Raw genomic sequence first — 62,390 nt, forward strand, 5'->3', positions numbered from 1 at the left:
TAATTTTAACGTTTTCAATAAAGTATTAAGAGAATCGAAAATTTATTAATCATATCGAAATTAGACTAATATACAGAGACTGACTATTGACCATGTAGGTCATAATTTTACACGGGTTTCTATTTCGCATTACAGTATTTTATTTACTGCATTCTTGATTTCCAAACGTGCGGTCGCTATAGCTTCATTGACCATGCCTAGAAGTATGAAACAGCTGTATTAATTATTCAGTTTTTGCTGCCTTTATTATTCAATTTATGTGGGGCCGCAGTGGCCGAGTGGTTAAGGTGTCCCGACACTTTATCACTAGCCCTCCACCTCTGGGTTGCGAGTTCGAAACTACGTGGGGCAGATACCAGGTACTGACCGTAGGCCGGTGTGTTTTTTTTCCGGGTACTCCGGCTTTCCTCCACCTCCAAGACATGGCACGTCCTTAAATGACCCTGACTGTTAATAGGACGTTAAACAAAAACAAACAATTATTCAATTTATGTTTAAAAAGAAAAGATTAACAACATCATAACGAAACCATAATTCAAACTTAAAATAGATCGAACCAGGGCAAAATAAACAAAAAATATAGATTTGTATGGAGACTTCTGAAACAATGAGCATAAAACAGGTGTTCCGTAAGAGTAAGCGTATTTTGCTTCATCGACCGTAGGCCGGTGGTTTTTCTCCGGGTACTCCGGCTTTCCTCCACCTCCGAAACCTGGCACGTCCTTAAATGACCCTGGCTGTTAATAGGACGTTAAACATAAACAAAAAAAAAAGCTTCATCGACGACACCCGCCATACAGATCTAGGTCACGACGACACTCGCTATACATATCTAGGTCACGACGACACCCGCCATACAGATCTAGGTCACGAAAACACTCGCCATACAAATCTAGGTCACGACGACACTCGCCATACAGATCTAGGTCACGATGACACCCGCCATACAAATCTAGGTCACGACGACACCCGCCATACAAATCTAGGTCACGACGACACTCGCCATACAGATCTAGGTCACGACGACACCCGCCATACAGATCTAGGTCACGACGACACTCGCCATACAAATCTAGGTCACGACGACACTCGCCATACAAATCTAGTTCACGACGACACTCGCCATACAAATCTAGGTCACGACGACACTCGCCATACAGATCTAGGTCACGACGACACCCGCCATACAAATCTAGGTCACGACGACACCCACCATACAAATTTAGGTCACGACGACACCCACCATACAAACCTAGGTCACTATGTTAACCCACTAGACATAGCAACAAACATCAAATACGTCTGACGTCATATCGCATAAGGAACAGTTCCAAATGAGATCGTGATGTCGACCATTACACTTTTATATAGGATTCACCTCTTGTGTGTAGGTGCGCACGCGCGCGCGTTTTATTTTGTGAAATCCATTTATATAACAAGGTATTATTTTTTAAAACAGTTTGACCATTGCTTAGTCGTGACGTCATAATTCAATTAATGGAAGCTCCTCTAGGTGCTATCACACGCAATCATGATACTGACAACAGGGTTACTGTAATACTACGGATCCAAGGAAAAATGTCGTTACAAATATAATCGATTTCGGTCATGCTTTCTATGACAGAAGTGTAGTGAGTATGTAGCCAAAGATGCCGATTATGGACATAAATTTTCGGATACTAATATAACTATGGCTATATATAAAATATTACAAAATAAGATGTAATAATATCAACAAGAACGTTCCAATCATGTTCTTAACAAATAAGAATATCGGCATTCTACCGATATGTAAACAAAATCGTAGTCAAAGACAATCATCGAGAAAATTGAGAGAAAAAAAAAAAGAAAAAAAAAGGAAAAACCGGACAAGGGGAAAAGACCAGTCGGTCTGGGATTTATATCTCTATGCTAAAAACTAAGGAAAACAATCCGTTGACTCCTGCCCTTGAACGGGCCTCGAACTCCCTAACAGCACCTAATACCATAGCCAGTAAAACCTGCACCTTACACCACTTCGCCACATCAACGTTAAAAAACCAAAACATTTGCTACATGGCGCGCGCTGTCAACACATCGTGCTAGCTTACACTATAACTTATTAAAACTTGTATTTGGCTATTTATATCCATCTGTACACGACGTAGGATGTTTTCTAATTAATTACAACAGGCCTTCGGAGAATGAATTATCGACCGAAGGGATGATTAACACAAACACAACAATATCGTTCATTGTTTATCTACTAAACTTAATTGTTCCATGTTCTATGTCTGTATGCGTTCGTTTGTAATTTACTTGTGTCTTGATACAGGGGCGGATTGCCTCCAAATTACTACATGGCCAATTATCTATTTCTAGAAATACACATCCAGCGAACGTCTGTTTGTTGGGTTACTATCGTAAGATGTCAGCCTCACCGGAAAGAGATAAAATCTTTTGGCGTTATTCTACATTTCAGAAAAAAAACCTGTCCAATTATTTCAAATATCAACCTTTTTTCCCTGTTCATTATCTTCTCACAGCATTTGACTGATAGTAAAGAATGAATTATTTACACTTTCTCTGAATCTTAAGCTTGCGAACACATCCATGTGTACTATGTACGGGCTATTGATATGGAATCATGATAATGCCATATTACCATACCACATATATTGCAAAAAATCTAAACCATTCATATAAACGAGTATCTTACATTTTTACAAGGTCAAAACAATATCGCGGTCATAATCGGCCTCGGCTTACAATATGATTCATATCGATCACTGGGCCATCCGCCTGGGGCCATTGTCCAACAATGAGTCGTAGAATGGCTGATGTATCATACTTACCTGCCCTTACCTGACAGCTCTACACCACACGTATACCAACCACTATGGTATGATTATGCTAAAACTGCTATCGTGGATATTTTATTTAATTATAACGAATTCGTTTTTATTTGCGGATTGCATATTTGCGTATTTTCATTTCACATAGTGATTAATTACCAAACATACTGTACGTCACCATAAAAATGATCAGTTGTGCACAGATACATAAACCTTTCATTTCAAAAATTGATAATTAAAACTAACACATAATTCACATTCATTTTTAAAAATCGATAATTAAAACAAACACATTATTTACTTCGATTTTCTTATCGGGTACAAACCTTGAGCATTGAAACTTGACTTGCATATATGTTTCTCCTCGCATAAAATAACAAACAAAAACATTGCCAAGCTAGACATTAAAACTAGACAGAACTGAATAGATTAACAGCCACACCCCAGTCGTCTCTAACGAATCATGTAATGTGGATATCAGGTACGCTTCTCCTAGCTGCAGGGCTGTTCTGTATAAATGAACAAGTTAGAAAAGAGAAACAAGTAGAAATGCATTTGATAACAAAATATTAATTTCCAGAAGCAAGTGTTAATTCACCTAACATAAAAACAAGTCAACATCCGATCTGATATTGACAGTTTGTAATGTGTCAGTACACGTGTACTATTTCACTGGCAACAAGGTGTAGCAGTGCTCCATTACCATGGCATTTACACCAAACAACACATATAGTACAAATCAAATCTATGTCCACCCATAAATCCCAACGTACCAATAATATTCGAATACAGTTTCTTGACCTGCAGAAACAAAATAGACAATCCGATGTCTTTGTGTAAATAATAAAGCATGATAATATTTGTTTACCTATACAGGCGGTGTGTAAAAGTAATAAATAGAAAGAAGGTTCAGGAAGAAAGAAATGAAAGAAACAATGAACTATTATTATCTGTCATGTTTTATTGTACGTTAATGGTGATACGTTATAGTGTTTACCTTACCATTCACTTCAATTAACAGTACTCGCAATATGGCGTTAATTAATGGGACGGTGTGGGATTTCATAAAACAGGTTTGGTAACTTGAACATTCATTTATCATCCTTGACTCGTCTTTTTTTCGTCTAAATTTTCAGCTAATATGACGTCAACTCACTTTCACTATGGGAAGACTTAATCAGGGTGGTTTTCACCTTGGCTTGATCGCAATACTTATATATCCATCACTCATTCAATAGTGTTCTGTTTATATCCCATGGATATCTCTCTTTGTCTGGTTTACTAGTTAACCAAGTTTGAACACATAAAGTAGAATGTTAGGGTACACTTGTATTACAATATATTATGTCACCCGAATACCTGATACTGTATCAACATTCCTCATTCGTTATAATATACAACAGGTTTGCTTTAAAAACAAAGGGCGGAAAGGGGGGATAACTCAGTCGATTAAGTTCCGAGGTGCGTGGTTCGACGGGCCCTACCAGTGTCGGTTTTATCGGGATATTGGGAATCAGGCCGGCATGAGTTGTCGTGGTTGCGTCCTTGAGGCTGTACCTTACTCGACCAGCATGCAACCAGCCTCGAGCTCCCGTATGTTGTTCAGTGAGATAGTCACCAGCTACTACATGGAGCCCACCTCAAAATGATCACGGGACAATAAACCCATCAAGCAATCAATCCAGAACAAAAGCGCTAGCTAAACCTAAAAGTGATATATGGCAATTTGCAAATAAGAATGATATCGTATGAAATCAGAATGCAATTCCTTGATGGCAAAGGGGAGTATCTACGTTTAATCAAAATAAATGTATCTTTCATCAACATACGATGTTTATTGTATCATACCTGTAAAATAACAGAATCCTTTACCTGCTTATGTGATGGTGTCACGTCAATTGTAGGTCACAATACTGTACTTTAAACATGCGATTTATCTACATTCCATCTTGAAAAATGATGAAAACCTGACGATTTCATAATTGATATAGCAATGTCTTACTCCATTTCGCATAATTAAATCTCTAATGTTTAAATCTATAATAGTTTAATCTCTAATAGTTACATCTCTAATAGTTAAATCTCTAATAGTTTAATCTCTAATAGTTATATCTCTAATAGTTAAATCTCTAATAGTTATATCTCTAATAGTTTAATCTCTAATAGTTAAATCTCTAATATGTAGTTCTATTGAGTACTTGAACATGATATTAACCGAAACATAATCTCTCTCTTATGTTCATATATCCGTAATAAACAACATGTTATGAAAACCAATTAACTAGACGACTCCGTATTTTAAAAAAAAGGTATACAAAACTATTATGATCAGTTTATCAATCTCAACCAATATGGCCTGCTATGATACATTATCATTTTGTTGTAATAACTAAAAAGACAATGACAATGTTGATGATAGTCACAATAATGGTCTCCCTACAATCATTAACACTGTTAGTATGTTTGGACATACATTACCATATATCCAAAGGTATACTGTATATACATATACACAGAAGTAGATTTCCCGTAGTGACATCGGTATGATTGACATGGTCTTTGTGACATTCGCCTGTAATAAAATCTCATCATCACTAAATACTTCACACATGTACACGGCCCCTCGCCGAAATTCTGACCGGAGGGCGGCCATAATGTCATCATCTGGGATACCATTGTCGTTTATAGGATGTACTAAGTAAAAACGGTCACATGAATAAATAAGGAATTGTAATTTTATTTCTATACATTTGACACTTAAAATATCATAAAACTGTGACTAAATGCATGACATTATCTTCCTAATAGAGTTTTAACTTCATTCACGAGTTACCAGTCGACTACGACGCCATTGAAAACTAAACCTCTTAAATCAAAGCCTGCTCGTCAGAAGGATGAGTTTTATTGCCACCACACTGTATTCATGACGACATACATACATACACACGAGAGGCCGCTGATGGATGAAGTATATAAATGTTGCATAAGCTTTGTGCTGTAATAAAACAACAGTAAACGCCCGATTTAACTAACATCCTGAAGGTGACAGGTATAGGTGTGTGAGACGGACAGAAGGTTTACTTCAAGGAGAGTGTGAGATGGACAGAAGGTTTACTTCAAGGAGAGTGTGAGATGGACAGAAGGTCATTATCAGGAAGAGTGTGAGACGGAGAGAAGGTCAATATCAGGGAGAGTGTGAGACGGACAGAAGGTCATTATCAGGAAGAGTGTGAGACGGAGAGAAGGTCAATATCAGGGAGAGTGTGAGACGGACAGAAGGTCAATATCAGGGAGAGTGTGAGACGGACAGAAGGTCATTATCAGGGAGAATGTGAGACGGAGAGCAGGTCAATATCAGGGAGAGTGTGAGACTGACAGAAGGTCAATATCAGGGAGAGTGTGAGACTGACAGAAGGTCAATATCAGGGAGAGTGTGAGACTGACAGAAGGTCAATATCAGGGAGAGTGTGAGACGGACAGAAGGTCATTATCAGGAAGAGTGTGAGACGGAGAGAAGGTCAATATCAGGGAGAGTGTGAGACTGACAGAAGGTCAATATCAGGGAGAATGTGAGACGGAGAGGTCAATATCAGGAAGAGTGTGAGACAGACAGAAGGTCAATATCAGGGAGAGTGTGAGATGGACAGAAGGTCAATATCAGGGAGAGTGTGAGATGGACAGAAGGTCAATATCAGGGAGAGTGTGAGACGGACAGAAGGTCAATATCAGGGAGAGTGTGAGACAGACAGAAGGTCAATATCAGGGAGAGTGTGAGATGGACAGAAGGTCAATATCAGGGAGAGTGTGAGACGGACAGAAGGTCAATATCAGGGAGAGTGTGAGACGGACAGGAGGTCAATATCAGGGAGAGTGTGAGACGGACAGAAGGTCAATATCAGGGAGAGTGTGAGACAGACAGAAGGTCAATATCAGGGAGAGTGTGAGACGGACAGAAGGTCAATATCAGGGAGAGTGTGAGACGGACAGAAGGTTAATATCAGGGAGAGTGTGAGACAGACAGAAGGTCAATATCAGGGAGAGTGTGAGACGGACAGAAGGTCAATATCAGGGAGAGTGTGAGACGGACAGAAGGTCAATATCAGGGAGAGTGTGAGACAGACAGAAGGTCAATATCAGGGAGAGTGTGAGACGGACAGAAGGTCAATATCAGGGAGAGTGTGAGACAGACAGAAGGTCAATATCAGGGAGAGTGTGAGACGGACAGAAGGTCAATATCAGGGAGAGTGTGAGACGGACAGAAGGTTAATATCAGGGAGAGTGTGAGACAGACAGAAGGTCAATATCAGGGAGAGTGTGAGACAGACAGAAGGTCAATATCAGGGAGAGTGTGAGACGGACAGAAGGTCAATATCAGGGAGAATGTGAGACGGACAGAAAGTCAATATCAGGGAGAGTGTGAGACAGACAGAAGGTCAATATCAGGGAGAGTGTGAGACTGACAGAAGGTCAATATCAGGGAGAATGTGAGACGGACAGAAGGTCAATATCAGGGAGAGTGTGAGACTGACAGAAGGTCAATATCAGGGAGAGTGTGAGACTGATAGAAGGTCAATATCAGGGAGAATGTGAGACAGACAGAAGGTCAATATCAGGGAGAGTGTGAGACAGACAGAGGGTTAATAGTAGGGAAAATGTGAGACGGACAGAAGGTCAATATCAGGGAGAGTGTGAGATGGACAGAAGGTCAATATCAGGGAGAGTGTGAGACGGACAGAAGGTCAATATCAGGGAGAGTGTGAGACAGACAGAAGGTCAATATCAGGGAGAGTGTGAGACGGACAGAAGGTCAATATCAGGGAGAGTGTGAGACAGACAGAAGGTTAATATCAGGGAGAGTGTGAGACGGACAGAAGGTCAATATCAGGGAGAGTGTGAGACAGACAGAAGGTCAATATCAGGGAGAGTGTGAGACGGACAGAATGTCAATATCAGGGAGAATGTGAGACGGACAGAAGGTCAATATCAGGGAGAGTGTGAGACAGACAGAAGGTCAATATCAGGGAGAGTGTGAGACGGACAGAAGGTCAATATCAGGGAGAATGTGAGACGGACAGAAGGTCAATATCAGGGAGAGTGTGAGACAGACAGAAGGTCAATATCAGGGAGAGTGTGAGACTGACAGAAGGTCAATATCAGGGAGAATGTGAGACGGACAGAAGGTCAATATCAGGGAGAGTGTGAGACTGACAGAAGGTCAATATCAGGGAGAGTGTGAGACTGACAGAAGGTCAATATCAGGGAGAATGTGAGACAGACAGAAGGTCAATATCAGGGAGAGTGTGAGACTGACAGAAGGTCAATATCAGGGAGAATGTGAGACGGACAGAAGGTCAATATCAGGGAGAGTGTGAGACGGACAGGAGGTCAATATCAGGGAGGTGTGAGACAGAGACAGAAGGTCAATATCAGGGAGAGTGTGAGACAGACAGAAGGTTAATATCAGGGAGAGTGTGAGACAGACAGAAGGTCAATATCAGGGAGGGGTGAGACGGACAGGAGGTCAATAGTAGGGAAAATGTGAGACGGACAGAAGGTCAATATCAGGGAGAGTGTGAGACAGACAGAAGGTCAATATCACGGAGGGTGTGAGACGGACAGAAGGTCAATATCAGGGAGAGTGTGAGACGGACAGAAGGTCAATATCAAGGAGAGTGTGTGATGGACAGAAGGTCAATATCAGGGAGAGTGTGAGACGGACAGAAGGTCAATATCAGGGAGAGTTTGAGACGGGCAGAAGGTCAATATCAGGGAGAGTGTGAGACGGACAGAAGGTCAATATCAGGGAGAGTGTGAGACTGACAGAGGGTCAATAGTAGGGAGAATGTGAGACAGACAGAAGGTCAATATCAGGGAGAGTGTGAGACAGACAGAAGGTCAATATCAGGGAGAATGTGAGACGGACAGAAGGTTAATATCAGGGAAAGTGTGAGGGTGTGAGACGGACAGGAGGTCAATATCAGGGAGAGTGTGAGACGGACAGAATGTCAATATCAGGGAGGGTGTGAGACAGACAGGAGGTCAATATCAGGGAGAGTGTGAGACAGACAGAAGGTCAATATCAGGGAGAATGTGAGACAGACAGAAGGTCAATATCAGGGAGAATGTGAGACAGACAGAAGGTTAATATCAGGGAGAGTGTGAGACAGACAGAAGGTTAATATCAGGGAGAGTGTGAGATGGACAGAAGGTCAATATCAGGGAAAGTGTGAGACAGACAGAGGGTTAATAGTAGGGAGAATGTGAGACAGACAGAAGGTTAATATCAGGGAGAGTGTGAGACTGACAGGAGGTCAATATTAGGGAGAGTGTGAGACGGACAGGAAGTCAATATCAGGGAGAGTGTGAGACAGACAGAGGGTTAATAGTAGGGAGAATGTGAGACAGACAGAAGGTCAATATCAGAGAGAGTGTGAGACTGACAGGAGGTCAATATCAGGGAGAGTGTGAGACAGACAGAGGGTTAATAGTAGGGAGAGTGTGAGACGGACAGAAGGTCAATATCAGGGAGAGTGTGAGACGGACAGGAGGTCAATAGTAGGGAGGGTGTGAGACAGACAGAAGGTCAATATCAGGGAGAGTATGAGACGGACAGAAGGTCAATATCAGGGAGAGTGTGAGACGGACAGGAGGTCAATAGTAGGGAGGGTGTGAGACAGACAGAAGGTCAATATCAGGGAGAGTATGAGACGGACAGAAGGTCAATATCAGGGAGAGTGTGAGACGGACAGAAGGTCAATATCAGGGAGAGTGTGAGACGGACAGGAGGTCAATATCAGGGAGAGTGTGAGACGGACAGAAGGTCAATATCAGGGAGAGTGTTAGAAGGACAGAAGGTCAATATCAGGGAAAGTGTGAGACAGACAGAGAGTTAATAGTAGGGAGAGTGTGAGACAGACAGAGGGTCAATATCAGGAAGAGTGTGAGACGAACAGAAGGTCAATATCAGGGAGAGTGTGAGACGGACAGAAGGTCAATATCAGGGAGAATGTGAGACAGACAGAAGGTCAATATCAGGGAGGGTGTGAGACGGACAGAAGGTCAATATCAGGGAGAGTGTGAGACAGACAGAAGGTCAATAGTAGGGAGAGTGTGAGACGGACAGAAGGTCAATAGTAGGGAGAGTGTGAGACGGACAGAATGTCAATATCAGGGAGGGTGTGAGACGGACAGAAGGTCAATATCAGGGAGAGTGTGAGACAGACAGAAGGTCAATAGTAGGGAGAGTGTGAGACGGACAGAAGGTCAATATCAGGGAGATTGTGAGACGGACAGGAGGTCAATATCAGGGAGAGTGTGAGACGGACAGAAGGTCAATATCAGGGAGAGTGTGAGACAGACAGAAGGTCAATAGTAGGGAGAGTGTGAGACGGACAGAAGGTCAATATCAGGGAGGGTGTGAGACGGACAGAAGGTCAATATCAGGGAGGGTGTGAGACGGACAGGAGGTCAATATCAGGGAGAGTGTGAGACGGACAGAAGGTCAATATCAGGGAGAGTGTGAGACGGACAGGAGGTCAATATCAGGGAGAGTGTGAGACGGACAGAAGGTCAATTTTAGGGAGAGTGTGAGACGGACAGAAGGTCAATATCAGGGAGAGTGTGAGATGGACAGAAGGTCAATATCAGGGAGAGTGTGAGACAGACAGAAGGTCAATATCAGGGAGAGTGTGAGACGGACAGGAGGTTAATATCAGGGAAAGTGTGAAACGGACAGAAGGTCAATATCAGGGAGAGTGTGAGACAGACAGAGGGTTAATAGTAGGGAGAGTGTGAGACGGACAGAAGGTCAATATCAGGGAGAGTGTGAGACAGACAGAAGGTCAATTTCAGGGAGAATGTGAGACGGACAGAAGGTCAATATCGGGGAGAGTGTGAGACAGAGACAGAAGGTCAATATCAGGGAGAATGCGAGACGGACTTTTGAATTTTGGAAAAAGGAGTTGATGGCATCATAAATCAGAAATATCTTTGAAAAAGATAAACGGCATAGTTTTAATACTGGTGATTATAATGTTAAACTGCTGGTGAATGCAATTAACGAACCAATGCGTTTCAGCACGGATAACAAAATCATATCAGTTTCAATCATTTTTTGTGATATTAAGACTGCATTTGAATTAGGAATATAATTTTATTAATGTGTCATTTGAAATGATTCATCCACTTATTTAGCTTGCATTCAATCTTAACTTTGTTTCGTTTTTAACTACATATCTGCATTTTGCATTTACCGATACATTGACCAATCACATACTTCATCTTGACCAGTAATGCCACCTGTCACGTCATATCTGGGGTCAAAAGAAAATGATACGACTATGCCGAGAAATACAAAAAAGGCATAATTATGTCAATGTGCTTATTTTTTCTCGATAGTCCTTGGAAAATCATAAATAATTTTTACAAAAATATTGTTTAATTCACAATTTTTTTCTTATATTAAGGTTATAATACAATTATGCGATTTGCATCCTATTTTATCAAAATATGTAAAAAAAAAAAATAAAAAAATCCTATCAAGTGCCGACTCAACCTCGGTTTTCTGACAAGATCTCAAGACACGTTTACAATCTTTTTTCTATTTAAGCTTAACAGCGCATTAAATATATATCATTGCTAATTCATTCCTGTGTCATGTTACACACACATTACCGTACGTAGGTGCATAGACGAAGCCGTTCAATTACTTTTTTTAAGATCAACCAACTTCTTCGACTGTGCTATTAGTTTAGATTGTACCGACATAAACGACCTGTAACAAAACAAATTTCGCGGAAAATACTTAAACTTTTTATAATTAGTCAGTCTAAACTAAACATTTAATTGTGTTTTATTGTATATTTTTTATTTCCGATTACGTTTACATCATTTTCGATTCGTAAAATGAGTTACCTCCCCGACACGGAACCATCCTAAACAGCGCCCTCGAAGTAAACAAACGGTAAATTCTTACTTATATTTTTGATTGCTGCATTCTCACTCTAGATTGATTCCTTAAATGTGATACACTATATTGATTGTTCCGAGATATTAGTATATTTTATAAATATGATCAGGTCGAATGTTCTAAGAGCTGTACGGCTTCAGCCATTTGGTGTTAGCCTAGAACGTATATTCATAGGTATGAAGTCCCTTCCCGACAGTGTAGCAAGTCCCGAATTCACATCGGGCAGTATTCAGGTGGATCACTTGTACTCCCGATATTACGACCACAGGGGCTTGGGAATTAGTTACAGTCTACATGTATTTGGACCTCCCCTAGTGTGTATAGCACATTTTGGGGTGTTTTGGGGGCTAGATTAAAATTCGCTAAAAATGACACCCCGGTATTCATAATTCAGTAAAAATGACACGAATACAACACAAATACAATGGATATTATTGCAAATATTTCTCGGAAAGAAACCCCATTTTAGATAAGCTCTCTGAATTCTTTAGTTTTACATTTTGTGTGTAAGTTAACCAGACATAGGTAAGCGTGTGGCTAACCCGTGTAGAATTATTCCCGGTGTGTCTTGACACAGACGACCCGGTTACATGTGCACGTGCGTTGCCATTCTGACAAAACGTTCGCCGGCTGGTAAACTTTTCTCAATTTTTATCCAAAGTTTTTTGGCAATTACTCATCAAAATCAGTCATTTATTGATATCAACTAGTTGGCATAAATATAATAATCATACAATATTATGGTAACTGTTTAAAAAAAAAAAAAAAAAAAATATCTTTAAAAAGGATAAACGGCATATTTTTAAGGCTGGTAGTTATCATGTAAAACTGCTGGTGAAATAAATCAACGAACTAATACGTTTCAGCACGGATAACAAAATTATATCAGTTTGAATCATTTTTGGTGATAATAAGACTGCATTTGAATCAGGAATATAATTTTATTAATGTGTCATTTGAAAAGATACATTCACTTATTCAGCTTGCATTCAATCTTAACTTTGTTTTGTTTTTAACTGCATATCTGCATTTTGCATCTACCGCTACATTGACCAATCACATCCTTCATCTTGACCAGTAACGCCACCTAGCGCGTCATATCCGAGGCAAAAGAATATTATATGGATATGTCGAAAAATACATATGCTCTTTCAATTCTATAGTTTCTGATTATATTCCAATTATAAACTAGGTCATTTTACCTGATTCAAATAGTTTTATATTGAAATATCTGTTTTTAATGTTTCTGTTACTATCCCTTAAAGGGGCATTCCTTCGTCCGAACGCTAGATGTGTGTTGTACATTAATGTTAACATTTATGAATAAAAGTAACTTACACTCATATTTTTTATTAATTGTGATGGAATAAATATCATATTTGTACAGCGAATTCGCAAAACTCTGCCGCTCTGTATCCGAACTGGAACATTTAGATATCCATCAGTTCGCTAAAAAACATACAATGTACCAATTCTATAAAAATCACACAAGTTCGGTAAAAATCTCGTGGCATATATAGCGTAGCGAGTGATGTACAGTACACTTAACTGTACCGCTTTTGTTGTGACTATAAACCCCAATTATAGCCCGTTGTACACCAATTACTTATGTTATGGTAACATGCATAGCTAGTAAATGAGTTAAGAATATATAAAAAAAAAAAAAAGTTTAAAATATTACAAACATTTTTTTTGGCTACAAAGTCACATAAATATGAGCACCGATATGGCGCAAACACGTCAAGATAAGACAAATACACAGTATACTTGTAAAATCGTTTATTGTGGTTCGATGAGGTAATATTTTGTTATAGTGTTGTAATTTGTCAGCTGGGTAACAAGTGTAACTTCGAGCAGAACTTCATTACGAACCTGTCAGTCTGTTGCGTCGACTATCAATTTACCCCGCATTTCTTTCCAGAAGCAATGCGAGTTCTTTATTGACTTTTTGACTTTAAACATATTTTTTTGCCAGTTGACCAGGGATTAGGCACACGTTTTTTCAACTTATGGACGCCCTCTCCCATCATCAAAAATACATTACATAAAAAACATTCAAATATACATAAACATACAGTAGGCTAGATATAAAGAATATATGCAATTAACATAGACACAGGTTTGCAAGAAAGACTACAAGAATACATATCAAAATCTATTGCTGGATTTGATGTAGTTTTGCACGTGTGCGTCACTTTCGTTTCTGTTCGTGAACTTGTCTGCGCATGCTCGTATTGATAGTGGTTGGTGGCAATTAATTTCTCGCACTTCGGGTCGAAGTCACATTTTCAAAAACTTTAATTTTTTAGAATTTTGGTTTATCTTCGGTCTTTGAGTATTGTATTACGGTAAAGTTGATAACTTTTACTAGTTGAGAAAAATATAAGATTCCCGTGTACTTGTTTGTATAGCAGAATCATTTCAACGACAGAATGCCCCTTTAACAAATATACCACTTCAAAACAGTAGTGGAGGGGTTCACCATTGATCACTAACCGTTTGGTTATTTCTCAAATCTCTCCTGGCACAAGTGTACTGAAGCACCTCAACAAAACAAAACAAAACAAACAAACAAACAAACAACCACAACATATACATGTAAATTGATTGTTCTGGTATCTATTATCAATATTTACCCCACAAATATACTGGTTACGTCATTTCTTTGAAAATAGATAGTAAAATCCAAAACGAGCAACACACTCATAGAAATCAGTTCAAACATACCACCATCTTTGATAAGAGTGTTAAGGTCAATTTCCTTATAAGGCAATCAAAATAAATTGGCGTTAATGGTACTTCCCACGAGATTTAAACAGATGAACAGATTCGGAGTTATATAACTTATTTTACAGATAAAATTCATATAAGATTCCGACATAAACGTCTTTAGCAGGCTGAAGTTAGCAGCGGATTCGTTATACGTTATTGGGAATTCGAATAACGAATCCGCTGCAGCAGCGGATTGGAGATTCAGTTTTTTATGTTTAAATGCTATTTCTTTTTATTGACATTTTGACATTTGGATTCAAATAGCGAATCCGCTGCAGCAGTGGATTGGGGATTCAGTTACATATAATTAATGGATTTTTCTTTTTTTATTGAAATTTTGGGATTCGGATAACTGTCAGGGATGGATTCGGGATTCAATTACTTACTTATGTTTCATTGGTATTTTTCTGATAAACTACATTTTTATGATTGGAGAATCGATTTTACATTTTGATTTTGTGATTCGAATAACGAATTTGCTGCCAATAATATATTGTGGATTTAGTTCTTAATGTTTAATTATCGTATTTTATCACAAAGTACGAAAATGGTAATTTGCGGGTATTTCAATGATATCGGAGTTCCGAATGATATAATTACTAAATAAGTCAATCAACAATAATGGGATTCTATTTCGAATCTGCGAAGTTCTATGTTTCTTCGCCAGCATTCTATGGTACAAATATTTATTTTAATTTCTATGGTACAAATATATAAAGACCAGAAGGATTCTTACTATTGTAACCTCTAACGAGATCGATCATCCTTTTGATATAGCTGAAGGTTTGATTGGAAAGCAAACATGTATACGGAATTTAAAATTCTATCAGTAAACTATTCTTGGTTATTATATTTATGCTACCAATTGAATAATATTGTTATACTAATCTGCTGTTATTAGAATCTCCAATCATATGTTAAAAGGAAAAATATCAATTGAACATGTATGTAACTGAATCCCTAATCCGCTGCTGGCACCAGATTCGTTATTCGAATCTCCAATCATATTTTATAAGAACTAGAAATGTCTGTAAGACATAAATGGCCCCGCATCCACATGAAATTAGTTCCCGACACTTGGACAGTATTTAAATTTTGACCAATAAGGGGCCAGAAAATGACTTCCATTTTTTGCCCACAAAAATTAATATGGCCATTGTCTTTGTATAGCCAGACTGCATATAATACCAAATTTCATGAAAATCGAACGATATTTAAATATCGACCAATCAGAATCCTCTATTTGGCGGCCATCTTTAATCGAAATTCTGTTTTTTTTATTGTTTATTATGAGTGCTGTCATGGTATCATCTCTCCCATCAAGTTCCATTACAATCAATCAGATAGAACAAGCGTTATTACAGGATATATTTTTAGCCAGGGGCTGTGGCGGCCGTCTTAGATGTTTGATCCGGTAAAAAGAGCAAGTTGCGCAAGTGGGCATCATGTTTGTTATGTAAACAAAGTTTGACAACAATCACATTTGTAGTTATATAGATATGCTAGTTTAATATTGAAGCGGGACGGGACGAGACGGGACGGACACGTGTAACACTATTTATTACATTTTTACCTGTGAAATATCGAGAATTAGTCATTCTATCAAAGTGATATTTTTCATTAGTGAAAAATATCACTTTTTCTGATATGTTTCACTAGTGAAAAAAATCAGTTTTTTTTATTTGACCAATCAGAACACTGCTTACAAACGACAATGCGGAAAATAAAGATTTGATGTTATATGACGTTATATTGCAAGATAGAATACATAACGTCACGATTTTGCGTACATTTGTGAGCCGTTGACAAGGGACCGCAATGAATTCTGGGAGAGATTGAGCTGCCTCTGTATATTTTGCTATAAAATGTAATAAACAGAATATCTAACAGTGTCTTCAATAAAACCAAATATATTTCACTCGTGTTGCTAATATTTTTCAAAAATATCAAAATATTAGCCACACGAGTGAAATATATTTGGTATTACTGAAGACACTGTTCGAGTTAGATATCCTCCTCTATAAGAAACTGAATTCCCAATCTACTGCTGCAGCAGATTCGTTATTTGAATCCAAACATCAAAACGTCAATAAAAAGGAAAATCATTTAAACGTAAAAAACTGAATCCCCAATCATATCCTATAAGGAAAATTACTAATATGTAACTGAATGCCCAATCCACTGCTTCAGCGAATTCAATATTTAAAGCTAAATGTCAAAATGTCAATAAAAAGAAATATATTTTAAACATAAAAAACAGAATCCCCAATCCAGCGGATTCGTTATACGAATCCCCAATCCGCTGCTGCAGCGGATTCGTTATTCGAATCCCGAAGCGGATTCGTTATTTGAATCCCTTATAACGAATAACGAATCCGTTGCTACAAATGTAACTTCAGCCCGCTAAAGTCTTTTCAGAACAGTATACATGTATACCCGTATATAATAAGATAATATTATTCAATAGATCATTATAACAACAATTCATAATTTGATCACTCCTACCAATCAGTCACACCGGGAAATACTTAAAACACAAATGACTCCAAATAAAACTGACATATGATTTAAACATATTTATTGCCCTAAAATTGAGCAGAGGATTAGGCACAAGTTTTTCCAACTTATCAACGCCTTTCCCTCTAGTACAGTTCATATATTGATATTTACATGATGACATTTAACAAGGCATACAAATCATAATATACAATCAATACCCTTTACTTAAAACCTATTGCTGGATTTGATGAAAATATGCACGTGTCTGAAAACTTCTTTATTTATGTCTACGGACATTTTATATATATATAAAATAACAGTGTCTTCAGTAATACCAAATATATTTCACGAGTGGGGCTAATATTTTGATATTTTTCACGAGTGCGCAGCACGAGTGAAAACTATCAAAATATTAGCCACACGAGTGAAATATATTTGGTATTACTGAAGACACTGTTAGATATTCTGTTTATTACATTTTTTATCAACGAAAAACCTACCCCGTATGCTAACTAGGCCTACAGCGATAATTTGTAAACAAAAAAGTAGTTTCCCCTGTCCAGGTGCTGACATATATGTCGGGCTTTCTGATTGGTCAATTCTTTTGGTATTTTCTAATCATTAATTTGATTGGTCAAATCAGCAAAAGTGATATTTTTCACTAGTGAAAATATGATATTGAAAAATATCACTTTTATAGAATGAATAATTTTTGATATTTCACTGGTAAAAATGTAATAAACAAGAATTAATTTTTGGCAAATTTATCAATAAGCAACAAAAGTTTAATTTAGACAACCTTATAATTTTAATTATAAAATAATTCATATGCAAAAACAAATGCCTGCAAATAGATCTTAATCTTTTTTTTTAGGTACAAAAAACAGTTTATTCCACCAGACATGTAAAACATTGGAGGGCTGCCAAGGTTGGGGCCTTGGGGTCAGCTCTCAATATAAATCATGTCCCCACACAGGGGCCTCTCACTCACCACACTCAACACACAAAAAACCACGCACCCAAACTCTAAACATTCTGTCAAATAAATTAGTCAGTTACACTAGAAAATAACAATAATAAATATGATACACGTTTTATTTTTGTCAATAAAAAAACAGTTCATAAATAATTTTCACTTCATATATACACACCCACACCATCCATCCATCCATCCATCCATCCATCTTTCTCTCACACGTGTGTGGCACATAAATGTAAACAAAACTGTTACAGGAACATAGACAAACACAAAGCACAAACATGGAAGATACTGGTGTAGTTGAAAACAGCCTTGGTCTCTTCTCGTATTAAATATATATATGATATTTAAATGTATAATAACATATAATATTGCCATAATAGTTTTTCCAAGGGAAATTTGAGTAGGGGAATTAAGATGAAGTATCATTACATTGTATTACTTTAAAATACCTCATATGAGAATTGGAAGATATTCCCTAGTGTCACTCAGCTAGGTGGTAGGATTACAGTACTTATACTATATAGCTATAAGCCATACATATACTGGCTCATAGAGGATTACCGTAATTACACTTTAAAAGCTATAAATTAAACTATACATAAATTGGCTCATAGAGGATTACACTAACTATAATATATAGCTATAAACTATACATGGACTGGCTCGTAGAGGTTTACAGTAAATATACGATAAACTATACTTTTTAAACGGTAAAAAATATGTGACTAATACATTAACTGGCTCAGAGAAGATTACAGTAACGATACTATTGTTTTACACTGTAAATGCACATATTACAAATATGTTTACGGTATTTTGATTTACAAATTAAAAATATGTGACCAAACTTCCCAAGTCTTATATATTTGATAAATACTTGATAAATTCATTTAAAGTGGGTTTTCTTTTCTGTCTTGATCCTAGATCTTAATCTTGACAATCTAAAAAATCACATTAAATTTGAGTTAAGAGCACTTAAAATTCTCATTTCAACTATGGACTATAAAAATAAAGAACATCATATTACTCAAATAAACGATTGGTCACAAATTTAAGCTTGGTTCCAACACATCAAAATTTCTAGATCTTTCAGAGTGCAACAAACTTATAAACAAATAACTTTAACCGAAACACTAAATCACTGATATTTGTTAGACCAGTCTACAATGACCTTGTCCATATGTCCATGTCTTTATGTGTATACAGAAATCCATTTTTTTTCTCATTTTGTCTTTGTTGTTGTCCCCCCTCCCCCTCCCTCCCAATCTCCACCCTTATTCCAGTCTATTACATTCTTTGCTATTCTATAACGTTTCAATCAAAGATAAAGTCAGTATACTTTAATAATAAATCCAACTACATTCAGTTAATCTAATACATTTTGTATATCATAATATATAACTTTTATACCACCTGAGAGAATGTAATGTTGATGTAAAGTATATAGTGTATGTAATGCTTCCACATATGTATATATGTATGTTATTGAATGTCTTAAAATTAAAATGAATACAAAATAAATTAAAAAAAGGACCCTGGTTTGTCACGGCCAGGCCCAGAGGTTCTCTGTTGCTCTCTTTCTGGTTTGCAGGGCAACCTGATGTCCATGCATGTCCTCAGCCTTCTTTCCCTCTAATTATTCGTTGTCTGGTCCTAGTCACACTGTGTCTGCTTCAGGTGTATCGGTGATTGGGAACCCGGCGTATTCGTCGGGCTATGGGTCAGTCGGTCAGTCGGTCAGTCGGGTGGTGTCCACCCGGCACCCTCCCCAGGCTTTGGGTTTAACTCTGCGGGTTCGCAGGCGTTCTCGGGCCATCCAAATCAGCCTGCGAGTGGTTTGGCATTCCGGAATCCTAGCAGGTGCGGACAGGGTCCGTACATGTCTGGGTTTGCAGATCTGGTGCTTCCGCTTCTCAGGCGGTCCCTGCTGCTATGCAGTCTCTAGGAAAAGGTGTGACACGGACTAAATCCATTTTTGTGTCACGTTCCAAGACCAAGGTGGGTAAACGTTCACAGAAACATTCCCATTCAGAGGCTATGTCTGAGCCACGGCTCCAGATAGCCTCTTTGGCTAATTCCTTGTCTCCTTTAACCGTCCAGACCGTCCCTACGGATTGCGAGGGATCGGGTCAGGCAGAGCATGGCATACTGCATCTGTCCCCTGGTTGTTCCGATTTGGACAACTCTCAATCGGTTGCTCCGTCTTCTGATGGTCAGTCTTCTGATGATGAGTCTAGGGAATCAGATCAGGCCGTGGATGTTGTGGCTGAAGCCTCCCATCTTGTTGCCGGCATGCGTCAGCTCCGTGCTGACATTGCTTACATTCTCGGCTAGAAGGATTGCCCACCTCCTATGTCATCGGTCCCTGCGGTTACTACCTTGCTTAGCTCGTTGGTTCATCCTAAGCCAGCACCTAGGAGCCACGGGACCCTGCCCGAGGACACTGCTGTGTCCTCTGCTTTGGCCGCTGTCGGGTTGTTGAGAAAAAAATCTTCTACCCGTTTCCCTGGTTTTCCGGGTCTTCAGAGTGGGTTGGCAAATTTGTCTGAGGTTAAACCGTCAGATTATGCTATCCATGATGGGAAGCTTTCCCTCATCCAGCCAAGCTGGAATCGAGGGACCTTGCTTCTTGGCCCGGGAAGCAAGTCGACCAGGTGGTCTTCTAGCCTAAGGAACACCACAAGTTGCTAAGGCTTCCTCTCCATGTCCTGTCTTAAAGTCTGAAACTCTGTTGTTGATCAGGCACTTGTCTCTCTCCTGCGTAGTAAACGAGTTCTAATACATCCTTTACAATGATTTGTAAATTATCATAAAGAAAAAGAAAATACATAAGATTATCATTATATATTATTCACAAATACTCTTTCTATATATATACTGTAATTTCCATTCTTGACTAATAACCAGATACTAATTATTTGAAATAAATGTAATATGTTATGGAGAGAACTTTAATATAGGCTTAGCCTGATGTTCAATCCATTTGATTCCCAATAAAATATGTTGAAATGAAAGTGTCCTGTCTTATGTGGACTTTTTCACGGTTTCCCTCTATAGGATATCCGATCTGCCTGATGATCGGTTATCGGAGGAGGAAAGACAGGACACGCAGGACAGACTTACATCTGCCATGAATGCTGCGTTGAGAACGGTAGCTGCTCTAGTGCTCCCTCCCCTGTAACGTAGTGCTCGCCCGACGCTTCTCTGTCTTGAAGGGCATTGAAGTGAGTGAACCTTACCGCTCTCGCCTCTTGACGGACCCCTTCACAGGTTCTACTCTGGGGGTGTTTTGCCTTCCGTTCAGAAGGATCTGAAGGAGGATTCTGTGGCTTCTGGCGTTCTTTTTGCCAAACCTAGTCAGACTCCTAGTTCCTCGCAGGGTACTGGGTCTGCTGTGAAGAAGGCTAGACCTAATACTAAGCGTCGTGCCTCTGGGACTAAGTCTAAGCCTCTCTTTAAGGCCAAGGGCAAGAAGGGTAAGGGTGGCAAGAAACCTCCTTCCAAGGGCAAGCAGGGTTCCTGACTGTTCCTCCGTCCAGCCTTCAACTGTCGCTTCCAGTCTCGGTTCGGGTCAAGCTGGACTCGTTTCCGATCCTAGGAACTTGCTAGACGTTCCCTTACCAGATTTACCGGTAGGCGGTCGTCTAGCTTCCTTTCTTCCTCACTGGAAGGAGATCACCCAGGACAGCTGAGTAAGGACCATGCTTCTCACGGGTGTGGTCGAGGAAATTTCTTTAACAGACTGCACGCCCGGCTTCTACTAGGATGTTCCTGGTTCGCAAGAAGTCAGGTGCTTGGCGTCCGATCTCAGTGCTTTCAACAAGCACGTGGATTCTCCTCACTTCAAGATGGAGACCCCCAGGGGCATTATTGCCGCCGTTGGGGATGGAATGTGGGCAACTTCAGTAGACCTGAAGGACGCCTACTTCCATATTCCTATCTAGAAGTCGGCACAGAAATACCTTCGTTTCACTTGCGAGGGCAAGGTTTTTCAGTTCCGGGCCATGCCTTTCGGGCTCAACACTGCTCCCCTGGTTTTCACCAAGCTGTTGTAGGTTCTGGTGAGTGACCTTTACTCCAGAAGCATATATATCCATATCTACTTCGACGATTCCCTCCTGTTACACATGGTTCTGGACTCGTTAGTTTAGGAAACTCGATCGGTTCTAAAACTCTTGCTCAAGGTAGGTTTCATTCCTTCCAGAGAGAAGTCAGAGGTGGTTCCTTCTCAGGACTTTGTCTTCCTGGGCAACCGTTTCAATACGGTCCAGGTTATTGTTTTACCACCAGAGGACAAGTTTCTGAAGGCTCGAGAGTTGGCTCTTTCCTTCATGAACATGCTTCGGGTTCAGGTTCGTTGGTTCCTCAGATTTCCGGGGAGCATTAACTCCCTGGCAGATGTGGTCCCTCTGGGACGGCTTCACATCGGGCCCATGTAAATGTTCCTTCTCTCAAACTGGGTTCCTGCTTCCATGGACTGGGAGGCTATGCTTCCCTTAACCCAGTCAGTAAAGGACTTTGCAGCCTGGTGGATATTTCGGGACAATGTCTTTCAAGGGGTACCTCTGCGCAAGTCAAGCCCCACCATGACCCTGTACTCGGATGCGTCCATGTCGGGCTAGAGTGCCTACCTGAACGGTCGATCCCGTTCAGGTGTTTGGACCGTTAATCACCTTTCGGAGCACATAAATGTGCTCTAAAGATGAGGGCGGTTTTGTTGGCACTGCACTCTCTTCGGTAGGACAATTCGACAGTTGTGGCCTATCTGGAGAGGCAGTGATGCACAAGGTCTCATGTACTGTGCGCTCTCGCTATCCGAGTCCTTCTGTTGTGTCGAGAGATGAATGAGACCATCCAAGTCAAACATCTTCCAGGCAGACTGAATGTCTTGGCCAATACCCTATCCAGGCGTCGTCAGCCAGTTCTGACAGAGTGGCAACTGAAGCCCGCTGTTTTCAGGGCAATCTGTCAGGTGTGGGACAGACCTCACATAGATATGTTTGCTACCTCCCTTAACTGTCAAATCCCTATCTTCGTCTCCCCGATTCCGGATCCTATTCCTTGGGCAGTATATTCTCGATTGGAACGGGATGAGCGCCTATGCGTTTCCTCCGTTCAACTTGGTGGGCAGGATGCTTCAGAAGTTCGTGGAACATCCATGTTCTCTGCTTCTGATATCCGAGGTTATGGCCGAGGCAGCCTTGGTTTCCACAGTTGCTGTCCCTTCTGGTAGATCAACCTCTGCAGTTACCTCCCAGTTGGGACCTTCTCCGGCAGCCTCGCTCAAGGTCAATGCATCCATACCCAGAGATCCTCCACCTTCACGCGTGGAGGCTATCAAAGAAGGCCTCTCTCAGGCAGGCTTTTCTTCAGAGGTGTCGGATCGCATCACACGATCTCTTCGATCTTCCTCATCTGCCATCTACCAGTCCAGATGGCGAATCTTCTGTGATTGGTGTGGTGGACGGCAGGTTGATCCAGTCAAGGCCTCTATTCAGTTGATAGCGGATTTTCTGCTTTCTCTGTTCAGAGACCGAAGCCTTGCGCCAGGTACCGTTGCTGGGTACCGTTTGGCTTTGGCTAGTGTTTTTTTCTGTTCTTGGCAGACCAGAAGTAGGCTCTTCTCCCTCTTTGTCTGTTATGATCAGAGGCTTTAGCCTTGACCGGTCCAGAGTCAGGCATTTTTCCCCACAGTGGGATCTGTCTTTCGTCCTGGATTCCTTGACTAAGGCTCCATTTTAGCCGCTAGGCAGTGCTTCCTTAAAATGCATCACTCTTAAGACTGTTTTTCTTGTTGGCCGAGGTAGACGTAGGTCGTAGACGTAGTGAAGTACATGCTCTTTCTTGTCTTCCTTCCTGTCTTCGATGGTCTCGGAATTTTTCTACCGTGTCTTTGTGCACTGATCCTGGTTTTTTAGCCAAGAATCAGGTTCCTGGATTTTCTCCTGACCCCATCAAGACCCCTTCTTTGAATTCTGTAGTCGGCTCTGCTGATGGGGACATTTTACTTTGTCCTTGTCGGTCCTTGAGGTTTTATCTTGATACTCGAACTCGTTTGTTCTTGCCTATTAAGCATGGTTGATGGTTTCAAAGATAGAGCTACTAAAGTTAGGGCCCTTGCTTCTTCTTGGGCACTTCTTTCTGGTTCTTCTTTTCAGGAAATTATGTCTGCCGCCTTTTGGCGTGGCCAGACTATTTTCACTGACTTTTATTTGAGATCTATGGCATCAGTTTCTGATTACCTATTCTCTCTTGGTCCGGTGGTAATTGCACAGCAGATTGCAGCTCCCCCTTCCTCTAGTCAGTAGGTTTTTGCGTTTTCATGTCCCACGTTGTTTATCCACGGGCAGTTTCTAACATCTGGGTTGTCTTTTTGGTTTCCCCTTTTGTTGGCCCTGGAGTGCTGTTATTTTTCGGCTGATGGCGCTGGGATTCGGAGTCTCCTCTACGGTAAGACGAATTCGCATAACAATGTTATGGTAATGTATTACTGAAATGAAATTGAGGTTTTTCTTGTAAAACCAATTTTCATTATGTAATACTTACCATAACTTTAGTGAGTCCCACCCTTTTTCATTCCTCCCCTTGACTCACTTTATCCTGTGCTTCATCAGTTCCATGTTGGGATTATGAAGAGAAAGTACCCTGGGTATGTGTGCACATCCTAGGATTAGTGGGGCCTCCCAAGGGGGGGGGGGGGGGGGGGGGATTTTCTACCTTGTATTTTCAAATATATGGGTTACTGGTGGACTAATGCATAATAATAAAGTTTGGTAAGTATTACATCAAAACCTCAATTCTATCAGTTTTTAAAGTGAATACCTATTCTATGAAATTTTTTCCCTTTTTCGGAGCAGGAACAATTTTTTTATAGCCTTAAAAATGGAGAAAAAAAATTCGGCTCGCGCCTCTGGCGCTCGCATTATCACTAAATAACTGTACCCCCTCTTTCGAAAATCCTGGATCCGCACCTGATCCCGAACGATTGCGATTTCTTATATTCATTTTCGCCGGGGGGCTTCGTCCCCCTGGAACCCTCTACCAGGGCACTGCCCTGGACCCGCTGGGCGGCTCCCAGACCCCTTGCAAAAACAAAAAAACAAAACAAAAACAAAAAATGTTTCGCGCCTACGGCGCTCGCATTGTCACTAAATTACTGACCCCCCCCCCCCCCCCCTCTTTCGAAAATCCTGGACCTGCGCCTGGTGATTCATGTTTTGCTATCAATAATATATCCTTATCATTTCGTACTACACAAATTATCATGGGGATGTTGAAATGATAATTATTGGCTAGCTTTGATGAGATGGCATACGATTTGTATATGGCGTAAAATTTAAGGTTAACAAAAATATTGCTTTTTGACGACTTCCTACGCCACTGCGTGACGCACGTACATTCATTACCTGCGTATACAAAGACACGCGCACGCGCAGTAATTACATAACTATTATTAATTGATAAAAGTGATATAAACGAAACTATTTATTACGGACACATATTAACATTTAGTATATGACCCTATTACAATCGGATAACAGGAGAAAACGTTAAAACTGGATTGATGAGACTTTTCAAAACTGCGAAGTCTACTTTCGTTTCGTTCTGTCATAAAAAGACACTATCAATGATTATACTTACTGATTCCCGCGCTTATTAACCCACTGAACCTTTTTTTTTCAATGCGTATACGCTAATTTATTCGCAGTCAGAGTCTACTATCAATGTAGAAAATCCTCATATTTTGACCTTAGTTATTCCTGTTCATCTTTCAGACTCAAGATGGCGTCCGTTATGAGGATGAGCTTCATTTGTCTTGTGACAGTCGTTTCACTTGTTCAATTCTGTGTATCACTTCCGGGATCAGCTGGATTCACAAATTACGCTGCCCTCTCCGACATGATATCACACTCCATAAAGACCGCAGTCAAAGAACTCGAGATAAAGAAACATTTTGAAGAGCAGCATTTTCATTCAGGTACTGTATGTTACTACTGTTAGATGATATTATATTCGTTAATCAATATGAATAAATATAACTGTAACTTCTTGACTGTGAAATGCGTTGCCTCTAGTGCACGTGTTTAAGCATTTATGTAGGATATTAAAAACCGTAAATGGTATTTTTGCTATTCTAGGAAATGATCGAAAATTGTTGGAAGGTCACTTGTGGCACCACGCCAAGTTCATGTTTTCTGGAGACCGAGGAAAACTTACACAGCTCAAGGACAAGGCGTACATCAGTGTTCGAGCGACCAGGGAGCTACTCAGTCTGTAAGATATATCTAAATTATAAAATGTATTGTATTAATGGGCTTTTGCATCTCATTTCTATCGAGTTTTCCCTGTGGCCTCCTAGGTATTGATTAAGCCAATATCATTGAGGATCAAATCTTGTGCCTTATTATCAAATTTGCTATGTTTATTGATGAGTCATTTATATCATATTATATTATATTTATATTAAATATATATTTAAGTTCTTCACTCTTCATGATATAAATAGATATATATATATATATGTGTGTGTTCTGGGGGAGTGAGGGAGTGTATGCTGTATATTATACATATATATATATATATTATGTGTGGGGAGTGGGGGGATTGTATGCTGTATATTATACATATATATATATATATATATATATATTATGTGTGTGTTCTGGGGGAGTGGGGGAGTGTATGCTGTTATATATATATATATATACTATTTCATATCTTAATTTGCTTTACGACAGAACAAAGCTACCGTTAGAAGTATTACAGTCTGACCCACAAGTAGTTACGAAGTGGCGAAAGTGTATCGCTCCGTATTGTAACTGCCCGGTCCCGGAGTGTAACCCAAAACAATGTTATCGTACGGCCGATGGTACTTGTAACAATTTACAATACCCCAACTGGGGAGCCTCGATGAAGCCACAACTACGCTACCTACCGGCGGCGTACAGCGATGGTATGCATTTCGTTACTTTTGAGATTTCCCAGTGCTTATTTTATAACGCCCATAGATTTCAGAGATTTCATATGTCAAATATAAATTTAAACAAGTATACAAAATGTACGTAGGTACAAATCTGTTAGTCAAATTAAAATTTGATATAATTATTGCTTTCACCATTGATACATAATTTTGACAATTAAAATGAACTGAATAAAATATCTGATCACATACTTATAATCTTGTTTATCCACAATGAACCGGTGACGATATAGATGTCGTTATCAAAATTTTGACAATTTCAATTAACACCTTTAATATATCAAATTCTTCATGTGATATTTAAAAAAAATATTAAGATGTATCTCTATTGTTGCTATGGATACAGGAATAAACATGCCCCGAATCTTCAGTATCACCGGTAAACTCCTTCCTAGCGCTCGATTGATCAGTAACGTCCTACACAGTACTGGTACCTGTCACCTTGACGAGAAAGGTCACTCTGTACTGCTGATGTCATGGGGTCAGTTGATCGACCATGACTTCCAAGGAACCCCCATGACCAAAGGTGAATCAATAAAAGCAAAGATTACACATAAAACATATTGTAAATTAGCTGGAGTTAATTATTAATTGGTTCGAACAATTCATTTTATAATGACATATTTATTATTATTAGCCTCGTCCTACTCTTTGGTATCTCTGCTTTTGTACTTTACACATCCCTTATTGTGTACTTTATACACCCCTTGTTGTGTACTTTATAATCCCTTATTGTGTACTTTATACATCCCTTATTGTGTACTGTATGATCCCTTATTGTATACTTTATACATCCCTTATTGTGTACTTTATACATCCCTTATTGTGTACTGTATGATCCCTTATTGTATACTTTATACATCGCTTATGGTGTAATTTATACCTCGCTTATTGTGTACTTTATACATCCCTTATTGTGTACTGTATGATCCCTTATTGTATACTTTATACATCGCTTATTATGTACTTTATACCTCGCTTATTGTGTACTTTATAATCCCTTATTGTGGACTTTATAATCCCTCATTGTGTATTTTATAATCCCTTATGATGTACTTTATACATCCCTTATTGTGTACTTTATACATCCCTTATTGTGTACTGTATGCATCCCTTATTGTGTACTGTATGCATCCCTTATTGTGTACTTTATACATCCCTTATTGTGTACTTTATAACCCTTTATATTGTGTACTTTATACATCCCTTTTTGTGTACTTTATAATCCCTTATTGTGTACTGTATACATCCCTTATTGTGTACTTTATATATCCCGTATTGTATACTTTATACATCCCTTATTGTGTAATTTATACATCCCTTATTGTATACTTTATAAATCCCTTATTGTATACTTTATCAATCCCTTATTGTGTACTTTATACATCCCTTATTGTGTACTATACATCCCTTATTGTGTACTTTATACATCTCTTATAGTGTATTTTATACATCCCTTATTGTGTACATTATAAATCCCTTATTGTATACTTTATCAATCCCTTATTGTGTACTTTTTACATCCCTTATTGTGTACTTTATACATCCCTTATTGTGTACTTTATACATCCCTTATTGTGTACTGTATACATCCCTTATTGTGTACATTATATATCCCTTATTGTGTACTTTATACATCCCTTATTGTGTACTATACATCCTTTATTGTGTACTTTATACATCCCTTATTGTGTACTGTATACATCCCTTATTGTGTACTTTATACATCCCTTATTGTGTACTGTATACATCCCTTATTGTGTACTTTATACATCTCTTATTGTGTACTGTATACATCCCTTATTGTGTACTTTATACACCCCTTATTGTGTACTGTATACATCCCTTATTGTGTACTTTATACATCCCATATTGTGTACTGTATACATCCCTTATTTTGTACTTTATAATCCCTTATTGTGTACTGTATACATCCCTTATTGTGTACTTTATATATCCCGTATTGTATACTTTATACATCCCTTATTGTGTACTTTATACATCCCTTATTGTATACTTCATAAATCCGTTATTGTATACTTTATAAATCACTTATTGTGTACTGTATACATCCCTTATAGTGTATTTTATACATCCCTTATTGTATACTTAACCAATCCCTTATTGTGTACTTTATACATCCCTTATTGTGTACTATACATCCCTTATTGTGTACTTTATACATTTCTTATAGTGTATTTTATACATCCCTTATTGTGTACTTTATACATCCCTTATTGTGTACTTTATACATCCCTTATTGTGTACTTTATACATCCCTTATTGTGTACTGTATACATCCCTTATTGTGTACTTTATACATCCCTTATTGTGTACTTTATACATCCCTTATTGTGTACTGTATACATCTCTTATTGTGTTTTGTATACACCCCTTATTGTATACATCCCTTATTGTGTACATTATATATCCCTTATTGTGTACTTTATACATCCTTTATTGTGTACTTTATACATCCCTTATTGTGTACTATACATCCCTTATTGTGTACTTTATAATCCCTTATTGTGTACTATACATCCCTTATTGTGTACTGTATACATCCCTAATTGTGTACTTTATACATCGCTTATTGTGTACTATAAACACCCCTTATTGTGTACTGTATACATCCCTTATTGTGTACATTATATATCCCTTATTGTGTACTTTATACATCCCTTATTGTGTAATTTATACATCCCTTATTGTGTACTTTATACATCCCTTATTGTGTACTGTATACACCCGTTATTGTGTACTGTATACATCCCTTATTGTGTACTTTATACATCTCTTATTGTGTACTGTATACATCCCTTATTGTGTACTTTATACACCCCTTATTGTGTACTGTATACATCCCTTATTGTGTACTTTATACATCCCTTATTGTGTACTGTATACATCCCTTATCTTGTACTTTATAATCCCTTATTGTGTACTGTATACATCCCTTATTGTGTACTTTATATATCCCGTATTGTATACTTTATACATCCCTTATTGTGTACTTTATACATCCCTTATTGTATACTTTATAAATCCCTTATTGTAAACTTTATAAATCCCTTATTGTGTACTGTATACATCCTTTATAGTGTATTTTATACATCCCTTATTGTATACTTAATCAATCCCTTATTGTGTACTTTATACATCCCTTATTGTGTACTATACATCCCTTATTGTGTACTTTATACATCTCTTATAGTGTATTTTATACATCCCTTATTGTGTACTTTATACATCCCTTATTGTGTACATTATATATCCCTTATTGTGTACTTTATACATCCTTTATTGTGTACTTTATACATCCCTTATTGTGTACTATACATCCCTTATTGCGTACTGTATACATCCCTTATTGTGTACTTTATAATCCCTTATTGTGTACTGTATACATCCCTTATTGCGTACTGTATACATCCCTTATTGTGTACTTTATAATCCCTTATTGTGTACTATACATCCCTTATTGTGTACTGTATACATCCCTTATTGTGTACTTTATACATCCCTTATTGTGTACTATAAACACCCCTTATTGTGTACTGTGTACATCCCTTATTGTGTACATTATATATCCCTTATTGTGTACTTCATACATCCCTTATTGTGTAATTTATACATCCCTTATTGTGTACTTTATACATCCCTTATTGTGTACTGTATACATCCCTTATTGTGTACTTTATACATCCCTTATTGTGTACTTTATACATCTCTTATTGTGTACTGTATAATCCCTTATTGTGTACTTTATACATCCCTTATTGTGTATTTTATACATCCCTTATTGTGTACTTTATACATCCCTTATTGTGTACTGTATACATCCCTTATTTTGTACTTTATAATCCCTTATTGTGTACTGTATACATCCCTTATTGTGTACTATACACCCCTTATTGTGTACTTTATACATCCTTAATTGTGTACTGTATAATCCCTTATTGTGTACTTTATACATCTCTTATTGTGTACTGTATAATCCCTTATTGTGTACTTTATACATCCCTTATTGTGTATTTTATACATCCCTTATTGTATACGTAATCAATCCCTTATTGTGTACTGTATACATCCCTTATTGTAAAATTTATACACCCCTTATTGTGTACTTCATACATCCCTTATAGTGTACTGTATACATCCCTTATTGTGTATTTTATGCATTCCTTATAGTGTATTTTATACATCGATATATAAAGTACACCATAAGTGATTATAAGTACACGATAAGGGATTATAAAGTACACAATAAGGGATTATAAAGTACACAATAAGGGATTATTAAGTACACAATAAGGGATGTATATAGTTCACAATAAGGGATGTATACAGTACACACTAAGGGATGTATACAGTACACAATAAGGGATGTATACATTACACAAAAGGGATGTATAAAGTACACAATAAGGGGTGTATACAGTACACAATCAGGGATGTAAAAAGTACACAATAAGGGATGTATAGTACACAATAAGGGATTATAAAGTACACAATAAGGGATGTATCAAGTACACAATATGGGATTATAAAGTACAAAATAGGATATGTATAAAGTATACAATAAGGGGTGTATAGTACACCATAAGGGATTATAAAGTACACAATAGGGGATGTATAAAGTACACAATAAGGGATTATAAAGTACACAATACGGGATGTATAAAGTATACAATAAGGGATGTATAAAGTACACAATACGGGATGTATAAAGTACACAATAAGGGGTGTATAAAGTACAAAATAAGGGATGTATAAAGTACGCAATAAGGGATGTATAAAGTACACAATAAGGATTGTATAAAGTACACAATATGGGATTATAAAGTACACAATAAGGGATGCATAAAGTACACAATAAGGGATTATAAAGTACACAATACGGGATGTATAAAGTATACAATAAGGGATGTATAAAGTACACAATAAGGGATGTATAAAGTACACAATAAGGGGTGTATAAAGTACACAATAAGGGATGTATAAAGTATACAATAAGGGATTATAAAGTACACAATAAGGGATGTATAAAGTACATAATAAGGGATGTATACGGTACACCATAAGCGATGTATAAAGTACACAATAAGGGATGTATAAAGTACACAATACGGGATGTATCAAGTATACAATAAGGGATTATAAAGTACACAATAAGGGATGTATAAAGTATACAATAGGGGATGTATAAAGTACACAATAAGGGATGTATAAGGTACACAATACGGGATGTATCAAGTATACAATAAGGGATTATAAAGTACACAATAAGGGATTATAAAATACACAATAGGGGATGTATAAAGTAGGCAATAAGGGATGTATACAGTACACAATAAGGGATGTATAAAGTACACAATAAGGGATGTATAAAGTACACAATAAGGGATGTATACAGTACACAATAAGGGATGTATAAAGTACACAATAAGGGATTATAAAGTACACAATAAGGGATGTATACAGTACACAATAAAGGATGTATAAAGTACAAAATAAGATATGTATAAAGTACACAATAAGGGATTATATAGTACACAATAAGAGATGTATAAAGTATACAAAGTACGCAATAAGGGATGTATAATGTACACAATAAGGGATTATAAAGTACACAATAAGGGATTATAAAGTACACAATAAGGGATGTATCAAGTACACAATATGGGATTATAAAGTACAAAATAGGATATGTATAAAGTATACAATAAGGGGTGTATAGTACACCATAAGGGATTATAAAGTACACAATAGGGGATGTATAAAGTACACAATAAGGGATTATAAAGTACACAATACGGGATGTATAAAGTATACAATAAGGGATGTATAAAGTACACAATACGGGATGTATAAAGTACACAATAAGGGGTGTATAAAGTACAAAATAAGGGATGTATAAAGTACGCAATAAGGGATGTATAAAGTACACAATAAGGATTGTATAAAGTACACAATATGGGATTATAAAGTACACAATAAGGGATGTATAAAGTACACAATAAGGGATTATAAAGTACACAATACGGGATGTATAAAGTATACAATAAGGGATGTATAAAGTACACAATAAGGGATGTATAAAGTACACAATAAGGGGTGTATAAAGTACACAATAAGGGATGTATAAAGTACACAATAAGGGATTATAAAGTACACAATAAGGGATTATAAAGTACATAATAAGGGATGTATACGGTACACCATAAGCGATGTATAAAGTACACAATAAGGGATGTATAAAGTACACAATACGGGATGTATCAAGTATACAATAAGGGATTATAAAGTACACAATAAGGGATGTATAAAGTATACAATAGGGGATGTATAAAGTACACAATAAGGGATGTATAAGGTACACAATACGGGATGTATCAAGTATACAATAAGGGATTATAAAGTACACAATAAGGGATTATAAAATACACAATAGGGGATGTATAAAGTAGGCAATAAGGGATGTATACAGTACACAATAAGGGATGTATAAAGTACACAATAAGGGATGTATAAAGTACACAATAAGGGATGTATACAGTACACAATAAGGGATGTATAAAATACACAATAAGGGATTATAAAGTACACAATAAGGGATGTATACAGTACACAATAAAGGATGTATAAAGTACAAAATAAGATATGTATAAAGTACACAATAAGGGATTATATAGTACACAATAAGAGATGTATAAAGTATACAAAGTACGCAATAAGGGATGTATAATGTACACAATAAGGGATTATAAAGTACACAATAAGGGATTATAAAGTACACAATAAGGGATGTTTAAAGTACACAATAAGGGATGTATACAGTACAAAATAAGGGATGTATAAAGTATACAATAAGGGATGTATAAAGTACACAATAAGGGATGTATATAGTTCACAATAAGGGATGTATACAGTACACCATAAGGGATGTATAAAGTACACAATAAGGGATGTACAAAGTACACAATAAGGGATGTATACAGTACACAATAAGGGATTATAAAGTACACAATAAGGGCTGTATACAGTACACAATAAGGGATGTAAAAAGTACACAATAAGGGATGTATAAAGTACACAATAAGGAAGGTATATAGTTCACAATAAGGGATGTATACAGTACACCATAAGGGATGTATAAAGTACACAATAAGGGATGTACAAAGTACAAAAAAGGGATGTATACAGTACACAATAAGGGGTGTTTACAGTACACAATAAGGGATGTATACAGTACACAATAAGGGATGTATACAGTACACAATAAGGGATGTATACAGTACACAATAAGGGATTATAAAGTACACAATAAGGGATGTATACAGTACACAATAAGGGATGTAAAAAGTACACAATAAGGGATGTATAGTACACAATAAGGGATTATAAAGTACACAATAAGGGATTATACAGTACACAATAAAGGATGTATAAAGTACAAAATAAGGGATTATAAAGTACATAATAAGGGATGTATAGTACACAATAAGGGATGTATAAAGTACACAATAAGGGATTATACAGTACACAATAAGGGATGTATAAAGTACACCATAAGGGATGTATAAAGTACACAATAAGGGATGTATACAGTACACAATAAGGGATGTATAAAATACACAATAAGGGATTATAAAGTACACAACAAGGGATGTATAGTACACAATAAGGGATGTATAAAGTATACAATATGGGATTATAAAGTACACCATAAGTGATTATAGGTACAGTTGTACACAATAAGGAATTATAAAGTACACAATAAGGGATGTATAGTACACAATAAGGGATGTATAAAGTATACAATATGGGATTATACAGTATACAAAGTACGCAATAAGGGATGTATAACGTGCACAATAAGGAATTATACAGTACACCATAAGCGATGTATACAGTACACCATAAGGGATTATAATGTACACAATAAGGGATGTATACAGTACACAATAAGGGATGTAAAAAGTACACAATAAGGGATGTATAGTACACAATAAGGGATTATAAAGTACACAATAAGGGATTATACAGTACACAATAAGGGATGTATAAAGTACACCATAAGGGATGTATAAAGTACACAATAAGGGATGTATACAGTACACAATAAGGGATGTATAAAATACACAATAAGGGATTATAAAGTACACAACAAGGGATGTATACAGTACACAATAAAGGATGTATAAAGTACAAAATAAGATATGTATAAAGTACACAATAAGGGATTATATAGTACACAATAAGGGATTATATAGTACACAATAAGGGATTATATAGTACACAATAAGAGATGTATAATGTATACAAAGTACGCAATAAGGGATTATAAAGTACACAATAAGGGATTATAAAGTACACAATAAGGGATTATAAAGTACACAATAAGGGATGTTTAAAGTACACAATAAGGGATGTATAAAGTACACAATAAGGGATGTATATAGTTCACAATAAGGGATGTATATAGTACACCATAAGGGATGTATAAAGTACACAATAAGGGATTATAAAGTACACAATAAGGGATTATAAAGTACACAATAAGGGATGTATATAGTTCACAATAAGGGATGTATAAAGTACACAATAAGGGATGTACAAAGTATACAATAAGGGATGTATACAGTACACAATAAGGGATGTAAAAAGTACACAATAAGGGATGTATAGTACACAATAAGGGATTATAAAGTACACAATAAGGGATTATACAGTACACAATAAAGGATGTATAAAGTACAAAATAAGGGATTATAAAGTACATAATAAGGGATGTATAGTACACAATAAGGGATGTATAAAGTATACAATAAGGGATTATACAGTACACAATAATGGATGTATAAAGTACACCATAAGGGATGTATAAAGTATACAATATGGGATTATAAAGTACACCATAAGTGACTATAGGTACAGTTGTACACAATAAGGGATTATACAGTACACAATAAGGGATGTATACAGTACACAATAAGGGATGTATAAAGTATACAATATGGGATTATAAAGTACACCATAAGTGACTATAGGTACAGTTGTACACAATAAGGGATTATAAAGTACACAATAAGGGATGTATAGTACACAATAAGGGATGTATAAAGTATACAATATGGGATTATAAAGTACACCATAAGTGATTATAGGTACAGTTGTACACAATAAGGAATTATAAAGTACACAATAAGGGATGTATAGTACACAATCAGGGATTATAAAGTACACCATAAGTGATTATAGGTACAGTTGTACACAATAAGGGATTATAAAGTACACAATAAGGGATGTATAGTACACAATAAGGGATTATAAAGTACACAATAAGGGATGTATAGTACACAATAAGGGATTATAAAGTACACCATAAGTGATTATAAGTACAGTTGTACACAATAAGGGATTATAAAGTACACAATAAGGGATGTATAGTACACAATAAGGGATGTATAAAGTATACAATATGGGATTATACAGTATACAAAGTACGCAATAAGGGATGTATAACGTGCACAATAAGGAATTATACAGTACACCATAAGCGATGTATACAGTACACCATAAGGGATTATAATGTACACAATAAGGGATGTATAAAGTACACAATAAGGGATGTATAAAATACACTATAAGAGATGTATAAAGTACACAATAAGGGATGTATAAAGTACACAATAAGGGATGTATAAAGTACACAATAAGGGATGTATAATGTACGCAATAAGGGATTATAAAGTACAAAATAAGGGGTGTATAAAGTACACAATAAGGGATGTATACAATACACAATAAGGGATGTATACAGTACACAATAAGGGATGTATAAAGTACACAATAAGGGATGTATAAAGTACACAATAAGGGATGTATAGTACACAATAAGGGATTTATAAAGTATACAATAAGGGATGTATGAAGTACACAATAAGGGATGTATAAAGTATACAATAAGGGACGTATAAAATACACAATAAGGGATTATAAAGTATACAATAAGGCATTATTGTGTACTTTATACATCCCTTATTGTGTACAACTGTACTTATAATCACTTATGGTGTACTTTATAATCCCTTATTGTGTACTTTATACATCCCTTATTGTGTAATTTATAATCCCTTATTTGTACTTTTGTATTTGTGAGGTATAGCTGTATTTGTGAGGTATAGCTGTATTTGTGAGGTATAGCTGTATTTGTGAGGTATAGCTGTATTTATGAGATAAAGCTGTATTTGTGAGATAAAGCTGTGTTTGTGAGGTAAAGTTGTGTTTGTGAGGTAAAGCTGTGTTTGTGAGGTATAGTTGTGTTTGTGAGGTAAAGCTGTGTTTGTGAGATAAAGCTGTGTTTTATGAGGTAAAGCTGTGTTTGTGAGGTAAAGCTGTGTTTGTGAGGTAAAGCTGTGTTTGTGAGGTATAGTTGTGTTTGTGAGGTAAAGCTGTGTTTGTGAGGTAAAGCTGTGTTTGTGAGGTATAGTTGTGTTTGTGAGGTATAGTTGTGTTTTATGAGGTAAAGTTGTGTTTGTGAGGTAAAGCTGTGTTTGTGAGGTATAGCTGTGTTTTATGAGGTAAAGTTGTGTTTGTGAGGTAAAGCTGTGTTTGTGAGGTAAAGCTGTGTTTGTGAGGTATAGTTGTGTTTGTGAGGTATAGCTGTGTTTTATGAGGTAAAGTTGTGTTTGTGAGGTAAAGCTGTGTTTGTGAGGTAAAGCTGTGTTTGTGAGGTATAGTTGTGTTTGTGAGGTATAGTTGTGTTTGTGAGGTAAAGCTGTGTTTGTGAGGTATAGCTGTGTTTGTGAGGTATAGTTGTGTTTGTGAGGTAAAGCTGTGTTGGTAGTTTGTCCCTGTACGTTATCTCGTTGGTAGTTTGTCCCTGTACGTTATCTCGTTGGTAGTTTGTCCCTGTACGTTATCTCGTTGGTAGTTTGTCCCTGTACGTTATCTCGTTGGTAGTTTGTCCCTGTACGTTATCTCGTTGGTAGTTTGTCCCTGTACGTTATCTCGTTGGTAGTTTGTCCCTGTACGTTATCTCGTTGGTAGTTTGTCCCTGTACGTTATCTCGTTGGTAGTTTGTCCCTGTACGTTATCTCGTTGGTAGTGTGTACCTGTACGTGATCTCTTTGATCTCATTAACGACAATGTTTTTTTTACTTTCGACACAGGTTTTAACAATTCGGACATCATGTGTTGTTCCCTTGGGGAATCTGCAGCCGACCAAAGGTAACTATAACACTCAATAAATACCATCAAAATATCCAGCTACATTGTATACTCTCATTCTTAAACTGTTTTCCCCATTTAAATGACCTCGCTTTGACTCCAAATTAAATGATAACACAATGAATCGAATTGCTGTGTATGTTTGGTATGTACATCATAATATTTTAGTTTTAGTTCACGAAACACGTTCAGATTTGCTATTTTCAGACCCACTTCCTACCTACATCAGAGCACGTGCATCACGAAAAGACATGTACCGATCGAAGCCTATACATTGATTTAAAGTGTTTTATAAAGAACTTGACAAATTATTCTATCCTGCAGTTCCTTATTACTTATAGTAACAGAATGGACGTCATTTATCATACTTGATTTACAAACAGGGGTTCCTGCTTTCCAATAAAGGTCCCATTGCATGACCCTCGATTCAGATCCAAATGTATGAACTTTGTAAGATCTTCGATTGCACCCACGCAATTCTGTGATATGGGTAAGACTTATTTAAGTTTTCTATCCGTTATAATATAACATCAATATTCCAGTATTCTGATGCATTTATTTGATGATATCGCCTGCATTTACCATTTAATAACGTCTTATTGCGCTGATGAATGTTTAAATGTTCATTTCAACAAATTTTATTGACATATATGTACAGGTGTTATTTACAAGGTCAATTGGATTGAATAACAGGCAGGGCCTAAATAAATTCTCTCCATATTATAGGTGGACAAATAGTGAAAAAGTGGAAAATTTAATTCGGATAATTGAAATGGAATTATATATACTTACAATTAACAAACAGTAAATTTACACATATTGAGAGGGAGATAACTCTTATACATATATCTAATTAATTTTGGACATACACATACAGATACACATACAGACACACATACAAACAAAACATACATTTGTATTTATAAGGTATGACAGATTAAATTAGCACATATCAACATAATTATGTATGTAATAGTAGCACAGTTATTCAGTAAACAATTTGGTAGATAGACCAAATGTCCGTATGCAAAATTTTGCAAAAGTCATATCTACCAAGCTGTGTTTTTTTAGAGTAAAAATTTCACTACATCATACATGTACCTGTAATCATAAAAGAAATAGGGAAATACTGCATGAATGATACATTGAAATGTACATAGAGGAAAATTAAAATAATATGAAGTGATGGCAAGTTGAATTTTATTCAAGTGAAAATACATGTTCATTCACAGCAGTGTTCAACTGAATTCAGACTCTAACAGGGGTTATAATAGTTTAATTACTAGACTGTCCATTTAATATGTATAACATAATCAATTTCTAAATATATTTGATATAAATGTTGAATCTAATGTAATAGTTTAATCATCATAGGTGTACGTAACCCTGTCAACCAACACTCATCCTTCATTGACGGTTCTTTACTGTACGGATCCACACAGGAAAAACAAAACAGACTGCGCACAGGCTACGGAGGTAATGACACGGGGTTTGGTGGTTGTCAACAGACATAATAAGCATGCTGGGTATTCCTAAATTATTCCATGTCCCTTACCGGCCCCGCTAAAAATAGTAACATTGACCTTGACCCGTAAACCCTGAAACTCGAACTTGATTTGTAGCTTCTCAAACTGAAGTTACATACCAACTGTCACCAAGGTGCAGAGAACTGAGTGGACTGACGGACAGACGGACGGGAAGGAAACATAGACCCAGACAAACAGGCCTCATGGAAACCAATACCGATTAGTTTGTACCATCCTCAACAGACAAACTTTTCGTAACCTATGTACTCGGTAAAACTGTACACATAAGTTGTATAACCTTGCTTGTTGTTCCCCTATATGTACATGTATTATTAAAGATGTGTTCTAGACAGAGTGGAAATTGTGTGGATTTTGGGAGCCGCGGTATTAGCGAGCCATTCTGGTAACAGTTATAGTTAATGCATGTTTAACTTTTTAGAAGTTGATATATTGACATTAAATTATTGCGAAATATACTTACTGCTCCATAGAATAGAAATAAAAGGAACTGCGCACGGTTTGTGTTTCATTCTTAGTGTGTATTTTTCCAATTTATCAGGCGGCAACGTCCAGGTTGTGCCGATTTTCTATCTGGGGTTAAATAGTTGAGTATTTTGATCACTTTTGTAGAATATGTTGAATTGGTATGAAGAAAAGGTCTAACTAAAATAGAATCTTTTACGGGTTTTTTTTTTTTAAATTAAAAATGTATACTGATTGATGATATCCTATGTATATAGTCATTGTGTGTGTTGCTACTGTTGATATTAGGTTTAATGAAGATGAGTGATAACGGTTTGCTGCCTCCCGCGGATAGTTCCAAATGTATGCTTTCTAATCCTGGGGAGTACTGCTTCGACGCGGGTAAATATAACCTTCTTAATTCAGGGCATACATTTGAGAGTCGATCGCACTCTCTAAATCAGTGACGACTTTATCAAACACGTAAAAAAAAACCAGATCACATTAAAATTATAGCAATTACATTAATATATAGCTGTTTTATTTAATATAGATTGCAGTTACACCGAAACATCATTGTCGTGAAAGCGTTTTGCTTTTTGAAAATATTACATTATAATGTTATCCAATTATCGAACCATACATTACGATTGAACCGATGTATAACTGAAAACCAAATGCCATTATCGGATGTATAAAATGTATTATATACTATCTATATCTCTTATATATTCCTTTAGATTATAAGTGAGAAGTTCAAGTTTAATAAACAATTTGCAGTTACCCAATTTATTAAAAAAAAAGATACAGTTTCATGGTATGGATTTTCTATTTTTCTTTATTTTCAACTTTTAAATAGATGTGATTTCCGCATGTGTTAGAGTGTATTTGATGTCATATGAACGCTGTTGTACACTCCGTGATCAATACCAAAATTTAATATCTTTATCAAATTATCGTATATTTACGTATTACAGGTGATGACAGAAATTCTGTGGTTCCAACTCTCGCTGTTCTCCACACACTCTTCGTCCAAGAACACAACAGGATATGTAAAAAACTTCAATATCTAAATCCTTTCTGGGCGGATGAGAAAATATTCCAAGAAGCAAGAAAATTGGTAGCAGCCATTATACAACACATTAACTATAATGAATATTTACCGCCTATTCTTGGTGAAGAGTATATGAGGACTCACGGATTGCAATCTACGCCGAAAGGACACCATACGGTATACAACCCGAAGGTCAATCCTACCGCTTCTAACGTATTTGGCGTTGCAGCTTTTCGTTTCGGACATTCTCAGATTCCAAACTTCTTTGGTATGAGAGATCCACATACTCAACTGACAAAAACAGTACCGGTAGAATTCACCTTCAACAGACCAGCTATGCTCTTTGATGACAATGGCCGTGGGTGTGGAAGAGTCGTCCACTGGCAACTCAACAACAAACAAGCCAATCAAGATAGATTTATACAGGATGGAGTGAGAAATAAGTTGTTTTTGGATAAAGAAGGAAACAGTTTTGATTTGGCCGCTCTGAATATTCAGAGAGGTCGGGATCATGGCATAGCTCCCTACAACGCATGGAGAAAATGGTGCGGATTTAAACCTGCTTTCCACTTTGGTGTTGGGCCCGGGGGACTTGTTGACCACGATCCAGAATCAGCAATGCTTCTGTCCAAAGTATACAAGTAGGTCATCAGCTTTGTCTTGTACAGCATGTTGGATTGTATAGCAGTTGTGTGTTTGTAAAATATACACGAACGACCAAAGAAATGCTCGGAATCTGATGCTTAGTGTAATGTTCTTCTAGGATTAAATATTTGTGTACATGTAGGTCTTCATATAATATGTTATGATCAACTATTTCATTTCTTATGGCGTTCCTTTGATACGGATGACAGATAAACTGTTTGCTAAGAGGCCACTGTCGGCATTGCACCTTTAGAACCCAGCCTGTTTGTTGAGTGATAGCCGCTGTCCCGATTCTATTTTTCTCTCATGATCGTTTTATCACAAATGCAATAAATTTCCTTAGATACCGATCCAAAGATATTGCTAACAGTTAACTTTAGACTTCCTCAGACAATACAAATTGGGCATGTGACTGACGGAGTTGACAAAATCGTTATGATAATGAATCCATTCGCATTGTAGTCATCCTGATGATATCGATCTGTACACGGGAGGATTAGCAGAGATAAGGTTGAAAGGCGCGCAGACAGGACCTACCTTTGCCTGCATCCTTGCTAAACAGTTCGAGGCATTCAAAGTGGGTGACAGATTTTGGTACGAAAATGATTTCCCTGCAATCGGATTCACCAAAGGTAGGGAGAAAATATAAAATGATAGCAATGCAATTGTCAATAGAGCAGTAAGTGATATATACTTATGTGGGTGGAGTAATATTTAGTCAAATAACGATTATATAGGCAATTAGGTACTGAATATATTAATAGTGATAACTATATACTAATTGCTACTCCCATTGTTTAAATTAACCAAAATGAAAAGTGTATTCCCCATATTCGCTTCCCGTGAGCGTCCAACAATGGAAGTGAATACACAATGTTAATCTACGTTATTACATTGTTTGTTGATAATGTGAATAGCATTACCATTATCAATACCTATATCTTCTTGAACTAACAACCATCTTATCGAAATGCTTATCAAAGGATGTAACACAAAGGAGCTTGGCATATTTATAGAAATATATCAAGCCCCTTTGGTTTAGCCATGTATAAAGAAATGATCGACTTACATTGTATACAATGCGTTTTTATTCATTTTTGTTTCAGGTCAGATAAATGAAATAAAAGGAATCACTTTGTCCAAACTATTGTGTACTAACCTTGGACTACGACAAATCCAGCCGAATGCTTTCTTAGTACCATCCTTCAAGTAAGTATGCTTTAACATGCAAATTTATAAAGCCTTTAAATACTAATAATGCATTGTTAAGTATGGTATTTGTATCTTTCTTTTCCAAGAAAGGCGACAGCGTTATAAGTATGTTAATATACTGGTTACAGACACGACTAGTGCCATAAAGGGACACGACTAGTGCCATAAAGGGACACGAGTAGTGTCATAAAGGGACACGACTAGTGCCATAAAGGGACACAACTAGTGCCATAAAGGGACACGACTAGTGTCATAAAGGGACACAACTAGTGCCATAAAGGGACACGACTAGTGCCATAAAGGGACACGACTAGTGCCATAAAGGAACACGACTAGTGCCATAAAGGGACACGACTAGTGCCATAAAGGGACACGACTAGTGCCATAAAGGGACACGACTAGTGTCATAAAGGGACACGACTAGTGCCATAAAGGGACACGACTAGTGCCATAAAGGAACACGACTAGTGCCATAAAGGGACACAACTAGTGCCATAAAGGGACACGACTAGTGCTATAAAGGGACACAACTAGTGCCATAAAGGGACACGACTAGTGCCATAAAGGGACACGACTAGTGCCATAAAGGAACACGACTAGTGCCATAAAGGGACACGACTAGTGCTATAAAGGGAATACAACGTTGATGGAACCGTGAGAATAATTGAAATTTTGGTCGATAACATCTTTGTTGAATTCCGTTACCAGATATTCCAACAGACCCATGTGTACAAAATGTACTCCCCTCTTGACTGACCTTTATTTTCGTTTCTCATTTTGGGAATGTGACTTATGTCTTAGATGCAACAGAAAACGCATACACTATTCCAGAATACATCTGTGTATATTTGCTTGATGCTAAGCGCTGCTAGCGGACCCCTGGTCTTCGAGGTTTCCTGTTACCCTGTCAGCAAACTTCAGGTCCTCGATATGTGCCTTTACCATGTTAATGGGCTTCCGTTCCTCGAGTTTTGACGTTATCTCACTAACGGACTTCCGGTCCTCGAGGTTTGACGTTATCTCACTAACGGACTTCCGGTCCTCGAGGTTTGACGTTATCTCACTAACGGACTTCCGGCCCTCGAGGTTTGACGTTATTTCACTAACGGATTTCCGGCCCTCGAGGTTTGACGTTACCCGACTAGCGGAGTTTATTTCCTCATTGTTCCTGTTACCCTGTCCGCAAACTTCAGATCCTCGATATTTGCCTGTACCCTGTTAAGGGACTTTCGTTTCTCGAGGTTTTGCGTTACCTTGCTAGCGGACTTTCGGTCCTCGAGGTTTGACGTTATCTTGCTAGCGGACTTCCGGTCCTCGAGGTTTGACGTTAGCTTGCTAGCGGACTTCCGGTCCTCCAAGTTTGGCGTTACCCTGCTAGCGGACTTCCGGTCCTCGAGGTTTGACGTTAGCTTACTAGCGGACTTCCGGTCCTCGATGTTTGGGTTACCCTGCCAGCCGACTTCAAGTCCTCGATATTTGCCTCTACCCTCTTAACGGACTTCCGTTCCTCGAGGTTTGACGTTACCTTACTTACAGACTTCCAGTCTTCCAGGTTTGGCGTTTTTCTGCTAGCCGCCTTCAGGTCCTCAATATTTGCCTCTACCCGCTTAACGGACTTCCGTTCCGGGAGGTTTGACGTTACCTTGCTCACTTCTGGTCCTCGATGTTGGGCGTTCCTCTACCGGATAATTTCAGGTCCTCGAAGTTCGACGTTACCCTGATAGCGAGCTTCAGGTACTTGAGGTTTGACGTTACCCTGCTAGCGGACTTCAGGTCCCCCAGGTTTTATGTTACCCTGCTAGCGGACTTCAGGTCCTCGAGGTTTTACGTTACCCTGCTAGCGGACTTCAGGTCCTCGAGGTTTTACGTTACCCTGAGATTTGTCCTTATTTTGTATGCCGCATTTGAATCATTACTGTATAGTGAAATCAGTTCTTTATATACGCACGAATTTCGTGTGAGAATTATCCAATAAAAATGAAGATTATGCTCTTCGCTTCTATAATTTAACATCTGTCAAATGTTTTACTTCCCTATATGTTATTACAGTATACAGTCTCTATATGTTATTACAGTATACAGTCTCTATATGTTATTACAGTATACAGTCTCTATATGTTATTACAGTATACAGTCTCTATATGTTATTACAGTATACAGTCTCTTTGTGTTATTACAGTATACAGTCTCTATATGTTATTACAGTATACAGTCTCTATATGTTATTACAGTATACAGTCTCTATATGTTATTACAGTATACAGTCTCTATATGTTATTACAGTATACAGTCTCTATATGTTATTACAGTATACAGTCTCTATATGTTATTACAGTATACAGTCTCTATATGTTATTACAGTGTACAGTATCTATATGTTATTACAGTATACAGTCTCTTTGTGTTATTACAGTATACAGTCTCTATATGTTATTACAGTATACAGTCTCTATATGTTATAACAGTATACAGTATCTATATGTTATTACAGTATACCGTCTCTATATGTTATAACAGTATACAGTCTCTATATGTTATTACAGTATACAGTCTCTATATGTTATTACAGTATACAGTCTCTATATGTTATTACAGTATACAGTCTCTATATGTTATTACAGTATACAGTGTTATATGTTATTACAGTATACAGTCTCTTTGTGTTATTACAGTATACAGTCTATATGTTATTACAGTGTACAGTCTCTATATGTTATTACAGTATACAGTATCTACATGTTATTACAGTATACAGTCTCTTTATGTTATTACAATATACAGTCTGTATATGTTATTACAATATACAGTTAGAACTTGTTGATATGCCTAGTGGTTCTGTTGCTATAACCTACGTGATCCTTTTGAGAATGTGACCCTAGATGTGACTTCGATTTGTATGGTTAGTGTCGTCGATTAAACCGAAGACGTGAAGGAATTTCCGTTGGTTAAACCGGGTGTTTCGGCATAGCCGTATAATTTTCTTTTTGCCCCGTATATGAAACGACAGGTGGCGTTACTGGTCAAGATGAATTATTTGATTGGTCAATGTAGCGGTAAATGCAAATTGCTGATATGCAGTAAGAAACGGAACAAAGTTAAGATTGAATGCAAGCTGAATAAGTGGATGAATCTTTTCAAATGATACACTGATAAAATGAAATTCCTGATTAAAAAATGATTCAAACTGATATAATTCTGTTATCCGTGCTGAAACGCATTATATCGTTAATTTATTTCACCAGCCGTTTTACATTATAACCACCAGCATTAAAACTATGCCGTTTATCTTTTTTAAAGATATTTCTTGTTTATTCTCCCTTTTCTCTTTCAATGGTCTCTACACAATCATTTTTTTTTGTTCACACTTTACCCTGGTTTTATCGAATACAGCTGAAATTGCGGTTTCATTAAAATGTAGTATTTTCTGTTGTGGCCTCTCTGTCCAATCATTTTCACTAGCAGTATGGAATTGGTTTGACCAATAATGGTGATTATAATGTGTATTTAGGCGATGATTTGTGACCTTAAATTTTGTATAGTATACAGTCTCTTTGACAATCTACATATATATATTGTTATTGGTGGTTGGCCAATATTTCATGACTTTAATGTATGGGGTTGATTTGACCAATATCTAGAGATACATGGCCAATGTTGACAGTATGTCGTCTAATTGTTGCCTCTTGGCACCTACACATTCCGTGGTTGGATCGATCCTCATGGTATGTAGTCTATGTGTGACCGCCATGTTAATTGACTACACTATATATATATATATTATCAGCTATAATAACTGTACCTAAAACATGTGTCAAAGTACTCATATATAGATTGGCTACGTACTGATTCTCCAAGCTGTACGATATAAAGTTAACCACATCTGTAGTGAATATCAAACAATTATTACTGATTTTACAAACGTGATTAATGTATCCGGGATCGACCCAGATAGACGAGGGACGTCACACCCTCCTAAATCATGAACATACTTTATAAATATCCAGATTCATGACATCTATACTGGTTGTGAGTCAACATGAAATTTTTCGAATTGAAGCTCAAAATCCCGATATTTACATTGATATTAATTTGAATGTTATTCAAATCGATTCACTTTATTTTGTCAATTTAACAAATCGGTTATGTAATAAATATCTGTATTCGTTTCTAGAAATTTGTTAGGCATGGAATATATTTATAATTTTAATTATTTTATTGCAGGAATCCACTTGTCGGATGCGAGTACTTACCAGATATTGACTTGCGCCATTGGATCGAGGACGGCCGAAAAACCAATAAACCATACCGCGTAATGGCTTTCAATCCATACATTATCGCACCGTATAATAAAATGCCTTTCTGGATTTTCTCTTACTTACCAAGGAGCATGGCCTTTCCCGCTATGTATGGAACTGTTAAAGCTAATTTCAATAGTGACGTTTATTAAAACAGTTTGTCGGACTAATACTGGATGTTGGGGACTTCATTCGGTTGTGGATACGTTTAAAAACCGGTGTCCGAGGGAAGTGACTAATCTATATAAAATAAATAATTATAAAACCTTGAAGCTTGTGGTTTAATATTTCCTATGTACATTACTCGAAGTTTGAATTGTATGATAAAATGGCTCTCTGTTGCCAATATGAATGAATGAATCAAATGTAATTATCGAAACACTGGTCAGAAAGGATTCGTACGTCATCAATAAGGATGGATTCACAGACTCTTTATATTGGGAAATATAAAAGAGAGTAAATTGTTCACGAATTTAACAAAACCATATCGTAGTAGGCCTACTAATTGTAGATTAAATAAGGCTTGAGAGAATTTTCTTCTTACAGAGTTATATCCCTTGATCACGATTTTAACATAATGTTTTGTATGGGTCTTTCTTATAATATAATCTGTTTGAAATACGATAATAATTTCACAACAATAATTTCGCAAAAACAAGATTTTATTTCAATTCAACGAATTATTTAGATAAAAGTAGACTATCATATAATAATTGCAATTGAATGGTTTATATGATTCAAAATGTCATTTGGTTGAAGATTTTGCTTCATATAATTTGTGTATTGCGACACTGAAGGATGGTATACAATCACAGCGACACTGATTGCCATATCATCAGGGTATCCTACGGTGGTAAATTAGTATACCTGCAAATAGTACGCAGTGTTATAGATTCAATATATTGCAGATGTTATTTGCCGTGTAATACTGATATCCAATTGAAAAGGTTTAGTATATGTTAAATAAGCATGCACATGAGCCAAAATCACTATGGAAACACTATTGTAACATCATTTACGGATTGATGTCGAGGACTTTTTTTTAGTTTTATAGGGTATGAAAAACAATTTGCAAACTGTATTCGTGTAAATCAGCGTAGCGGATTCGTTCAAGAGTTTGCAAACATTTTTTTTCCATACCACTATGAAACTAAACAAATATTGTCATCAATGCTTATAATTAATTTCTGAAACTGATTTAAGGATTGCACCTCATTTTGACTGCGTATACGGTAATATGCCCGCAGTTGGCAACGAACATTTTCTATGGTTAGTGCGTTAGCGCTCCATAGGATATATGCATTGCCAACTGCGGGCATACTACAATCTGTACCGTATACACAGTTGAAATGAGGTACAATTAATCCTTATACATGTATACGGTACGAAGAAAATAAAATGCAGGGTGCGTTGCGACGTTGGTAACTACGGCAGCCATGGTTGCTAAGATAATATAGTTCCGATGAATCTACGTAAATACACCAGTATTGTTAACAAAATTAAAAGAAACAGCTCAGCATTTATGTTTAATACTTTTTTACGTTTTTAATTAATTGATACATTCACAATCCATAATTTCCGTCTGAGATTAATTATGGTTGTCAAGCACAGCGTGTATTGACACCGATTTAGTAGTGACGTGGTCAAATGTTCTCTAGGAACTGTACGCATCAGCCATTTTTGTTATCTTACCTCGTGGAGAAGTTAAATACATGTATGCACCCATTTCCGCAATATTCAGTTTAGTTTTTGACAAAATAATCACTTGACGTTAGCTTTTTGTGCAGAGATCATCGCTTAACATGAGAAAACGCTAATTAATACTGCGTCACAAATAGACGACGTCATAATTAGGTTACCGATTCCCGCGCTTATTAATTCGCTGAGCCTTTTTGCACTGCGTATACGCTTATCTATTCCAAGCCAGAGTTTACTAAGCTGAAGAAGGGAGAGATGTAAATATTTGAAATTCGAAACACGTTTTATGTTCAATTTTAATTTTTTTTATAATGATTCCTTTTGGACAAATCATTACGCAACGTCAATGGTCGTATTGTGACGTCATGTTTTTCGCGCAATTTACTTTTTTTCATTTAAGCATTGATGTCATTTTTTTTAGTTTCATCGGGGTATGAAACAAATTTTGTTTGCAAACTGTATGAATCCGCGTAGCGGATTCTTACAGAAGTTTGCAAACAAAATTTGTTTCATACCCCGATGAAACTAAAAAATAATTGACATCAACGCTTATAATTAATTTTTGAAAATGATTTTCTAATTTAAAACATGTTTTATGTACAATTTTACTGATATTATATGGGATTCTTTTTCTCAAATCAATACGCAACGTCAATTGTCGTATTGTGACGTCACGTTTTTCGGGCCATTATTTATTTTTCTTTCATAGAAGAATGAAAAGAATTTTTCGACCAATCACATTTGAGTATTTACCATGAAAACAAAGAAAAATTAATTGTTGAGGTATGAAAAGAAAAACTTAACCAATCTGAAAGCTGTATTCTATATACAAACAATGGAAAATTAATTGTCTATGAATGGTGGCATTATTGCATGACGTCATGCTATAGTTTCGATACAGAGACAACATCTGCGGTCAATCGGCGGTATATAGACAGGGAATACTGGGAATCCATGTGTAAGCATGGAATTACACTATTATCAGGAATTAATTCCGGGAAAATTCAATTCATTTATTTCCAAGAGGAACCCGAACCTGCACTTAAACTTATTTCACAGGTGTGTATGAAAGAATCCTAGGACCTCTTTATCATAATGTCGCGAGATTATCCACTCGTATATGTATATTAATATGGAGAAAAAACCTGACCACAGATACATGTTTGCTGTATATACATTTAGTATTGTGTGTTCCCGAGCAAACCTGATAATTTTAACGATTTAAACTGTTACAGAAGCTGCTTGTACACTGTTTTCACTGGTAAATCGCATTAATGAAACCAATAGTGAAACAATCATATAACGAAGTGAAAATATTATGGAGGAAGTATTCTTGGCACGAGGTGCTAAGCCAAGAACACATTAAAGTATGTCTAGAGAAAGGCCGACTTACAAGGAAATGTGTCTCAAAGCCACACCTATATACGTAACATGTACAACTTATAAGGAAGTGTGTCTCAAAGCCACACCTATATACGTAACATGTACAACTTATAAGGAAATGTGTTTCAAAGCCACACCTACATACGTAACATGTACAACTTATAAGGAAATCATATGTACGTAACATGTACAGCTTATAAGGAAATGTGTCTCCAAGCCACACACCTATATACGTAACATGTACAACTTATAAGGAACTGTGTCTCAAAGCCACACCTATATACGTAACATGTACACCTTATAAGGATATGTGTCTCAAAGCCACACCTATATACGTAACATGTACAGCTTATAAGGATATGTGTCCCAAAGCCACACCTATATACGTAACATGTACAGCTTATAAGGAAATCATATGTACGTAACATGTACAACTTATAAGGAAATCATATGTACGTAATATGTACAACTTATAAGGATATGTGTCTCAAAGCCACACCTATATACGTAACATGTACAGCTTATAAGGAAATCATATGTACGTAATATGTACAACTTATAAGGAACTGTGTCTCCAAGCCACACCTATATACGTAACATGTACAACTTATAAGGATATGTGTCCCAAAGCCACACCTATATACGTAACATGTACACCTTATAAGGATATGTGTCCCAAAGCCACACCTATATACGTAACATGTACAACTTATAAGGATATGTGTCCCAAAGCCACACCTATATACGTAACATGTACAGCTTATAAGGAAATGTGTCTCAAAGCAACACATATACGTAACATGTACAACTTCTAAGGAACTGTGTCTCCAAGCCACACCTATATACGTAACATGCACAACTTATAAGGAACTGTGTCTCCAAGCCACACCTATATACGTAACATGTACAACTTATAAGGAACTGTGTCTCCAAGCCACACCTATATACGTAACATGTACAGCTTATAAGGAAATGTGTCTCCAAGCCACACCTATATACGTAACATGTACAACTTATAAGGAAATGTGTCTCCAAGCCACACCTATATACGTAACATGTACAACTTATAAGGAACTGTGTCTCCAAGCCACACCTATATACGTAACATGCACAACTTATAAGGAACTGTGTCTCCAAGCCACACCTATATACGTAACATGTACAACTTATAAGGAACTGTGTCTCAAAGCCACACCTATATACGTAACATGTACAACTTATAAGGAAATGTGTCTCCAAGCCACACCTATATACGTAACATGTACAACTTATAAGGAACTGTGTCTCCAAGCCACACCTATATACGTAACATGTACAACTGATAAGGATATGTGTCCCAAAGCCACACACCTATATACGTAACATGTACAGCTTATAAGGAAATGTGTCTCAAAGCCACACCTATATACGTAACATGTACAGCTTATAAGGAAATGTGTCTCAAAGCCACACACCTATATACGTAACATGTACAGCTTATAAGGAACTGTGTCTCCAAGCCACACCTATATACGTAACATGTACAACTTATAAGGATATGTGTCTCAAAGCCACACCTATATACGTAACATGTACAACTTATAAGGAAATCATATGTACGTAACATGTACAACTTATAAGGAAATGTGTCTCAAAGCCACACCTATATACGTAACATGTACAACTTATAATGAAATGTGTCTCCAAGCCACACCTATATACGTAACATGTACAACTTATAATGAAATGTGCCTCAAAGCCACACCTATATACGTAACATGTACAGCTTATAAGGAAATCATATGTACGTAACATGTACAACTTATAAGGAAATCATATGTACGTAATATGTACAACTTATAAGGAAATCATATGTACGTAACATGTACAACTTATAAGGAAATCATATGTACGTAATATGTACAACTTATAAGGAAATCATATGTACGTAACATGTACAACTTATAAGGAAATCATATGTACGTAATATGTACAACTTATAAGGAAATGTGTCTCAAAGCCACACCTATAAACGTAACATGTACAACTTATAAGGAAATGTGTCTCCAAGCCACACCTATATACGTAACATGTACAACTTATAAGGAACTGTGTCTCCAAGCCACACCTATATACGTAACATGTACAACTTATAAGGAACTGTGTCTCCAAGCCACACCTATATACGTAACATGTACAACTTATAAGGAAATGTGTCTCCAAGCCACACCTATATACGTAACATGTACAACTTATAAGGAAATGTGTCTCCAAGCCACACCTATATACGTAACATGTACAGCTTATAAGGATATGTGTCTCCAAGCCACACCTATATACGTAACATGTACACCTTATAAGGAAATGTGTCTCCAAGCCACACCTATATACGTAACATGTACAACTTATAAGGAAATGTGTCTCAAAGCCACACCTATATACGTAACATGTACAACTTATAAGGAACTGTGTCTCAAAGCCACACCTATATACGTAACATGTACAACTTATAAGGAACTGTGTCTCAAAGCCACACCTATATACGTAACATGTACAACTTATAAGGAACTGTGTCTCAAAGCCACACCTATATACGTAACATGTACAACTTATAAGGAACTGTGTCTCCAAGCCTATATACGCAACATGCACGTGGTTAGAATATATATTTGTTTTCAAACGAAAGATTACCAAGATATCGTATCCGCACTTTAGTTGAACCCTGATCAATCTATTTTCGAAGGAAATCGCTTACTACAAGCTAATTATATATATAATTATATAATAAGGTGTGAATTGTTTCCACTACCGTTATTGCTAGCAGTATTCACAATATGATTAAAAGAGTTTTGCTTTGCAGCCGCCATATTTTTATTTACTGTTTGAGGAGTGATCTCCGATAAAATTCTTGGACTCTTCAAAGGTTCTAGGTACCTTGCATGTTAATATTATCGTACCTTGTAAAATATACCAACGCAAATGTTTCAATGACATACACAGCTACTAAAATAGCTCCATTCCTGTTATACACTGAAATTAGTATCGGTAGAGAAAATGTCACTAGCTAACACTGCAATACATTTGAGTCTGAAATTCCAACTATTCATCTTCAACCTGGGTTATCAACTGAACATTTAGAAAAGAAATAATTAAGTTACATGGCACCTCAGAAAGGATTGGTTTGTTTTTGTTTAACGTCCTATTAACAGCCAGGGTCATTTTAAGGACGTGCCAGGTTTTGGAGGTGGAGGAAAGCCGGAGTACCCGGAGAAAAACCACTGGCCTACGGTCAGTACCTGTCTCGGGAAGGAAAATGTTAACTTATAAACTATAAAGGAAACAGCTGATATAATCATTAACTAGTAAACAAATGCCCTGGCCGATTCTAGAGTAGGGATGGTCTCTCAGAATCAACTGTATCACTGTAATTTTGAAGCAAACCTCCGACAATGGTGAGTAATTGATAATCCCGTCATGACGAGGAGGAGGCAATAAATGCTATAATTAGGTACACTATAGATGAGTATGTCATCGTTCACGCTTTAATGCTATTTCATAAGTGTGAATCTTGATAATATCTTTTTTCAAACCCAAGGAAACTTTCATACAGGAAGTGATTTTATTCCCCGATCTACATGGTTATGTTACTATTTCACGGTGTTTATAATCAGTAAAGTTGTACTGGTTGTATTTATTATGTTACTATTTCACGATGTTTTATAATCAGTAAAGTTGTACTGATTGTATTTATTATTAGTCCCGCCTAAAGGTGTATTTAATCTTTCCTTTGATACATTGAAAACATAGAAAATGTAGACATATTTTCACTAATACAACTTAACCTACAACAAAGCGGTAAAACCGACCACACAACACAAAAATACTTAAGTAACATATTTATTTGTAATATTTATAATTTGCTTTAAGTGAAATACTTTGTCTTCTTCACCGGTTAAATTGCAGAAGAGATCGCCTTTTTAACAAATGCACAATACATACAACGCACTGTTATCTTCAATTAAGTGACATTAACAGGTATCTACCATTACACGTCCACACTATCATATACAAACCGATTACATTTATATTGTGGTCATTTTGAACACGATTGGGAACAGTTCAAATCTGATATACATATTTAACAGAACCAAAAAAACCAACCAAATGCCATTATACTACGAGAAATTCTTATAACACTTGATAAATAGTTTGGATCTAAATGTAAATGAACGGGACGGATATGTTTGCAACCTTATCAAATTAGCGAGTTGAAATACCAACCATTAAAGGTTCAAACACAGTATTTGTAAAGTTTACTCTGTGTTTTAGTTTACTTACACTGTACATGTATAAGAAGGGAAATACAAACGAGATACCGATCCTCGTGAATGGGTTGATAATGATTCACATTTCCTTATTTCACACTTGCTTTTCTCGCTTTAGTGATTTCACAGATATTCAAAATTCGATTATCATGCGCTGAGATACATTACTGACACGCATTAAGTTTATAAATAGATGCATCCATACATTAATGCAGATTTTTAAATGGCGAGTGATGAAAATGTGATTCATACCCTACTATTGAAAATACCACTGAGGATATACCAGTACTGGCTGACCACAGCCAACGGAACCACTAACATTGTTTAGGAAATTTTGTTTGAATTTCATGTTCTAGAAATGCTTAAGTGTAACACCCATTTAATCTTACTAGCAATTCGTCACCTTGATTTCCTGAAAGTATAATATTTTGAAATATATTACCAATCCTTGCCGATATTTCTTGGGGAGTATTCAGGAAACCCATGTAGGCCGTCTGGTTTTTAAGTAAGTTTACATTATATAAACCATGAAACGATCATCAATACTACTGCAACTTCAGAACATATCAGAAACGTAAATTTGCAATAACAATGTGCACAACAAATCATATTTTTTTGTCTATGATGATATGTAAGTATGATTATTTTTAATAATACAGAAATACTATATATGTGAGTGTATATACGATATAAAACGTATTACTAATTACCTGTACATTGTATGTTGATCAGTGTGGTAGTCACAAACTACTTCAAGGACACCCCGCCTCAAAATGTTCTTGTCTATTTACGGGGTGATAAACCAAGCGAACGAACAATCTTTTACTGTATGGAATATGTTGGTGATCAATGTAATACGTTTATCAATAATCTTTTATAACTGATCTCCATTAAAAAATTGAATTCATCTTTTTTTTTTGAAAACTTCAAGAAAAATTAAAGCATATACTGCTGTTCTATATCGAGGTAAAAGAGGTGAATTGGGGAGGACTGGTCAAAATTTTAAATTTTGTTCGGGATTTAATCAGCCAAAATGGTGGAAACCGTAAACAACCCGTTGGTCGATGTTTACTTTAACTAGTATTCTCGACGTTCAACACAAGTACTATGCGTTATTTAAAACAGGAACATTAAAGCATTTCGTAAAAGGACATGGGTGTGTACAGCTTTCGAATTTCGAAATAACTAAGTGACTTAATTTTATAAAATTCTAGATAAATAATTTTATTACATTCCAGATTAGTTGACTAGATACATAATTTTATATCATTCCAGACTAGTTCAGCTAGATAATAATTTCATAATATTCCAGACTAGTTCACCTATGTACATAATTTTATAACATTCCATATTAGTTAACTAGAAGGATAATAAATAATATCCTTTTATTTGCAATATGGATTGGTTCATAACTTTGTTGTCCTGAACGTGTTGATATTTTTTCCTTTTTCAGTGATACTAAAAACATTAGTTATGTTTGCCAATTGCCATAATGATGACTGTGTAACACAGCAGTACGATGTAACCACACAGACACGCCATGTCTGTTACGACATAGACGTCAACATGATCAGTAGTCATGAGGCTAGCGAGGAGTTGGCTCACTTCAGCGACGATATGACAATGGATCGTCGTATCAGGCGTCTTCAAAGACGCACTCGGTATCTGAAAAGGCGCATACAGACATTTAAAGATGAATATGTAAGAATTTAAAGTATGCGTAAAAGATTTGGGTTTGGATTACCTCTATTCTGAGCTTGTAAGGTGAACTTATATAACGATATGACTAAAATTAGATAATTATGCACGTAAATATGTTTTTTTTTTTTTTAAATGTACTAAATTACAAAATGAGATCTGGAAACGTAAATATGAATAATATAGGTTAATGAGGAACATCAAGAAGCTATAAATAGTAATTATTTGACAATAATATAGGTTACTGAGGAACAAAAGAAGCTATAAATAGTAATTATTTGACAATAATATAGGTTACTGAGGAACAAAAGAAGCTATAAATAGTAATTATTTGACAATAATATAGGTTAATGAGGAACAAAAGAAGGCTATAAGTAGTAATTATTTGACAATAATATAGGTTATGAGGAACAAAAAGAAGCTATAAATAGTAATTATTTGGACAATAATATAGGTTTACTGAGGAACAAAAGAAGCTATAAATAGTAATTATTTGACAATAATATAGGTTACTGAGGAACAAAGAAGCTATAAATAGTAATTATTTGACAATAATATAGGTTCTACTGAGGAACAAAAGAAGCTATAAATAGTAATTATTTGACAATAATATAGGTTACTGAGGAACAAAAGAAGCTATAAGTAGTAATTATTTGACAATAATATAGGTTACTGAGGAACAAAAGAAGCTATAAATAGTAATTATTTGACAATAATATAGGTTACTGAGGAACAAAAGAAGCTATAAATAGTAATTATTTGACAATAATATAGGTTACTGAGGAACAAAAGAAGCTATAAGTAGTAATTATTTGACAATAATATAGGTTACTGAGGAACAAAGAAGCTATAAGTAGTAATTATTTGACAATAATATAGGTTACTGAGGAACAAAAGAAGCTATAAATAGTAATTATTTGACAATAATATAGGTTACTGAGGAACAAAAGAAGCTATAAATAGTAATTATTTGACAATTATATAGGTTACTGAGGAACAAAAGAAGCTATAAATAGTAATTATTTGACAATAATATAGGTTACTGAGGAACAAAAGAAGCTATAAATAGTAATTATTTGACAACATGGTATCAAACTGATTTAAATATGAGAGGAAGTGCACCTCCGTTACTTCTATGCTATTATGTTCATGTAAACTCTACCACATCTATAACATTATTTGTACGCCAACTCAACCATTTCTGTAGTATGTGTAGGCCAACTCAACCATTTCTGTAACATGAGTAGGCCAACTCAGCCATTTCTCTAACATGTGTAGGCCAACTCAGCCATTTCTGTAACGTTTAGGCCAACTCTAACATTCCTATAACATGTTTACGTCAACTGCACCATTTTTATAACATGTGTAGGTCAACTCCACCATTTCTATAATATAGTGTAGGTCAACTCCACCATTTCTATAATATAGTGTAGGTCAACTCCACCATTTCAATAACATATGCAGATAAACTCCACCATTTCTATGATATTATGTGTAGGTAAACTCCACCATTTCTATGATATTATGTGTAGGTAAACTCCACCATTTCTATGATATTATGTGTAGGTAAACTCCACCATTTCTATGATATTATGTGTAGGTAAACTCCACCATTTCTATAATATTATGTGTAGGTCAACTCCACTATTTATTTCTATAATATTATGTGTAGGTAAACTCCACCATTTCAATAATATTATGTGTAGGTCAACTCCACCATTTCTATGATATTATGTGTAGGTAAACTCCACCATTTCAATAACATATGTTGGTAAACTCCACCATTTCAATTACATATGCAGGTAAACCCCACCACATCTATGATATTATGTGTAGGTCAACTCCACCACATCTATGATATTATGTGTAGGTCAACTCCACCATTTCTATAATATTATGTGTAGGTCAACTCCACTATTTATTTCTATAATATTATGTGTAGGTAAACTCCACCATTTCAATAATATTATGTGTAGGTCAACTCCACCATTTCTATGATATTATGTGTAGGTAAACTCCACCATTTCAATAACATATGTTGGTAAACTCCACCATTTCAATTACATATGCAGGTAAACCCCACCACATCTATGATATTATGTGTAGGTCAACTCCACCATTTCTATGATATTATAGATAGGTCAACCCAGCCACATCTATAATATTATGTGTAGGTAAACTCCACCATTTCTATGATATTATATGTAGGTCAACCCCACCACATCTATCATATTATGTGTAAGTCAACTCCACCATTTCTATGATATATTATATGTAGGTCAACCCCACCACATCTATTATATTATGTGTAAGTCAACTCCACCACATCTATTATAGTAAGCGCAGGTTAACTCTACCAATTCTTCAACATTATGTGTAGTAATTATGATTTTATATCTTTTTCCTAATTTCCCTATAAATTTGACACTTTTAAACCCATAACATCACGGAAAAGTCACATACGTTGTATGACGCTTTCTTTATAGTTATTTGTTATTAAATCCGGTTGTTCACCTGTGTCACATTACAGCTGACGGCTAGACAATTGGACGATGTACTCAACAACATTAACCTATCTCATGAAACGTGTGTTGGATTAACGGACATAGGCAGTCACGTATCCCTCTCTATCCACAGGAAATTGCAGGTAAACTTCTTATTTGAATAATGATTTCTCGCAACTATAAAATGATTTATATCAATATAGAATCGATACCTTTACCCTGTTATTGGTGTAGAGATATGAACGTAGTTTTCCCTTCATTAGAATATCAGATGTAGTATTGTTTCGTCTTCAATTGCGAATTGAAACCTAACCGAAACCTATTCTTATATATGATTAAATTAAAAGGTACCCCATTGTCTTAAATAAATGATAGACAACTACCAATCCAATAACGTATATGTAAGGTTGAATTATTTTGAAGAGTAACATTAAATTTTCAAGGGCATTATGTTTTTAATCTTCTTATGATAAGTAGGTCGTTATAAACGTGATTTCCTTATAGGGGTAACATATGGCGATATGATATTTTGGAATGAATGGCAGTTGGGAAATAATAAGATCAAAAATTTTAGTAAACAAAATGGGTTGAATGGTTTGCTTACTTCAGGAAGAGATGTATGTTGTTATTATGGTTGTTAAATTCCTGGATAATACCACACAAATTATGTGCTGAGGCAAATAAATGAAAACAATTGAATACCTAAAAAGATAAATTAATGGAAAATCATATATGTTTTCATTGTAATTTTTGCAGTTGGCACGATACCTTGAGCACGAGTATGACAGACTGACACAGTTTATTGGGATTCTCACGTTAATGCACGAAGATGAGGAGCAGAACGAGTATAACACTCCATTCACTCAAAGAATAGCCACGACAAGGTCGAGTGCCGAATCACTCATCTGTGAACTTTTCTTTACAATTAGGAAGGTGTATAGTGAGTTAGCGGTTGTCGGGCTCGCTCAGCCGGATAGTCACGTGACCAGTGGTTGGTACACGCCAGTGGTCGCCTCCTGGTGTTCTACGTCAACAAGAAGCTGCCGTCGTGAACGAAATGGAATCGTTCTTACACAACTTACTAGATTTGCTATAATACTTCGAAACAACATTAGAACACTATGATAATACACATGATGGTAGTATATTCATCACTCTCAAAATAAATAAACCGAGCATCTATCTGCAGTATTTTAGAATACAATTGTATATCATGATGTTTTTTTGTTTTTTTTTTGGCGAAGTTTATTCCGTAAATTATATAAGTTATTGATACATTGTTAGCCAATGAAAAACAATACATATATATTATAAATTATGTTTTAGAATTATTGTTTGATATGATTAACGGATGGAGAAACAGTTAATTATCTATGTTTATAAAATCGTTGTTATGTAATACTTTATTTCTTGATATACATTTATGTATGAAAAGACTAAGATACGTCGTCAAGGTTTTATACCATTGATGCTTTAGCTGAAGAAAGTGAATGTCCGTTCCATTACTCCAGTTCCAACTAAATGTTTAAAGGCTAATTGATGAAATAATTGATTTATTGATATCATAACGCTGGGTTGGCTTTCACCTCAGGTCAACGAAAACACCTCCATTGACCGATTTCATTGTTCTTTTGGTATCTAGTCAGTGTTAATGCTACTTGTGTGGGTTGTGTTGCGACTTTGTGGTTTACGTTGACACAATAAGAACATTTTAATAATGGACATCAGAGAAATATATATGTCTTAATTAATCGCTATAAAAAGGAAGTATCTAGTAGTAGATTTCGTAAAACTAAACTGAAATAGTCTCCAACGATTGGTTATTTCCTCCATTTTAAATATATGTTTGTACTCACAAAGTTATTTGCTTCTGAGTGATGTCATGTTAATTAATTTCTTGTTAAGAAAACTACCATCTGACGTCAAAGCCCTCTTTTGAATGTGTTCATATACAAATGTATGATGATTGGTAATGCAATTAGATTATGATTCAATATTATGCAAGGTTTTGGATTGTTTTTGTTGAATGTGAATATTTCAGTATTTCAATATTTTGTAAGTTGTGTAATCTGAATGCAATGATTGTGAAAATTGTTCAAGGTGTGTTAAAGAAATCCAGCATTATACATTATTTAAAATAAATTACAATATAAAACTGACAAATGTGTATTTTAATATTTTCATTTTTTTTTTGTGATATGCCTCATTCGTAGTACTACGTTCACATTTACTGTACATTAACACCCATTTCCCAGTAGACATTCTATAGCATTTAATAGCACAGTAATTACTGCGCCTGACTAACCTCACAATATAGATCATGCTCTATCGGGTTACGTTGTTATTAATGCTACACAACTTTTAAAGCTACCGGGAAGATTTTATCTCAAAATGTTTTAAAATATTGGCCGTAAAATGTTACTAAAGGAGGTTCATTAAACTGTAAATCATTTGCACCATTCAGTTCACATAATGAGATATCATTCTTTACGATTATCCTAAATAGATGCACTTTTTATTCGTTATCATTTCGATTTAAAATATCGGACGTTTAATGCATGCATTTAATTTTTTCAAACATTTTCAGATTCATGTTATCTGATAGAATCAAATGAATATTTCTATAAATATCTACTCAAATAACATTTACATAATTCATTTCAATCTCATTTTATTTCTTAAAGTAAAACTGTTAGTTTGACTTACCTGTAATATTTCTCACGCACACCTGTATTTTTGTTTATTCCAAGGTAACTACACGAGTTACATCCAGGTGTTTTATAAACATTTGATTTTGAAAATCTTCACGGCTGACTTCTTTTGATTTATGTCAAGCATGCAAGATTTAAGAACACAAGGTAAAGAAAGTATAACTTAATTCTGATGCCACATAAAATATAGTGGTGGTGGTGGTGGTGGTGGTGAGATGAATATTGTGGGATGGAAATAGATACAGATTGTTGGGTTGGAATAGATACAGATTGTGGGATGGAAATAGATACAGATTGTTGGGTTGGAATAGATACAGATTGCGGTTGTGTGTATGGGGGACTGTTTGGAAAACAAACATAACAATCATAATACATATATATTGACCATAGATTCCTAATGGCATCTATTAGAAACACTGGAGCAGACACCCATTCCTTAAGTCACAAGCCTTAGTTGTAGCATTACCCGATATCGATCATTATACCGACATTAGAGTGTGAACTGATGACTGCACAAAAGACATACCTTTATTGGCAGACATAAGATATACGTCTCGTTGGTGATACAGGTGACTACAGAATAATTTCACGCTCTCCTTTAAATAATACACCAGGTGTTATCCAGGAC

At 36.3% G+C, this 62,390-nt stretch overlaps 1 protein-coding gene across 1 annotated transcript; it reads left to right on the forward strand.

Moving 5' to 3' along the window:
* The first annotated feature begins 11,777 nt into the window (after positions 1-11,777).
* On the forward strand, positions 11,778-47,736 carry LOC117340028 (peroxidase-like protein). The gene is made up of 13 exons (XM_033901777.1): positions 11,778-11,796; positions 25,831-26,033; positions 26,194-26,329; positions 26,794-27,008; positions 27,382-27,561; positions 38,213-38,270; positions 38,654-38,760; positions 39,645-39,746; positions 40,568-40,660; positions 41,236-41,953; positions 42,420-42,589; positions 43,064-43,166; positions 47,391-47,736. The coding sequence occupies exons 2-13, from the start codon at positions 25,838-25,840 to the stop codon at positions 47,614-47,616; spliced, it is 2,304 nt and encodes a 767-aa protein (XP_033757668.1). The 5' UTR covers positions 11,778-11,796; positions 25,831-25,837; the 3' UTR covers positions 47,617-47,736.
* Positions 47,737-62,390: the final 14,654 nt, after the last annotated feature.

The sequence above is a fragment of the Pecten maximus genome, chromosome 12 (genome assembly GCF_902652985.1).
Source record: "Pecten maximus chromosome 12, xPecMax1.1, whole genome shotgun sequence".
Lineage (NCBI taxonomy): Eukaryota > Metazoa > Mollusca > Bivalvia > Pectinida > Pectinidae > Pecten > Pecten maximus.

Excerpts from the sequence above, each read along its gene's own strand:
- LOC117340028 (XM_033901777.1), top strand. The coding sequence starts at position 25,838 with ATGGCGTCCGTTATGAGGATGAGCTTCATTTGTCTTGTGACAGTCGTT. Across the intron at positions 38,761-39,644 it reads CACGCAATTCTGTGATATGG|GTGTACGTAACCCTGTCAAC; the intron begins GTAAGACTTATT and ends TAATCATCATAG. Across the intron at positions 41,954-42,419 it reads CTTCTGTCCAAAGTATACAA|TCATCCTGATGATATCGATC; the intron begins GTAGGTCATCAG and ends TTCGCATTGTAG.